This window comes from Cupressus sempervirens, chromosome 7 (genome assembly GCF_028749045.1).
Source record: "Cupressus sempervirens isolate cs-2001-9-10 chromosome 7, ASM2874904v1, whole genome shotgun sequence".
Lineage (NCBI taxonomy): Eukaryota > Viridiplantae > Streptophyta > Pinopsida > Cupressales > Cupressaceae > Cupressus > Cupressus sempervirens.
Window position 1 is genome coordinate 574,030,157 of NC_143124.1, and position 72,089 is coordinate 574,102,245.

At 33.9% G+C, this 72,089-nt stretch overlaps 1 pseudogene; it reads left to right on the forward strand.

The window, feature by feature from the left end:
• The first annotated feature begins 21,805 nt into the window (after positions 1-21,805).
• Positions 21,806-42,362, forward strand: LOC149548049 (putative E3 ubiquitin-protein ligase XBOS35; annotated as a pseudogene).
• Positions 42,363-72,089: the final 29,727 nt, after the last annotated feature.

Consider the following 72,089-nt stretch of genomic DNA (forward strand, 5'->3'; position numbering starts at 1 on the left):
CCTTTGTTTCCTTATGTTCTTTGACTTGTATGTGAGAGGAGGTAGAGGAGTAATCAAATGTAAGATTCCTAATGTACAGAAAGATAAGTAATTGCAAGGAATAGAGTTGGCCAAGGAAGTGAGTGGGAAGAAGTAGAGGAGGTTGGAGTTAATTACGCAAAAGGTGACATGAAGACTAAGATTGGAGATTTATTTTTAATTTTTGCCTCAATAAGTAGCCGTATGAGTAATAGCAAGGCTCTCTATAAATAGTGAGTAGGACCATACTTGCTACCCTCCCACATTCTCTAGTTCCACAATTTGAAGTCCAAATCACATCCATCACAAGGAAAGTCACAAGGAAATGAAAGCAAGTGCAATTTCTTAGTCCCACATTCATGTTGTATGGACAGTTTTAGTTTTTTAAATACCAAAATACATAATTACATAGTGTCTAAAGGACATCTACTTTTGAAATTTGTAGGCTTATGTGAGGGTGCCCCACCACACAAATGGACAACTGGTAATGAGCATATGATTTTTTTTAAACAAAAACATAGTTAACACAGGAAGATGATGTTAGCAATAGCCATGTGGCATCTAGTCGCGTGCTCATGGAGACAACCACATGATCAAGATGAAACCATGTGATGACACAAAAAAGGCTAATATAACCACGTTGTAGCATCACTGATAGTAAATGCTAAGTCAAAAAATTGTGGCGATGATAATGAAATGAAGGATTTCGCATGTTCATGAGGATAACTTTGCAGTCAAAGCTTAACCGTGCAATGGCGTGAAACCGTCAAGTTAATCACCAGGTGCACAATCACAACATTAATATGAAGATGAATTTTGAGGCCCTAACACTATGAAAGGCTTATTTTTACAATTTTACACAACTTAACCATGGTTAAGGCCTGAAGGTTTTGACGCTATGAAAATGAGCTAAATCACTTGGTCACAGGAGTTAAGACAAAATCAAGGGTTAAGCCCATGATGGAGCAAGGATGCAACATGTGTCAAGGTGTCCATAGAAATGATGAAGTGGCAATGATTCTACAAGGGATTAGATCAATCAGGATCTGACAAGTGATGGTCAACCAGGAGGGTTGACTCAGATTCAAAAAGGGCACTAAAACATGAAATTCAAAAAATTGATTTTTATTGATTTTTCTATCAATTTTTCATGTACAAAGCCTCTGATATGAAAAATTTGAAGATTTTAAAGATTTTCCATAGTTTTGACTATAGGATATTTTGAAATTTTCAATTAGATACCTGTTCATTGGACTGGGGACTAATTTTTCAAATGCATGTCAGAGGGTCATTTTTCATTCAAAATATGTAGTGCAGTTTACCATTGGAATCGACAGAAGATGAAATTTCCAAATATGTAGTCAGAATTTGTACATGTATTCACTAGTAAAATATATAAGCATCTTTGTGATTTCTAGGGCATTCTCAAAAAAATAGGAAAAATTCATCATTAAGCATCAAAATTAGTTGGAGATTAAGCCTGAAAGTTTGTTGATTCCAGATTTAGAGGAAAATGATTCTGAGTGTTTTCTTTTTCCTCTAGAAGTCATTTAATGGGTATTTTTGGCCCTAGTTTAATATTAGATCTAACTTCCAAATCAGTTATTTGTCTTATTTATTCTAAAGATATTTTCATGCATTCTTCAATAGAAAGAAAAGATATGATTTGTAGTTACAGAAAGAGAGTAGAGAGATGTCTTGCATCAAAAAATGGAGAAGCTTCAAAGTGACAAATGGTAGCATCTGATCTGATCCGGGATTGCTTCCTTTTTTCTTAATCTCTTCTCTTCTCTTTCTCTAGGGTTGTTGATGGTTGGCTATATCCAGACTATTGAGTAGAGCTCTAGTTGTGATCCCACCATTCATGCCTAACATTTCTCTAATATAATGAACATCAAGTAATAAATACAAATAGTTCTAGCTTATTCAGTAGTTTCAGAAGTTATTTTCATGCATCTTATTGTATTTGTTTCAAGAAGATAAATAAAATGTAGCAACAAGTTTAATCTTCATTCTTGTTTCTTGTTCATAATGTTTGTGATCTTTTAGGTTTTGTAAACAAAGAGCATAAAACTTAGTTGCATCTTGTTTTAAGTTGTATGTTGTGGTCTATTTTGCTTATGATTCAAGGAGTTATGTAAATGCTTGATTTACCATAATAGGGTTGCAGATTTCATCAAGGGATAGGTTGAGTATGAGAATCAGAAAGTTGCAGATGATTGATTCACAAGGTGAATGGATAGATCAAGAAGTCCTAATATTCGACATGTATCAATGACTTTCAAGGATGCATGTCAATGATTTGTGGGATTTCCCAATAGATAAGACACCGATTAGCTATAGGATCAAAGTGTTATGTTGTTCATATCATATTTTTTTGAAATCAATCTTTATAGTTAAAATCCTTTTCCCTTTTTCTTGAAGAGTTGAAAAATGTTTCCCTCACTTAGCTTGCCAAATTCATATTTCATGATTCTAGCTATTTCATGTCTATGTTGTTTGCATAAGTATTAGAAGATTAAGGATATTATCTACTTTTTTAGATTCAAGTGTATGCTTTAGCATTGGTACTATATAAGTGAATTTGAGGTACACCCACCTAAGTTTTGCAGAGCCTGAAGTAGAAGGGTCTAGCCTTGTAGTTGGCCCTAGCGTCTGAACGTGTATGTTGTATATAGGAAGTAGCTACCCCTAGATTTATTTTTTTCTCATTGGGGATTTTGAAAAATGACATTTTAAAACACTAACAAGTAGCACAAAGTTCCACAAAAGCCGAATACATTACAACAACAATGGTCTCTCGTGAATAAGTTTGGCTTAGAAAGTTACTTGTGGGATTATTTGGTCAAGCCATGAATCCTACAATTATTCATTGTGATAATAAGAGTTCAATAAAGCTTCCTATGAATCCAATTTTTCATGACAAGTCCAAGCATATCGAAATTCCTTACCACTATGTAAGAGATATGGTAGAAAAGAATACTATAAAATTAGAATACATTTGCACCTCAGATCAGACAAAAAACATTCTTACCAAACCTCTCTTTTGATCGAAGATAGATTACTTTAGGAAAAGACTTGGTATGGTTGAATTGTAATACATTTGTATTCATTAAATTATTAATAAAATATTTTTTATTGTCAGGCTATTGACTGTTATGGGCTCCACCATTTGAATTCATTATCTAAGAGGTGATGATTTATAAGATAATGAACACTTGTCTAAAAGACATTATGAGAGGTGACAATCTTTTAGATAATGTGCTAAACATTAGAGAACTACTATCATATCTAGATGAGTTCAAGATCACATTGTGATGTAGACATTGTTATGCCTATGAGTCATGATTTGGATAAAGGAAGAATTTTATTATTCTCCGAAGTTTATCCTATGTTCTAGCAGATCTTAACTCAGAATCATGTTGTGATATATGAATGCTAGTACCTATGAGTCACAACTTGGATAAATGAAAAATTTAATTATTCTCCAGATGTAATCCTATATATTGTATTCTTTTTAATACTGTTATCACTAGTATTAGTGATATGTCATATCAAAGGTACAGTAATATGACATAGTATCATGTGTTTGATGATACCACATGCTAAGAAAATTTAGATAGATATAAAGTATCATTCTATGCTTATTCACCATAATTGATGATGCTAGATATGTTATATCTTAGTATTATTATCAAGTTAAGACTGAGTGTTAAATCTGTTACTTTGATATTTTACTGATCTGATTGCACAAGATCATTCAAACCTATTCTAGCATGAAATGCTTATTAATACTTGCTCCTTATCTAAGGCATGATTGATGTCTCCCTTGGGTGATGATATTTATGTGTGAAAATAAACTAACCTTAGTTAGTTTGATAATAAATATTAATTATCTTCCTTTGGCACCAATTTTGTGAAGTCATATAAAGGCTGACCTAGTTAGGGTCATGTCCCTTCAAAGGACATGCCCTTTGCTTACCTTATATGTGGGGTTTCCTTTTAGTTAAAGGATAAAAAAACAAGTACATGTATACTCCTTTAATAAAGTTTGCACCTTACAAATTAATGCAAAGATAAAGAAATTTAGAATAATAAATATTTTATAGAAATTTCATCATACAAATCTAATTAAGGAAGAGCATCTTAGCAAGCATAGAGAAAGGTATTATCTTAGATTTGATCACTTTGAATTTGTAGAAACTTTGCAATCTTCACTTCATAGAATAATCATTTGTCTGATATCTCTTGTGTGCATAAATTTCATAATCAGTGGATGATAAAATGAGGGAAGAAGGCTTCCTTATATAGAGATCTAGGGCACAAACTTCTAGAGAAGGCTGATATGGGAGCTTTAAATCCCAATTAACCCTAACCCCTAGAAATGGACCTAGATTAAATGTAATTTAAGAGTGTACCATTATGAAACCTGAAACAACAAACCCAAAAGAAGGAAAATGAAACTTTTTGAAGCCCGATATCCTAAAACTCTCAAAAATTGAAAATTGGACCTAGGGTTAGGGATGAGGTTGACCCTGTCCTAAGTCAGGGTCAAGGTCATCCTTGAACAAGGTTAGGGTCAAGGTCAACCTTGACCTAAAAGGTCATCCTTGACCTAGAAATTCAAAGTCCTCAGTTTCACAGAGAAAGTTGTTAGAAATAGGCTGGAAATAGAGAGAGGAGTAGAATAGGGGGAAAAAAACCTCATCCATGCAAAGACCTATTCAAGGTGCTTGACATGACCCCATACCACTTACCCAAAGGGCTAAACACTCTTAACATGGAAGTGCTTCCATTTTAAGATGATACATTTAGCCCCCACTTTAGCAAGAGTATGGACTCGATGCAAACTCTTGGTAAAGTAGATCGTAAAGAAAAATAATCTTATTAAAATCAAAGGGACAAAAAGATCCTCAAGCCCCTAGAGACTCAATTCTTTATCAACTCCAAGATCAAAATAAGAGAGACATCTCTAGAAAAAGAGAAAAGAAAAAGAGTGTGATTATCTCACCCAATCAAAACTTATGTCACATTGTGAACCACACAAGGAAACTATACAACTAGAAAGATGGAATTGAACCACTTAGTGAATGTGGCTACTCACTAGTCAACCAATCAAGGATTTACTCTGAAGAATATTCTATTCTTTTAGAGTAAAAAATCTTAAGGACACCTTTGACCTTAAGGGATCAAAATATATTTGAAATTGGACAGATCAAGAGATCCTAAAATATAAATCCATGCATTAAGGATTAGTCACTAAATCAAAAAGGGAGAAAAGACGTCTATAAAAGAATTATATATATATATATTGAAAAGTGTGTGTGTGCAATAAATGAGAAGAGCATATGCCCCCATGTTAAAGTCATTATTAACACTTTAACAAGAGCAATGACTTTAACAAAAACATAAATAACTCCACTGATTACATTTCCACTACAAGATGCCCCCGAATGAAGAAAAATCAAGGGAAATACCACATAAATATACAAAAAACACAGAAGGGATCTACCTACTATGGGGTTAGTATGATCATAAGATTAAATATTTATATGATATTATTGCAAATGAATTGACATCATTCCCTAGAGAAATTAGAACTACAATCACAAAGGAGGAAAGATCACATAAGAGATACGAAGAAGAATCTTTTCAGACCATGACCTAGAGACCAAAAAGAATTAGTGCTACCAATTCACAAATCCTAGCAGATTACACAAGGAAACATATACAAAAAATAGCACAAGTACAACATAACATGAAACTGTCAAGGGTAAAAGGAAGGGTCTGAAACAAGAAACCCAAAAAACTGCTCAGCACAATGTCGAAGAGATTACTGAATCTGATAACTCATAAAATAAGGAGGAGAAAAATTTGGAGGAGGAGGAGAACATGAATGTGGGATATTTTAGTTCCAATTTGGATGGAAACTCAGATAGTAAGAGAGAGAGTGGTAAGGAAGATGAGGAATAGAGTAGTGAGAAATTTTCAAGGGCAAGTAATGTTGGTGAAGAGGATAATCATTCCAAGGGAGCAACAAATGAAAAAGAGGAAATGGAGAAGGCAAAGGAGGACCCTACTAAGGTAAATGTAAGGGGAGAGGAAAGGATAGAGAAGAATGAGTCTTCTAGTAGAGAAGATATGGGGAAAGAGAAGAATGAGTCTCTTCAAAGGGAAACTATGCTCTCTTTTCTGCATACTGCAAAACTTAAGGCTGACACCTCGCCACAAGCTGACTCATGGATGTATAATGAATTAATGGGCCTCAAAAGGAAAATGAAAAAGATGCAATAGAACTAGGATATGGATTGTGCTAGGATTAGTTAGATGGAAGTGTAGGTGGGTAATATACTAGACAAACTAAAGGAATGTGAACAAAATCTTCGTCTAATAATCAAGGAAAGTGGCAATAAGATGGAGTAGGTAACTTCTAGTATCTGTGCTGCTGCTACAAGTCTAGGGAAGCATACCAATGAAGAAATAATGTCTCCATGGGGACCAAGTAAAAGAACTAGGTAGAGCTCTAGGAAAAGTGTAGCGAAGGCTACTGGTGGTTCAGTTGTTGATACCATTCAAGGTGCTACTAATGTCGATAAAGAGGTGGTCAAAATGATAAAAGAGTTGTAATAACAGCTTCTAATGTCTCTGATTTTTTGTTATTGTTTTTAGTTCTAGTCCTGGTTACTGGTCGCAGTTTTTGGTTTTTTCATCTAGATTTTGTCTGTTGTTAAAACTAGGTTCCCTGTCCTTGTAAAACCTAGGTTCATATTATGGTTCCTTTTTATGGTTTTAAGTCTCTATAAAACTTGATTTTGCTACTATTTAAATTGCAAGTTTTAGGTGGTATCTATTGAGGATGGTGAGTGTTGGTAAGAGAGGGAAGACCAATTTTCAAAATTTGAATCCTAAGAAGGGCAAGATTCCTCTAGATTGTAGGGATCGAATCCCTAGAACAAAGCACAGGTCACAGAAGGAGGCCGATTAGGGATCTTCTGGTATCGATGATTAGTCAAAGGAAGATGATGGGGACCTAGATGCTCCCCTCAAGGTGGCAGTCAAGATTTCTCTAGGTCCCAAAGCAGGTCTACTTGGCCCTACTAAATGGTCGTCTCTTTTTGGGGTCAAGCCTATAGGTAATTCTTCTTTCTCACCTGTTAAGATTCTTCCTGACTCAAAGCAGGGTTCTTGTGCCATTGCCATTTTAGATGAGCTCATGGATCATAGTATTAAATCCATGGCTTCCACCCTAGTTGGTAAATTCTTAGGGCCAAGGCCTAATATTGATATTGTGAGATCATTTATCAAGAAGAAATGGACCCTCAAAGGTCAAGTTCCAGTCATGGCCATGGCCAAGGGATTTTTGTCCTTTGATTTCACATGTATGGAAGATCTTTCCAACATTTTAAGTTAAGGGTTGTGGGCTGTTGGTCGATCCATCCTGATTCTCCAGAAGTGGTCATCAAAGTTGAATCTGAACGACTCTCTCTATGTGCAAGCCCCTGTCTAGGTAAGGCTACTCGAACTACCACTAGAATTCTAGAATGAGGATGTCTTCATGGGGATAGCTAGCTCTTTTGGGGAGCTTCTTCCCATTGATCCGATCACTACTTCTAAGAGTTGCCTCATGTATGCCTATATTTGCATTGGGGTAAGGGAGGGCACTGATATGCTAGAAATTGTGGCATTTCATTCCAAATTGGGTGTGCATATTCAGAAACTAATTTATGAGATTGTACCATTTGCATGTTTCCTTTGTTTAAAATCAAGGCACAAGGAAAATCAATTTCCTAGGGTAGAAAAGAAAAAAAGTAAGCCAACTGGTACTACTATCAAGGGGAAGAAAATGATCTAGAAATAGAAAGCTTCGAAGCCTACTAAGAACTAGGGTGGCTCCGTGGATTCAAAAAATATCCCTCAACAAGAAAGAAATCTAGTCATTCAAGATGATAAAGGACCTATAGTCTCTGATAAGGAAAAGAGGACTGACTCTAGCTAGGAAGGAGACCAAAAAAAGTATAGAGATATAGAATCTAAGGTTGAGGGCTAAGCTGTTGAAGCCATAGTTGGGATACAAATTTCCTTGAATAAGGAAGAGTAGGTTGTTAGTAGGGCAGAGGCCCCTTAGATGGATATTTCGCCAAAAACTAATTTGGGAACCCTGATTGCTAGGGCCCCCTAAGGATGGAAGATCTCAGTCTAAGCAATGGATTCATCGATGAAGGGATTAATCATGTTGGTAAGGATCAAGATCCACTTTTTGATCCCATAGTGAATCCAACAATCTCCAAAGATGTGGCGATGAAGCTTTTAGAACTTATCACCAAGTGTTCCCTAGAACAGATTTCAAAATGGGAGGAATGGATTAATAGTTGCTCTCAAGATGATAAGGGTAAGTAGAGTGTGGTAAAAAAGAAGAAGAACCAAAATTGAGACCACCCCCCTCTATCTCCAATGATGACCAGAAGTAGAGTGAAGGCTGATGTTGGGGTAAAGACCAAAACTTCATGTAGGCCAAGCTTGAATCAGACTTTGCAGGATGAGATCAAAAAGAACTTGATAGATGGGAGCCAGAGAACCATCAAGGAATTCTCTAGAAAAAAGAAATGAAGATCATATCTTGGAACATAAGGGGTCTAAATGGAACCCACAAGTAGGAGATAGTTAGAATTTCGATCAGAGACCAAAGACCAATTTTTTTACTAATCTAAGAAACTAAAATGTGGAAAGAAGTGGCTGGTAAGTTGTCTTTTAGCAGAAACATGAGTAGTGAGGCAACCGATTCGGAGGGAGCTACTGGGGGGGTGCTAATTATATACAACAACAAGGCTTTTCAAATTTCTTTTGTTTATAATGAAGGTAATGCCCTCCTTTGTAAGGTCTCCCATGCTCATAGTGGTGATTCTTGGTTTATTTTAAATCTGTATGCTCCGAATAAGAAAAGAGACAGAAAGATCTTTTGGGTTAAAATCATTGATGTTAGTTGTAATTGCAACAGTAACAAAGGGGTTATTATGGGGGATTTCAACTCCCCTCTTACTGATGATGAAAAATTTGGAGGGTTGGCTCCTAATCAGGAAAGTAAAATAGTCCTGTCAAATTTTATTAGCAATCTAGCTTTCATGGATGTTGATCTTTTGGGGGGTAGTTTCACTTGGTCTAATAGGAGAGTGGGCATGGACTACATCCAAGTTTGACTCGACAAAGCCCTTATCTACCTTAATTAGATGCAAATTCACTCTTGTAGACTTTCCCTTCTCCCTAGAGTTGGCTCAGATCACTCCACCATTTCACTTTATTTAAGTCCCCTGATGGTCAAACAAAATTTTCCTTTTCATTTTGAGAAGATGTGGATTTCCCATTCAGATCTGGAAGCCAAGATTTCTTCTTGGTGGAATATCGAGGTGGAAGGTACTGCAATGTTCAAGATTGCCTAAAAATTGAAGAATGTGAAAAGGAACATTAAAGCTTGTAATAAGTCAAACTTTGGGCATATATTCCAAGTGAAGGATGAGAGGCTAGACTAGCTCCACATAGTCTAGGGAGACATTCAGCTGGAGGGATACAATGACCTGAATAGGTTAGAAGAAAGGTCTATCTTAATTGATCTACATAATATCATAAGTAGGGAGGAACACTTCTAGAAGCAAAGATCCAGTGTTAATTGGCTTAAAGAGGGGGACTAGAATACCAAGTTTTTCCACTTATCCACCCTAAAGCATCGGGCTCATAACAAGATTTCAAGCATCAAAAGGAGGTAGAATATGTTTACTAAAGACAACAAGATAGTGGATGAAGCTATGAACTTCTTCTCCTCTCTTCTCTTAAAGGATCAGTCTCTCTCCGTGACAAATCAAGAGGATATTTTAAACGCTATTCCTTCATTGTTGTAGGACCACCAAAATTCCATTCTAAAGGCTATTCCTTCTTAGCAAGAAATATATCAAGCCCTTTCTTCTCTTCCTGGTGATAAAGCACCTAGCATTGATGATTTTCTGACTTTATTTTTCCAGATTTATTGGGAGGTGGTCAAAAGGGGCGTGATGAAGGTAGTGTAAGAATTTTTTGGAGCTAAGAACCTCTTGAAAGAACTCAATGCTACTTTTTTGGTGCTTATTCCAAAAGTCTCAGGGGCTAACTTGATGGATAAGTTCAGACCCATCAGCCTTTGCAACTCTTTCTATATAACCATCTCAAAGGTTCTAACTAATAGGCTTCTCAGTGTTCTGCATATGATCATCTCCCCATAGCAAAATGGTTTTGTCCCAGGAAGATAGATTCTTGAATCTATTATTATAGTCCATGAGGTGATTCACTCTTTGGAAGCTGGAAAGAGAGAAGGTTTTCTACTCAAATTGGAGTTGTCTAAAGTTTATGACAGGGTGGATTGAAATTTCTTGTTGGAAGTCCTTTAGGTTTTTAGATTTGATGCCCAGGTTTGTAAACTTATCCTTTAGCTTGTCTCAACTCCCTCTTTGTCTATTTTGTTGAATGGTTCCCCTTCAAATTTCTTTTTTCCTTCAAGAGGTTTGAGATAGGGCGACCCTTTATCCCCAGTTCTCTTTATCATTTTGGAGGAATGTTTAGGGATCCTAATTCTAAGGAAAGGATAGGAAGGGAGTTTGATTGGCCTCAAGCCTTCTTTTGGGCATACCTCTTTCACCCATCAGCAATTTGTGGATGATACTATCCTAGGTGGAGATGCCTCAGTTCAAGAAGTTGGAGTGCTTAAAGGCTTGCTCAATTCTTACACGAGTGGTTCACACCAAGCTATCAATTGGGAGAAAAATTCAATCTACTTTATCAACACACCTTTGGAGAGACAAAGGAAAATTTCTTATATCCTGGGATGTGGTGTTGGGTCTCTTCCTTCAAACTATCTAGGTTTTCCACTGGGGTCCAAAACTTTAGATTCCTTCTAGAATAGTATCATTAATAGATTCAACAAGAAGATAGCTGGTTTGAAAGGAGCCACCCTCAATAAAGTAGGTAAATGTACTTTGGTGAAATCTACTCTTCAAATTCTTCCTACTTATGCCCTCAACCTCTTTGGGATTTTGGTCAAGCATGCTGACAGAATGGAGAAGATCCAGAGAGACTTCTTATGGACAGGTGTTGAAAATAATAAGAGATATCATCTTGTTTCTTGGGATAATGTTTGTCTCCCTAAATGCTATGGTGGTCTTGGCATTAGAAAAAAATAGACATCTCAATAATGCTCTTTTGGCCAAGTAGATATGGTGCATTTTTTAGAACTCAAGTGAATGGAGGGACATAATAGTGGAGAAATATCTAAGAAGGCAATCCCTCAATTTTTTTCTTAGTGAGGCTAACATTCCTCAAGGATCGTATATATGGAATGGGATTTTAAAGGAAATTTTTTTGGCTAAGACGGCAAAATGGAAAGTAGGCAATGGTGAAAACATTTTTTTCTAGCAGGACAATTGGCTTTTCCAAGGACCTCTTATTAACCACCCCAATTTTGGGAGATGGGCTGAAATATGCATAAGAAGATTTGGTTTGAAAGTTAGCAACTACAGAGCTGGTCATGGATGGAAAGACCTGTCCTCAGTCTCACAGGACCTTAAACCTTTGATGTTCACCCTGAATGCAATGATCCTTAATAACAAGAGGGACGAAGACATTTTGGGAGATAACTCAAATGGGTAATACTTTGTTGCTTTAGGTTACTTCTGAATGTGGGACAAATTGGAGAAACCCATATGGGCTAAGGCATGGATTCCTAGTCTTACTCCAAAAATTAGCATTTTATTTTCACTATTTATCCAAGACAAAGTGCTTACCTTGGACAACTTGGAAAAGAGAGGTCAGATTATCCCTAATAGGTGTAGCCTTTGTAAGAAAGATTCAGAAATGGTTAATCACCTCTTTATTCATTGTCCCTTTTCTTTCAAGGTTTGGAATTCTTTGACCAAAGACTATGGGGTCAGTTGGTGCAACCTAACTAATATCCAAGAGTTCTTTGGAAAATGGAATAGTGTGCACATTGGTATGAAGACTCAGATGTTAGGCTCCTAGTCTCTTTTGCATTTTTGTTGGGGAATATGGAAAGAGAGAAATATTTGTATCTTTAGAGATAGGGAATCCCCTTCTTTTATTATTGCTGAAAAAATAGAAGGATTAATGAAGGAGAATTTTGCAACTATAAAGGGTGGTAATATTGAAGGAGGAAATTGTATTGAAAAGAGAAAGGACAGGGATAGGAAAAGATGGGAGGCTAGGTGGCTTCTTTCCCCTGAAGACTGGCATAAGGCCAACTTCGATGGGGTAGCCAAAGAGAATCCAAGTCCCACAGGCTATGGTGGAATCATTAGAAATAGTCATGGTGGTGGTGTTGCAGATTTTTCCTATCTTCTTGAGACTCAGTTGAATCACTTTGCTAAGGCTAATGCAACTTTTCATATTGTTAAATTGGCCCTGGCTTCTAAGATTGACAACCTTTGGCTAGAGGGAGATTAGTTAAATATTATAAATTGTTTAACTAGTCAATCTTTTCCATCTTGGACTATTGTGAATGTGGTGGAGGAGATCAAAATTGATCTGGGAAAATTTAAAAATATCCACATAAGCCACACATTCAGGGAGGCTAAATCAGCTATGGATTGGTTTGCGAATGAAGTGGTAATAAAAAATACAGCAATGAAGTGGCATACCGGCGAAAGTTTTCCGAGGGCCGTGAAAGAATTAATTCAACTAGAACAAATCTAGGGAAGCACAAAGAAAATCCAATTAAAATTATGGTAAGATTTGCAAGATTGCAAATTAGACAAGGAGTAAATGAGAATCATGCAAGTTGTTATTATGTTTCCATCATTCCAAGTACGCGTGGCACACTTTTTGGATTGATTTGCCTTCTACCATTTTTTTGCCATAAGTAAAACTTTTTTTGGGTTTCAAAAATAGAAGGAAGCTAAACTTTGTGAGAGAATAGGAAGCAGGTGTAGGTTTTTCAAATTAGAGGAAATCATGGTTGGGGAGAGAAGTAGGAAGGAGCTAATGGGGGAGGTAGATAACTGGAAAAATAACTCGAAGGTATGCCATAAACTGGAGAAGGGATGCCATAAACTGGAGAAGGGTGGCATTACAAAATTCATGGAAAAGCTTCATGATTTTGAAAATGAGGTCACCAATACAATGGTGAATTCATGGAAGGATGGATGTGTTAAAATTGATGGGATAACACACCAAGTTGATGTGTATTTGATTGCCCAGTTTGCAGAGCTCTCCTTGGAGGGGATTAATTTCTTCAGAGACAACAAATTTTGGCCAATATAGTCAAGGACTTTGTGAAGGATGAGAATGAAAGGAAGAAACTTGTGAAGACTGAGATATACTATGAGACAGAGTCCATTTGATGGGGGTGTTGGAAATGAGAATAGAGTAACTGAGAGGGGGAGGGGGTGAATCAGTTACTACAAAAACTATCCACAATCCCTAAGATGTCTCAATATACCTTTGATCTGATTAATAAAATGTTGAAACTTGATAATGCAGCAAATGATAAATATTAAGAACTGATATGATATCATGCATAAAGTAATTTACCAATTAATAACACAGAAGACACCAGATTTTAACGTGGAAACCCAATATGGAAAAAACCACCAATGTAACTTTTTCACTCTTCTGAAGTGAGCCCTATTAGCAGCCAACCCTGTTAGAGGTTACAAAAACACACTATTAGGTGTGACCTTGTTAAAGGATTTAATCACCCTGTTAGGAGTGGCCTTGCTAGCGGTCTTTAGAACAATTCAACTGAACTGTCACCTTGTTAGAGGATTTATTGAATGGTTGTTAAACCAACTCTGTTAAGAGATTTTGAATACACTATTACAATGGTTAGAAAGCAACAATGAAATGACCTGATATAATGTGCAACTTATCTTTGCTGATTGCAGATCTCTGTTATGCTTGACTGAATCCTTACTGATCAAATACAACTTTGCAGCTCCTTTAACACATCTGATCCTCCATCAAACTTTTCTCAACATTCGCCTCTTCATACTATAATTCGCATTCATAACTTTTTCATAATCACACACTTTAATTCATAACTTAAATGACCATATATACCTTTCAGATTACCTTAGTCGGCTCAAATCACTGACTAAAACAAACAATTACAATAGTCAGCTAGAAGTAATTAATTAACAAATCCCTATACTGGCCGACCCTACACGGTGAACTTTGTTCAGAAAATAATTCCTGTGTTAACCGACTGAGCTCGGTTGATACAGCGAACTTCGTGACAAACCATCAATCGCCAGGAGAATTCAGTAATTAGTGAGTTTCTGAGATAACCGAGTGAGCTCAGTGGAAACTAACCTTTGGAGACCGAGTGAAGCTCGGTTAACACTGACTTTTCCATAATTCATTTGATGATCGAGTGAGCTCGGTGGAAACTACCCTTTGGAGATTGAGTGAAGCTTGGTTAACACTGACTTTTCCATAATTCATTTGATGACTAAGTGAGCTTGGTGGAAACTACCCTTTGGAGATCGAGTGAATCTCGGTTAACACTGGCTTTTCACATTTCCTTCGTTGACCGAGTTATCTTGGTTAACACTATCTTCCACATTTCCTTTGATGACCGAGTGAGCTCAGTTGGTACTATAAATTCCATTGCAGACTGTCCGAGCTCGGTGAACTTGAGACTAATGACTGATATGACACTTGTGTGACATCAAGGACAACATTATCCAACAGGGGCTACGCGCTGCTACCACTAACAAAGGTATGCTCTGATACCACTTGATGGGGGTATGCTCTGCTACCACTAACAAAGGTATGCTCTAATACCACTTGATGGGGTCAAGCCAAATAACAAAATGGACACAACAGGAAAGGGGAAAACTTTATTAACTATGTAAATATGCTAATACATTCAGTACAAAGAAAATAGACTTCAAAACATGCCCTAAGGGCTTACAATAGCATAACTCTAGAGATAATTTCTTCTCCCAGTACCTCCTCTCAAACTCCACTCCAAACTGCCTTTTACAATGCTAGAAATGTTCTTAAATAGACCCCAAAAGTTAAGGATTAGGAATACATTCTAGAAAGTGCTAGTTGGCATCCACTGACCAAATAGAAGGCTCCAGAAGCCGCGTTAGAAGTCGGTGCAAAATTAGAAGAATCAAAAAATGGTAACCGAACTTTCGAGAGGCATAACTTTTGAACCGTAGCTTTGATTGACAAACCATTTATATTTTAGGAAAGCTCTCGAAGTGCTCTATAGCCCTATGGACCAGCTTCACTCATCCCCCATTTTTTGGCCCTGTTCAAGGTCATTTAATGCCCCTAACCTAACTTTGAAGCATTCTTAGGAGGTCTCCAAAAACTAAAAAATTGCAATAACTTTCAAACTGTGGGGCCTTTTGACCTGGTTCTTTTTTTGGAATGCTCTAAATTACAATTACATTTATTCAACCAATTTACACTCTCTAATTTACCAAAATTATGGCTCAATTACATACTCCTATTTTTTTTGCATTTACATGTATCCCAAGGTGCTCAAATACTCTATCCTAGAACAGTAATAGTGGAACTGTGAGAATTGGAACCTTTATTTGACCCAAATGGGTATCCAAAAATGAAAACTCATGAAACAAAAACTAAGTCTAAGTACATTTTTTTGGGTGACACAGGATTGCCCTTATACCTCTGGATGCTCCTGCATCAGACATTCAGGGTAGATTGAAAAGTGGCCCTGTCACTTTATGAATGGTAGAGGAAATCCCAAATGGGAAACCTCAGCTGCTGATATCCAAGTTGAGTCCTCGATCAGCCGTCCTTTCCACTTGACCAGATACTCTTCATACTACCTATTTCTAGTACTCCTACCCACACGACTATCCAGAATCTCCTCTATCTCCTCCTTCTTAGAAGTAGGAATTGGACATGGCTCTAACATCAGCTCCTCATTTGCACCATCATCATGATACTTTGTTAAGTCTACAATGTTTAAAATAGGAGAAATGTGAATTCCATCTAGCAAGTCTACTTCATATGAATTTCCTAAGTCATGTTTCTTCAAAATTTTGCAGGGGCTAAATTTCTTCATTTTCAACTTGTTGTAAGTACCAGCTGGAAATCTCTCCTTTCTTAAGTGTACCATGCCTAGATCCCCTACTTGGAATTCCTTATGTCTTCTCCTTTGATCATCTCTAGCTTTATACTATTGGTTCATCTTAGTAATGTGTACCTAGACCTCCTCATGTAGACGCTTGATATGTTCAGTAAATTCTTCAACTTCAGCACAATTTGGGTGCAGTCCTTGGGCTACTTCCATATACAATTTGGAATGGTGATCTACCAATAATCTTGTTTATAGAGTTATTGTAAGCAAACTCTACTTGTGGTAGAATCAAATCCCACCCCTTGGGCTTATCCCCAACTAAACATCTCAGTAAATTGCCCAGACTTCTGTTGACCACTTACGTTTGGCCGTCAGTCTACGGGTGATGTGTGGAATTGAATTTCAAATCTATTCTCAACTTCTTCCACAATGTTCTCCAAAAATACCCCACAAATTTAGTATCTCTGTCAGAAATTATACTCCTTGGGAGACCATGTAGTCTTACCACCTCTCTGAAAAACAAGTCTGCAATATGGACAACATCATGAGTTTTGTGGCATGGAATGAAATGTGCCATTTTGGAGAACCTATCAACCACCACAAATATTGAGTCATTACCCCTTTGTGTCCTCGGCAATCCAAGAACAAAATCCATACTTATGTCCTCCCATGGCTTTGATGGAACATGCAATGGCTGATATAGTCTAGTATTGTGACTAAATCCCTTGGCCACTTAACAAACCTAGCAATTTTGTACAAAATTCTTCACATCCTATGACATTTGAGGCCAAAAATAATGTTCCTTGAGAATGGAAATGGTCTTAACTCGACCAAAATGTCCTGCCATCCCTCCACTGTGTTTCTCCTTAATCAAATTTTCCCTCATGGAACTCCTTGGAATGCACAATTAACTGCCTTTGAAAAACATACCATCCTAAATCAAATAATCTAGCCACTTGATTTTATCTACAACAATAGGCTCTTTACAAGCTTTCCACGCTTCAGCAAAATCAAGATCCTCAGGGTATAGATTCTTGAGTTCATCAAACCCAACTACTTCAACCTACATTACTGTAAGCAATAACTATCTCCTACTTAGTGCATCTGCAACCCTGTTAGATTTTCCACTTCTATGTTTCAACACAAATGTATAGCTTTGCAAGAACTCTACCCACTTCGTATGCCTCTAATTCAATTTACCTTTGCTATTTAGGTATTGTAATGCTTGATGATCAGTATACAAAAAAAATTCCTTTGGTAACAAATAATGCCTCCATTTCTTTAAGGCTTGAACTATTGCATAGAACTCTTGATCATAAACAAATACTTCTTTTTCGCATCATTCAATTTTTCATTAAAATATGCAATAGGCTTACCTTCTTGGCTTAAGAAAGCCCCAATAGCATAGCCGCTAGCATCACAATCCACCTAGAACACCTTTCTAAAATCTAAAAGTGCCAACACAGGTTGTTCTGTCACCTTCTTCTTTAGCATTTCAAAACTTCTTGCAGTGGCCGCAGTCCATTTGAACTCTTTTCTATCCCTTCTTACTGTGTCAGTCAGGGGTACACATATGCCACTAAAATTCTTAATGAACTTCCTGTAAAAACTAACCATACCATGAAATGATCTTACCTCAGTAGTAGACCTTGGAGTAGGCCATTCCAAGGTGGCTTTTGCCTTCTCTGGATCCATTTTGAGACCTTTAGGTGATATAACAAACCCCAAGTAGACTAATTCCTTTTTAGCAAAGGTACACTTCTTTAGTAGTTTCTCTTCCCTCAACCTCTCAAGAACACTATGAATATGCAATAAATGTTCTTTCAAAGTCTTGCTGAAAATTAAAATATCATCCAAATAAAAAATAACAAATTTTCCCAAGAACTTCTTAAGTACCTCATCCATAAGCCGCATGAAGGTGCTTGGGGTGTTCATCAATCCAAAGGGCATGACTAACCACTCATAAAGACCCTCCTTGGTCTTGAAGGCAGTTTTCCACTCATCTCCTTCTCGTATCCATAGCTGATGATAGCCACTCTTGATATCTATCTTTGTGAAGTACTGAGCTCCACTTAAGTAATCCATAAGATCATCCATTCTTTGGAAAAGGAAACTGATACTTGATGGTTATCCTATTTATAGCTCGAGAGTCTGTACACATCCTCCACTCACCATCCTTCTTTAGTGCAAGTGCTACAGGTACTACACATGGACTCAGGCTCTCCCAAATCAAGCTCTTCCTCAGTAGCTCCTAAACCTTTCTATTTAGCTCCTCATTTTCAGTAGGAGTCATCCTGTGAGTAGCCTTGTTAGGAAAACTAGCTCCTGGGATTAAATCTATCTAATGACTTATTTTCCTTACTGGTGGCAATCCTTCTGGAACATTATCAGAGATCATATCTCCAAACTCAACTCTAGTAAATCTGAAACTTCAAGTGGTATTTCACTACTACCTTCTTTATCTTTCCTAGGAATCAAAGTATAACACATACGCTGATGTTTCATGCCATCTAAAAACTTCCTTCCATCAACAAGACAAATCCTAGCATTGCTACATACCTTTTCACCTTCCTTTTTCATGGGCTTTAGTTTGTGGAAAACTCCATCCTTTGTTAGAGAGTATGTATTTGAATGACCATCATGTACTGCATGCCTATCAAACTGCCATGGTCTACCCAACAATAGATGGCAAACATCCATTGGAATAACATCACAAAGAGCTTCATCATGGTAACTCCCAATTTTGAACTTCACTAAAAATTGTTCACTTACCAAGACCTTATGATCATCCTTCACCCAAGAAATTCGATAGGGCTGGGGGTGTTTTTCCCTCTTGAGCTTCAACTTAGAGACCATCTCCTCTGATACCAAGTTATCAGTGCTACCACCATCAATGATCACATCACAACATTTATCCTCACACTTGCATCTGGTATGGAATAAACTCCTCCTTTGTCCTAGTTCAATCTCACCACTTAGTAGGACCCTTTCATTTACTAAAGTCTCTCCTCTTTCTACATCCTCTGAATATGATGATTGTGCATCCTCATCCACATGAGCAACCCTAGCTTGACGCTCAGCTCTCTTATCTGTCCTTCCTTGTCGTTGAAGGCATTCAAAGGAACGATGACCATCTTCATTGCAATGGAAATAGGTACCATGGAAGCCTCCTCTTATTTTTCCATGTCCTCTACCTCTTCCTCTCTGATTTCCAAAGTCTTGATCACGAGAGCGGTTGAAACCCTCGTTCCTCTGGTTCCTGCTAGTACCCACATCTTCATTTTTCTTTTGGGTTTCATTTCGGCCTCCAGACCTTCCTCCTTGACCATGCCCTCTTTGTCTCCCTTCAAACCTTTTATTTAGCTTCTCTTTAACTCGTAGGGCAAACTGGTATGCCTCCTCAACACTGGTCATTCTTACCAGACTTAATTCCTCTTGGATGCTAGGTCTCAACCCACTAATATAACAAGAAACCTTCTCCTTATTTTCTTTTGCATACCCTGCTCTAATCAAAATTTGATAAAACTCCTCTATATATTTCTAGACTGATTTTCCTGCTTGCTTTAATCCATGCATCTTCTTAAACAAATCAAGCTTGTAGTCAACAGGAATGAACTACTTCTTTAGTTTGTCCACTAGGTGATCCCACCTTGTGATCTTCTCCTTTCCTCTTCTATTTCTTTCCAATTGAACCTCTTGCCACCAGATTTTGGCATGTCCTTTCAGTTTGGCCTTTGCAAAATTAACCCTATCTGGATCCCTGATATCCTCATACTCAAAGTACTCTTCCAGTTCATTGATCCAGTCAATCAACTCATCTAGTTTTAGATTTCCTGAAAATACATCCACATCAATTGTAGGTCTTTTCCCAAACTTAGTAATGGCCCTAAAAAGCCTCTCCTTTTCCCGATTCAGAACTTCCCTGTTAACTTCCCCTTCTAGTCCAATTTCTTCTTCTTCATTGTCGTCCTCACTTTCGTCACCTGCAGTTTCATTTGTACCTCTACAGAGCTCTTCCTGCAATGCGTGTACCTACCTTTGGAGGGCTCTAACCTCCTCAATATTAATAGCTTTGGCCCTTGCACCACACTCTCTTCATGGAGGCATCTTCTTAATTCAAACCCACAACCACATAGTCCTAGTGAAAATTGTCTCATAGTCGACACTCTATCTACACACTCAAGAAAAACTGCTCTGATACCACTTGATGGGGGTACACTTTGCTACCGCTGACAAAGGTATGCTTTGATACCACTTGATGGGGGTATGCTCTACTACCACTGACAAAGGTATGCTCTGATACCACTTGATGGGGTCAAGCCAAATAATAGAATGGACACAAGAGGAAAGGGGAAAACTTTATTAACTATGTAAATATGCTAATACATTCAATACAAAGAAAATAGACTTCAAAACATGCCCTAAGGGCCTACAATAGCATAAATCTGGAGATAATTTCTTCTCCCAGTACCAACTCTCAAACTCCACTTCGAACTGCCTTTTACAATGCCAAAAATGTTCTTAAATAGACCCCAAAGGTTAAGGATTAGGAATACATTCTAGAAATTGCTAGTTGGCATCCACCAACCAAATAGAAGGCTCTAGAAGCTGCGTTAGAAGTTGGTGCAAAATTAGAAGAATCTAGAAATGGTAACCGAACTTCTGAGAGGCATAACTTTTGAACCGTAGCTCCGATTGACGAATCATTTTTATTTTTGGAAAGCTCTTGAAGCACTCTATAGCCAAATGGACTAGCTTTTCTCATCCCCCATTTTTTGGCCTTGTTCAAAGTCATTTAATGCCCCTAACTTGACTTTGAAGCATTCTTAGGAGGTCTCCAAAAACTAAAAAACTGCAATAACTTTCAAACCATGGGGCCTTTTGACCTAGTTCTTTTTCTGGAATGCTCTAAATTAAAATTACATTCATCCAGCCAATTTACACCCTCTAATTTACCAAAATTATGGCTCAATTACATACTCCTATTTTTCTAGCATTTACACGTATCCCAAGGTGCTCAAATACTCTATCCTAGAACACTGATAGTGGAACTATGAGAGTTGGAACCTTTATTTGACCCAAATGGGTATCCAAAAATGAAAACACATGAAATAGAAACTAAGTCTAAGTACATTTTTTTGGGTGACATAGGATTGCCCTTATACCTCTGGATGCTCCTACATCACCATTAAAAAGCTTTAGAGGTACGTCTTAAGAGTTATTATCGAATATATATCCCTAGATACTAGATTTGATAAGGTTGGGATTCATCATTTTGTGTTGTTAAATCACTTTAGGCATGGAATAAACATTTCTTTTCCTTTTTATCTTTTCACATCCATGAGCAAGAGCATTGAGGGTTTTAAAAAGAAACCCACAGCTAACCCTACCCTTCATGAGGGGTTACTCCTAGTTTATGAATATTGAAAGACTCAGACTAGGAGAAAATCCCTTAGTGAAGCTAGTAATGCTTCTAAGGAAACTAAGAGCTTGAATCCTAAGGAAGTTCAGAGCATAAATTTGGAAGATGAGAAAACTTCCCCCTCTAAAGGAAAGAAGTCTAAGGAAGGGGAGAAATTTTCCCCCTCTACCAGCAATGTTCCTAGTAGAGAAAGCCCTAGCGCTTTAACCCCTAATCCCCCCAAGATTGAGGAAAAAGAGGAGGAGGAGCATAGCGTTGAAGAAGAGGATATGGAATCAGAGGAAGAGGTGAAAGGGAAGGAGAGTGAGAAGGTTGAGGAGGAAATGACTGTTATACCAGGGAACCCTAAGAAAAGAAAGGCTAAGGAGGCTTCACTACTGGAAGTATTAAAGGACCAGACTCCTTTGATCTTGGGCCCAATCCCTACCATTTCTTCGTAGTAGGGGAAGATAATTTCTCTGGTGGAAGATAGTGGGGAGGTGGTTTTGAAAGACAAAAGGAGATTGTGGAGAAATTTTAACTCTAAATCAGCAAAGATAGGAATAGTTAGAGAGATGATGAACCCCCAAATGATGGAGGAAAAATATAGTAAAGTCCATTTCGATGAACTTCTTGATTCGACTCTTGTTGCTATCTCTAACAATGCAAGAGAATATGGGCTCAACCTGCTCAAAAATGCTAAAAATAGCATGATAGATAATTTTCGTTCTATCAAATGGTTATTTCATGAGATAGAAGATCTCAAGGAGAAAGCGAGCCAGAAGGATAGCCACATGAGAAGCAGTGATCAAGGACACCATGTTGATTAGGAAGATTGTATCTCAATGGTTGAAAAAAGAGTTCTGAGGATGGAGACTACCAATCAAAACCTGGCTAACTAGGTGATTGCAACTTTGAACACCTTGAATAAGAATATCAATAGTTTGGGTGATTCTCTAAAGGAAGCTGGCTTTGGTGGGGATAAATTTGATAAAGCTAGAATGGACTATGGGAAAACTTAGGAAAAAAAAAAGAGACCAGGGGACCAACAAATGATTAAAACTAGGATCAAGCGAGCATGGAGAACCAGAAGGCCAATGAAGCTACAGAGACTTTGTAGGTTCTAGATAGGGAGAACTAATAGTTTTAGTTTTCTTTTTTTGTTTCATCCTTATCTAGAGTTACTGGTTTTTACTTCTTGGCTATGGGCTTGTCTTTTGGCTTTGGCTTTTTATAAGCAGATGCATACTAGCTGGACTTTACTTATTATTTATATTTCTATTATTATGTAAAAACATTTGGGTTTCGGGATCCCTGTAAAACCTATTTTACTTAATCAAAAACTGCAAGTTTCAGGTCCTTGTAAAACCAAATTGTGCTTCATGGCTTATCTTTTTATTTACTATTAAAGGGTTTCAAGGCCCCTTCAAAACCTTTTTTTACCTTGATCTAAAACATGAAACAACATATGGAAGAATAAAGATACATATAGAGGAATAGTATAATGGGTTTGTTTCTCTTATCACCTTTCACTAACAAAGGAAAAAAAGATAGTATAAAATAATCTAACAACATTTAGCAAACACATCACCAGAGAAGCACAATACAACAAAAAAACACACAAAAGGCTACCATGAAGGACTAGCCAATAAAGCATGCCACCTAATCTCGCCATCTCATTGTATATAATTTAGGGAAGGTGGGTAACTCACAAGAGGGACTATATCCAACATAGTAGAAATGATAGCTAGTTCCAAACAAGGATCCTCTTGAGAATCACAATATTCAATACTAGGTGTAAGTGTCAATTGTGAGGAAAGCATATTAGGTAAATCAATGTCCATGTCAATAGTTTCATATTCATCATTAACATCATCAACATCACAAAGAGTATCTTCTTCTAGACTAATCAAAATAGGATCTAAGATACAAATAGAATCCTCAAAATCATGCATTCTAACATCATTATTAGTAATAACTTCTTCTAACACATCATGCATAGTTGTATCTAAAGCAGGTAAAGATTTATGAGCTTTAGCTTGAGCACAATGCTTCTTACAATGTTCATCAGCAAATCAATTACATTTTTTCTTATTTGAAATGTGTTGAGAACTAGGAGGAATAATTACTAGATCCTTCACAGGTTCTATAGAAGGATTAATAGGATTATCCATAGACTAACAAGCAACAAGAGGAGCTTGATTAACAGTTGTAAAGGCCATAGATAAAGGAGATATTGAAGGTGTAATCAAAAGACCATGATTAATATCCATAGGAGGTAAACTTAACTGAATAATCTTACCATGCTTATAAGATTGATATGAATGGAAAAGATGACTAGGATGAGAAGGACATGCATTAGGTAGTGAAGGCCAAAAGAAGTCAAGTGTAGCACAATCTCTGGGCCTAGAAGTATGATGCAAAATATGATTAACTATCTTTGCTTCATCATCATAAATAAATTTAAGACATTTATGAATAGGTGAAGCAACAACATGCATGGCATTTAACCATTGCAAACCAAGCTTAACTTGAAACTAATCAAAAGTAGGAACAACAACAAAGGTAGTGTTCACAATTTTTCCACAAATTTCAACTAGTAAATCAATAGAACCAAATGATGGATAAGGAAAACCATTACAAGTTTGAATCCACACATCCAATGTATCATAAAAATTGCATTGAAAACCTTTCATAAAAATATTTTCTTCTATAATCACATTGACTTAGGAGGTAGGATCAACAAGACAACAATGAGTGGGTATCTAAGAAATCTTAGCATAAATATAAAGGGGGCCATTAGGAGCTTTAATAGTCTTAGAATCATTAAAGGTAATCAAAAGTTCCTGAGGTCATTTTTTGTTAATTTTTTGTCAAGGATTAGGTTGAGGCTTTAGTCAATTTTTCTTAATTTGTTGTCGAGGTTTAGGTTGAGGCTTCAATTTAGGCTTAGGTTTTAGTTGAGGTTGAGTTGAAGCTTGAGATTGAAGAGGAGGTTGAGATGGAGATACAAATTGAACCACATGATCCACTTGATTAACAACATGATTAAGATCATCCATCTTTGAATCATACAAAATATCCATAGAAGATGGCTGAGAAATAGTATTAGTATCATGTGTAGGTAAAGGATTCGTATAGATTTGAAGATTTTGATTAGGAGGAGAAACAAATTTATTCCCACTGCCATCAAAATTATCAAAAGATAAAGCATTAGAATCAATTAAATCTTGAATCTTATGTTTTAAAGAATAACATTTCAAGACAACAATGAGTGGGTATCTAAGAAATATTAGCATAAATATGAAGGGGACCATTATGAGCTTTAATAGTCTTAGAATCATTAAAGGTAATCAAAAGTTCCTGAGGTCATTTTTTCTTAATTTGTTGTCGAGGTTTAGGTTGAGGCTTCAATTTAGGCTTAGTTTTCAATTGAGGTTGAGTTGAAGCTTGATATTGAAGAGGAGGTTGAGGTGGAGATAAAAATTGAACCACATGATCCACTTGATTAACAACATGATTAAGATCATCCATCTTTGAATCATACAAAATATCCATAGAAGATGGCTGAGAAATAGTATTAGTATCATGTGTAGGTAAAGGATTCATATAGATTTGAAGATTTTGATTAGAAGGGGAAATAAATTTATTCCCACTACCATCAAAATTATCAAAATATAAAGCATTAGAATCAATTAAGTCTTGAATCATGACCAGCATCATGACCATTCTAAAGATGATATTGACAAAAAGCTTTAGAATCAAAAAATTTAGATTCCATCATAGTAGGTAAAAGAGGTCAAATAGGAGGTAAAGTAATCATATTAGCAATTAACAACCTATTCATAATAGAATTAAAAAATTCAAAAAGAGGAGTAAACATATGATTTAATAAAAAAGAAGTGGATGTAGAAGTGGCATTGTGAGATGCAATAACAACTTGATCAACAATTATGTTTTCTTGTTTTTTTATCTTGACATAGTTGTTTAATTTTTGAACTTTATTTGGATTAGGAGCAACATCACTTTCATCAACATGAACATGAGCCATTATAGTGGTGCTCTCAAATTGACTCACATGTAACTAATAATGATGAAGCACTACACAAAGTTGTTGAAAAGAGGTAAATTTAGTAAGAAAAATCTTATCTCTAATATCCTTTTGCAAATTTGAAATAAACATAAGTTGAATATCAATATCAGGAACAAGATAGGGAATCTGAGCATGTAAATGCTTAAATCTACCAATAAATTCAATCAATTTTTCCTTACAATTTTATTTACAATGCATCAAATCAGTCAAAGACACTTGTGAGCCAATATCGTTTTGAAATTGTTAAATAAAAAAATTGGCAAATTGAGGAAATGAATTAATAGAATAATATGTCAAGGAACAAAACCATTGTAAAGGCTTGTCATGAAAAGTTTGAGCAAAAAACTTAGCTAAAATCCTATGACAATGAGCATACTCACTACAAAGGATTTGAAATTTTTTAACATGATGAATAGGGTCTCCCTTACCATTGTAGTTCTGAAGAAGAGGCATATCGGCTTGCTAAGGAATGGGAGTACAAATGATATTATGAGACAAGGGATTTCCCATGACACAAGTAGGAATACTAAATTTGTTTTCAGTTAAGAGAGCAATTTTTTGTTGTAAAGATGACACAGTTTGAGCCAAATTGATAATTGTTGAATCATAAGAAGAAATAGGAGAACTAGCAACATTAGAAGCACTAGAAAAAGTGTATGAAGCTACAAGAATGGAAGACACAACTAGAGGAACACTAGGAACTATAGTTGACAGAGGATGAGAATAAGTAAAAGGAACATTATGATAAAAAGGTTGTGATGTAGGAAGGGACACAAGAGGAATACTCATAAAGGAAATGGTCATAATCACCAAACAAGGAGTATAGGTAGGAACACTAGGGAAAGGAACAAAAAAAGGTTCTATACTAGTGACAAGAGGAAACAACCCAAATCTTGAGCTTCTTGAGCTAAAGGTTTAACATTTCAATCCACAAGGTGAGTAATACCACACAAGAGATTAACACCTTGATCACTATCACGAAGAACTTTCTTAAGAGCTTCTATATCTTGAAAAGAATCTTGATTATGGTTTTCTTGAAGAAGCCAATTACCTAGTTTATCAAGTTCAGTTGAAAGTATTTGGACTTGTTCAGGATGAAATCTTAAAGCATCATCCTCATCATGAGATGAGTGAGACGAGTTTTTCTCCATAAGAGGATTAGAATCAGGAAGAATCAAACTCTAATCTAGGATCCTAAGGAAAGGAGAAGAAGACTCCCGCTCAAAGATATCCATAAGTTGATAACTTCATCTAACCCAAAGATTAGAAGTAGGACTAGAAGTAATGAAGCTCATAAACCAATGCAATGTAAATGAACTAATCTAAAAAAACATAAAGTAGAAATATTTTTTATATTTTGAAAGAGATTTTGCAATTTTTTTGTATTTTTAAATTTTAAAATGCAAGAGCATAAACTAAATCTAATCTTAATGCAAGAAAAGACCTAACAAATATGAAATGAAATATAACATCGCAAAACTCAATAGGGAATCCAAGTCCACAAAAGAAAAGAGGGTAAGTGTGTCAGGTTCACCAAAATGAATAGGGGAGAAATAGGAACTATCCTCAACCAAAATTCTCAAAAGGAATGATCCAAATTGATTAACCACAAGTGATCAATGCACAAATGGATCATGCAATGGAGAATAGGGAAGAAGGAGGAGATCCTATAACCTTGGTTATGGAAAAGTAAGTGCTTGAAATCTGAAATGAATAGAAGAAAAATACTAACCTCAAAGTAGGGAAAAGCTAGAAAATGCTAATTTATGATGTCTATGTGTAGTTTGAGAGATTTTTGCAACTTGTTTTGGACTGGAAATGTTGAGATAGAGAAAACCTAGAAAGCTTCTGCCCTTTTGAATGCAGGTTGACCTTGAACCAGATAGAGGGGCACAATCTTACCTTAGGACACAATTGTGCCCCAAAAAGTTGATCTTGACTTGCATTGCTCTAACAAAATTTTTGTTCATGAATCTCACAAGTTTGACAAAAAGGGTATCTAAATTTGCACTTTAATTCATTGTTTTGTACTTGTATCTATAAGAAAAAGTGTTTTGTTGTTTGGATGGAGGGTTTTCCTTGGTCAAACCCCAATTTGGAATCAACCTTGAAATGTAATTGAAATTGCAATATGAATAAACAAAGTAAATTGAACTATTCACCTTGCTTATATTGAAATCCTTGTGGAGGATTTGAATCCTTAAATCCACAAGTTAAGATGCTCCAAATGAATGTAGAAATGTATGTAGGATGTCTCATATCAATGACATTAGATCTTCAACACAAATCTTGAATGAATCTTTGCATAGAAAAGGGCTTGGATGAATGTGGATGGAGAAATCTTCAACAAGAGGTCTCCATAGTGATTGAATCCTTCAATGGCTAAGAATAGACCTCCTTAATGAATTGGATGCTTGAACACTTGAATTCTTGAATGCTTGATAGATATTAGATCTTCAATTCATAGAATAATCATTTTTTTGATATCTCTTGTGTGCGTAAATTTCATAATTGGTGGATGATAAAATGAGGGAAGAAGGATTCCTTATATAGAGATCTCGGACACAAACTTCTAGAGAGGGCTGACATGGGAAAATTAAATCCCAATTAACCTTAACCCCAGAAATGGGCCTATATTAAATTTAATTTAAGAGTGTACCATTTTGAAACCCAAAATAGCTAATTTGGAAGTGAGAAAATGAAACTTTTTGAAGCTAGATATCTTGAAACTCCTAGAAATTGAAAATTGGACATGGGGTCAGGGATGAGGTCAACCCTGCCCTAGGTTAGGATCAAGGTCATCCTTGACCTAGGTTAGGGTTGAGGTTGACCTTGACCTAAAAGTTCATCCTTGACCCAGAAAGTCAAAGTCCTTAGTTTCATAGAGAAAGTTGTCAGAAATAGGCTGGAAATAGAGAGAGAAGTAGAACAGGGGGAAACCAACCAGATCCATGCAAAAACCTATTTAAGGTGCTTGACATGAGCTTAGATTACTTACTTAGAGGGATAAAAACTCTTAACATGGAAGTGCTTCAATTTTAAGATGATACAAAAATAAATTAATCATTATATGTGCAAGAACTTTGATGTTGCACAAAGGTATAACTTAAACATTTTGGAGAGAAATGGTGAATACTACGGTCTATACAATGAACTAGGTATAACTAAATAAATGTACACATGAAATGACCTATGAGTCATGATATGAAATATCATCCTGTGTGAGCTATTTCAAAGTATTTCGAAGTTGATATTATATTAAAAGAGACGACTAATTAGGAAATTTTGTTTCAAGAGGAGATTAAGGAATATTCCTAGGTTGTTCCACTATGAGAAAAGTCTACAATTGCCTTAAAAAAAGAAAAAATAAGATGATAGAAAGTATTGATGTGAAGATTAATGGGTATTTTAAATAGAATGACGAGTCTAGTAGAAAAGAACCATTATACTATGGAGGATTTGTCTACATGTAGCCTATTGAATAGAATGAAAAAGAACAACTAGTGCTACAATAGGAGAACATATAGGAACTATTGTGATAGGCCAACACTGGGAAAAATAATAAGAAAGCATTAATAGTTTATAATGAAGTACAATTTGGTCTATATGTTTCAATATGAGGGCATAAACTTGTAAAAAGTGTCATGGCTATTGTAGTGCCTACCCTAGTTTGCATTTTTGCTATCATTGCCGAACCCTTTTAGGTTAGTTTTATGTTTGATGATTAGTAGTATTGTTTTAAGATTATCAGATATTATTTTACATTCAGTTTATTATAAAATGAGATTACTTGGTACTCTATATTTCATGTATGTATGATGATTATTTAGTGTTTTAAGTTATTGATGATGATTAGTTAGATGGTTTATTGTCACATGTGTTTTCTTATGGATACTTACCCCATACTGCATGTGTATGGTATGCATGTTTTTTTTCTTTATGTATGGTATTTCTGATGTGGTTAATGAAGGGAGTCGTAGTCACCTGCTAGTTGAGATCTACATGATGCACCACTTCCTGCCATTGCCTGTTTAGCTTAGAATATTGTGTTTGTACATGTGTGGATTTTATGCAGGTTATAGGTACCAAGTATTGACTTCCCTGAATTGTCAAGATGAGTGTACCCAATCGCATTATCTCAATGGTAAGAGAGGGGAGATAGACTCTTGAGTCCAAATCCTAAACCTTGAAGCCATTTGTCCTAATTGAAAATTAGGATAAGTACATGAGTTATGTACCCTCCGAATGCATCAGATGACATTAATTTTTGATTATAACCCTTTAGTTTGATTTGGTATGTGATTTTCTATGATGGGTTTTTGTATGTTGTTTTATGAGTCTTTAGTGTATTTTCTATTAATTAAGTCTAATTAAAATATTAAATTAATGTTTTAATTAAATGGAAAATTAATATGACATTTTAATATTTAATTATGTTTAATTAATTAAATAAAAAAGAATTAAATTTGGAGATAAAATTATAAGTATAAATTTAGAATGTGATAATATTAATTTAATTTAATAATAATGTATTTAGAGTTCATTTTTTTTAAAAAAAAATGCTAAATATTATTGTTATTTAAGTTAATAAATATTTTATCAATTAAGTTTCTAAAAATAAATTAAAAGTGAAAAAAGATATTAAATTTATAAAAAGATTTTAGATCGCATGATGTGTGAATGAGTTAAAATAGAAGAAATTAATTAAAAGGATAAAATGTGTGGACTTAATAAAGATATTTTAATTTCATAACGTGTGCATGAGATTAAAGTTAATAAATTAATTAAAATAGAAGTCAAGTGGAAAATTAAATAAAGTTATTTGATTATTCATCTAATCTGCATGAAAAGATAAATAAAAGTTAATTTAAGAGTTAAGTCTGGTGAACAAGGAGTCCTCTAAGGGTGAACACACAATTAATGCCCTGATTTGAAGAGAAAACTCCTTATCACCAATTGAAGGTTCATTTTGATGGACACGAATTTTGGAGATGAATTTTGGACACAAAATTTGGAAGCGAATTTCAGAAGGAGAATCCAAGGAAAATTTTTAGAGAAAGGTTCTTGAGGAGGAGTGAATTCTCTCATATTTTTTAGGTGGTTGCGTATTAGCATCATGTTCAAGTAGGATCTTGTGTTTTCAATTACTAATTAATTACGCAATTTTCCTTCCCTGTTTTCTTCATGTCTATGGATTGTAAATCTGAATTCTCTGTGATGAAAGCTTAAACATTTCAATATTGTAAAATATTAATTACTTGTCAATAACTTCTGTATACATGGGGAATAGAAGAGTTATTAGAAACCCTCATTTTCTAGATTAAAGAAAATAGAATTTAATCAAGAAGGGGTTGAATTTAAAGATGAAATTCTAAATTAAAAATTTGGATGGTTGATAATATTTTCTCCATCAGAGTAAAGGTGAAAACAAGTTCAATATATATATATATATATATATATATATATATATATATATATATATATATATATATATATATATATATATATATATACATGTATATATATGTATATGTATATGTATATGTATATGTATATGTATATATATATATATGTATATATATATATATGTATATATATATATATGTATGTATGTATATATATATATGTATATATATATATGTATGTATATATATGTATATGTATATATATATATATATATATGTATATGTATATGTATATATATATATATATATGTATATATATATGTATATATATATGTGTGTATGTATATATGTGAAATTTTAAAAATATTTATTAATTTTATACAATAAATAAATTATATTTTAAAAGAAAATATTTATTAATATCATAGTTTTACTATAAATATATATATATATATATGGAATGGGGAGGGGTGGCTTAACCACCACCTACACCTCTTAACTATATACAGTAGGTGAATACTGTACGTAGTCATACCTGCTAACACAGGACGACTGCGACAACAAGCCCTACACTGCATTTAATCACAGCCAGCGATTATTAAATCGCTTGTAATATGTTTTGAAAACATTGTTATGTGTGTGTTTTTAATAGTTAAAATATGATTTGTTATAAGTTTCTAATATTATAAATTTGCATTTAGTTTTTAATAAATTTTAATTAAATTTGATTTATGTTATCATTTATTAATAGTTTTATTATTAAATTATATTAATATTTTATAATTTGATACAATAAAAATGAATGTAATTAAATAATTATCAATAAATTTAATTTAATATGTTTTAAATAAGATGTATTAATAATGTAATTTATTAATGAGGATTTAATTGTTGATGTTAAAAAAATTATTGATTTTAATAAAATCATAATTATTTTATTTAAAATCATTAATGGTTATTTTTATAACTTAATAAAATAAAAGATTATCCTCAAATTATTCTGTTAGGAAATTTGACTTTTAACATGAGGGTAACTTTATATTTATGGGTTGAATAAATGATTGGGTTAAATTATAAGGGCAATGTTAAGAATCCTATACACTTGAAAATGTACATTGAAATGTAAACTGAAACTTTACTTTTAAACCCTATTGTGTATTTTGAAATCAAACCCAAACTATGAAACTGTACTATTTTGTTGTACTATCTATGCTTGTGGGGTTTTGGGGTTGATTAAATGTTGACCAATTTATGTTGTTACCAGAAGCTCAGGGGTTATGTGATTGTGATATTATGATGATTTATTCTCGATCTTTCTAAACCCAACCATGGTGATGTGTTGATATGCTCTATGATGGATGTGTTTACTAGTTGTTATTGCTTTCTAGTTTTCTTGTGTAAAGCTGAGGTGTATGTTTATGAGATACCTGACTTAACCATTTTTGAGTCATCAATCAGTTATATTTGATTTGCTTTCTAGTCGCTTTGAGAGAACTAAGGTGTTTTGAGTGATTTGTTCTTGATGATGTCATGTTGTGACATGTTTTGACTTGACCATTTTGGAGTCTTCGATTAGTATTGTGATTTATTTTAGGATGTTTTCCAATTGCTCGTTGAGAACCATTGGATATTGTGATTTATCATTGATGCCTTCAGTTGCTGATAGAGAACTGTTGTGATTATTATGGTTATCATTTGATTCTTTTCAATTGCTCCTGGAGAACTGATGTGATTATTGTGGCTTATCTTTTGATGCTTCCCTATCACTTGTATAGGGCTGAGGTAATTTTTTGATTTGTGATTTCATGAGCATAGGGTAGGTCATCTACGTGTAGTATCAGGAAGTGGTTTGCAATGGGGGACAGGGGCCCTAAGAGGCTCTGGGGATAACTCATTGTAAGTTGTTTTAAATAAGTGATAAATTACACTAACTACTAACTTAAATGAACCTAATAAGATTAATTGTTTGTTCTCACCCATGTCTCAAGTGCTAGTATAGACTAGGATGAGAGTTTAGAGAATACTTGGTTACAACCTTGAATTCCGTAGTATGCCTCATCAGTACGAGAGGATACTAGTGGCTGCAGGATCACTGGTGACCCAGGATTCTTAAGGGATTTCTCAAGTAACTTCCAACTTGATTTGTGCGGTGACACTTTTCCGCTTACATAGTAAATTTCCTATGTTTCTTGTGTGTCTCTAGGTCTAGATGTCAATCTATGTGTTGGAACCTTTGAGTTACTATACTTTTAGGATTTCCTAGACTTAGAGAGTACTTTTGTTATGTGATTTGATATCCTGTTTGGGACTTGAGACTATCTCCTCAGCGTGGTGGGAGTGGGCCATTTAGGTTCCATGTAGTTAGGTGGTAGTGCTTTTTCAGTCTTACCATTGAGATCTATCTGTAGTCACCGTGGCTAGAGCTTCTTGGGTATGCTTGTTTATCATGTTTAGATGATGTTGTTTACTTATGCTTTACTGTAGCATGTTAGATTTCTTTATGCATATGTTGTAGCATGTTTTAGGAGTGACATCCCTATTACGATAGTACCAATGATTTCTTCAGTGGCTTGGGATGTTACTGTGGGGAATGGCTAGGGCCCACGATGGTCTTATGATGCTATTGATGGTTGGGAGGAACCGCACACTTAGTTAGATGTGTTTTATGATGTTATATCTTTATGATGGATAGATGTATCATGTATGCTATTAGTTTCATTTATTGTATTGCATTTGCATCATGGATCCATAGAGGATGATCTATTGCTATTCTTACATATGTATATTCTTGTAGCCTTTCATACCCTATGACATGTACAGTGGATGATTGTGCATTCCAAACTTAATTTGCCAAGAGGCATTCGGAACAAATGTATATTTTGGACATTGGACTTTTCATTATTCTTTCATGTGGATATGGTAGTTGTTAGACTTAGAATTAATTAAATTTAAATGTGACTCAACATCTTGGGATCCTTAAGGAATGTAACCTATTATGTGTGTTTATAGTTGATTGTATGTTATTGCTTCCACTGCTATGTGATTGATGTGAATGATTTATCTTTATTATTATTATTATTTTAAATGGCTTGGCAAACTTAGTAAAACTTTAGGTTAATTCTTTTGGATCCCTTGGTGGGGTATTACATCTAGTATCAGAGCCTAAGTTTCTATATTGGGAGCTCTCGGTATATTGGAATACTACTAGTGTTAAACTAGTTGAACTAAAAATAGAACTTAAAACTTTTAGTTGTATATTTTTCATACTTCAACACTTAGACTTCAAAACTGAAATTATATTTAAACCTAAATTATAAGCAAACTAAAAATTGAAACTATTCTTTTTGCAAAGCATATGTCTTTTATCTATGCTTTTTAGTAGTATGTTTCATGGTTATTATAGTATCTTGTATCTTGTTGTAGGATGGTATCTAGGATGAGGTCTTCCATTCAAAGTTGTGGTAGGGGTTGTGGATGAGGTATAGCTAGCAGTGTCCATGAGTCTATCCACAAAGACCTTAATTAGGAATGGAATAGGGAAGAGCATGTTAGTGAGCATCAGGAAGAGAACCATAGAGAGCAGCAAGCTGACTCTGAGGAGGTTGGTCTGAGACAAATGATGTGAACCATCATTGATCACCTACCTCTTATTCATGATCAAGATAGACCACATCAGGTAGGACATGAGCATAGACCCAGGTCTAGGACCCCTCCAAGGGATCAACATAGATCCATTGTATCTTCTCAGATGAAGGGCCTTCAAAGGTCCAAGATCAAGCCCTTTAATGGGCAAGGTTCTGGATATGTAGCTGAGTAGTGGCTTATTTCCCTTGATAGGATTTTTGCTATGTAGGACTTTGATAGCAATGTCAAAGTGAGGTTTGGTATTACCAACCTGGAGTTATTTTGGGCCACTTGGTGGACAATTGAGGAAAAGAAGTTGAGCTTAACCATGAATAGTGTCACAGGGGAGTTATTCTTAGAGAGCTTCCATTAGTGATTCCTACCAGAGGAATGCAAGCAACATAGAGCAAATGAGTTCCATAACATGAGACAGTACACTATGACTGTTATAGATTATGAGCGTAAGTTCTTTGAGCTCATGCCCTTTTTAGGATTCAGTGACAACCCAACATAGTTGGCACAACATTTCATAAGAGGTTTGAACAACCATTTAATTGGGGGTGTTAAGGTGTTTGGACCTAAAACCCTCAAAGATGCGGTACATTGAGCCATCCTTGTAGAGCAGAGTGTGAACCTAGGACATGGGGGTTTTGTAGGAGCACCTTCAGCATTAGGATCGAAGGGTAATCAAGGAGCAGGTGGAAATAGGAAACCTTGTTCTGGGGGTAATTAGTGGTAGGAAGGAACTTATCCTCTAGCATAAAGTGGTAGCAGTGGTTCCAATGCTGGGAACTATCACAATGCTCAGTGCAACAAGCCCAACTAGTATGATTGGTCATCTCAGAGTGTTCAGTCTTATCCTAGTGGGGGTAGTTTCCAACATTCTAGTGCACCTAGAGATAAGAGGAGCTTCGATGGAGAGTGTTTCACATGTGGACAACATGGACACAAGTCGTCTCATTGCCCTCAAAGGAAACCACCATTTTCAAGCCAGAGACCCATAGCTTTAGAACCTACATTTGGTGACATGGCTAGAGCCCAGAGAGTGTACTCAATGGATTCATATCCTCCCATAGGGGGAAAGGGTCCAAGGGGACCCACACAATGAGTCCTTAGCTTTACTTTTCATGTAGGCTTCCAGGAGTAAGCCTAAGTCTAGGGGGGTGGATGTAGTGCTTGCCCTAGTTTGCATTTTTGCTATCATTGCCAAACTCTTTTAGGCTAGTTTTCTGTTTGATGATTAGTAGTATTGTTTTAAAATTATTAGATATTGTTTTACATTCAATTTATTATAAGATGAGATTACTCGGTACTCTATATTTCATGTATGTATGAAGATTATTCAATGTTTTCAGTTATTGATGATGATTAGTTAGATGGTTTATTATCACATGTGTTTTCATATGGATACTTACCCCATACTGCATGTGTATGGTGTGCGTGTTTATTTTCTTTATGTATGGCATTTCTAATGTGGTTAAGGAAGGGAGTCGTCATCACTTGCTAGTCGAGATCTACACAATGTAGCACTTCTTGGCATTGCCTGTTTAGCTTAGAATAGTGTTTATACATGCATGGATTTTATGCAAGTTGCAGGTACTAGGTATCGACTTCCCTAAATTGCTAGGATGAGAGTACCCTATCATATTATCTCAATGGTAAGAGAGGGGAGATAGACTCTTGAGTCCAAATCCTAAACCTTTAAGCCATTTGTCCTAATTGAAAATTAGGATAAGTACCCAAGTTCTGTACCCTTTGAATGCGTTAGATGACATTAATTTGTGATTATAACCCTTTAGTTTGATTTGGTATATGATTTTCTATGATGGGTTTTCGTATGTTGTTTTATGAGTCTTTGGTGTATTTTTTATTAATTAAGTCTAATTAAAAGATTAAATTAATGATTAAATTAAATAAAAAATTAATATGACATTTTAATATTTAATTATATTTAATTAATTGAGAAATTAATTAAATAAGAAAGAATTAAATTTGGAAATAAAAGTTATAAGTATAAATTTAGAACGTGATAATATTTATTTAATTTAAAAATAATATATTTAGAGTTCATTTTCTTTAAATAAATGTTAAATATTATTTTTATTTAAATTAATAAATATTTTATCAACTAAGGTTCTAAAAATAAATTAAAAGCAAAAAAAGATATTAAATTTATAAAAAGATTTTAGATCACATGATGTGTGCATGAGTTAAAATAGAAGAAATTAATTAAAAGGATAAAACATGTGGACTTAATAAAGATATTTTAATTTCATAAAGTGTGCATGCGATCAAAGTTAATAAATTAATTAAAATAGAAGTCAAGTGGAAAATTAAATAAAGTTATTTGATTATTCATTTAATGTGCATGAAAAGATAAATAAAAGTTAATTTAAGAGTTAAGTCTGGTGAACAAGGAGTCGTCTTGGGGTAAACACACAATTAGTGCCCCAATTTGGAATGAAAACTCCTTATCACCAATTGCAGGTTCATTTTGATGGACACAAACTTTGGAGATGAATTTTGGATGCAAAATTTGGAAGCGAATTTCAGAAGGAGAATTCTAGGAAATTTTTTAGAGAAGGGTTCTTGAGGAGGAGTGAATTCTCTCACAATTTGCGGGTGGTTGCGTCTTAACATCAGGTTCAGGTAGGATCTTGTGTTTTCGATTACCAATTAATTACGCAATTTTCCTTCCCTATCTTCTTCATGTCTATGGATTGTAAATCTGAATTCTCTGTGATGAAAGCTTAAACATTTTAATATTGTAAAATATTAATTGCTTGTCAATAACTTCTATATACGTGGGGAATAGAAGAGTTATTAGAAACCCTCATTTTCTAGATTAAAGAAAATAGAATTTAATCAGGAAGGGGTTGAATTTAAAGATGAAATTCTAAATTAAAAATTTGGATGGTTGATAATATTTTCTGCATAAGAGTAAAGATGAAAATAAGTTCAATTTTTTTTTTAATTTAAATTATATATATATATATATATATATATATAAAAGAAATTGTTTAAATATTCATTAATTTTATAAAACAAATAAATAATATTTTAAAAGAAAATGTTTATTAATAACAAAGTTTTATTTTATATATGTCTATGGAATGGGGAGGGGCAACTTAACCTTTATACAGTAGGCAATTGCTATACACAGTTGTACTTGCTAACATAGGATGATTGCGACAACAGCCCTTGCGCTGCATTTCATCGCAACCAACGATTATTAAATCACTTGTAATATGTTTTGAAAACATTGTTATGTGTTTTCTTTTTAATAGATAAAATATGATTTTTTATAAGTTTTTAATATTATAAATTTGCATTTAGTTTTTAATAAATTTTAATAAATTTTGATTTATGTTATCATTTATTAATAGTTCTATTATTAAATTATATTAATATTTTATAATTTGATACAATAAAAATGAATGTAATTAAAGAATTATTAATTAATTTAATTGAATATTTTTGAAATATGATGTATTAATAATGTAAGTTATTAATGAGGATTTAATGAGGATTTAATGGTTATTTTTATAACTTAATAAAATAAAAGATTATCCTCAGATTATTCTGTTAGGAAATTTGACTTTTAACATGAGGGTAACTTTATATTTATGGGTTGAATAAATGATCGGGTTAAATTATAAGGGTAATACTAAGAATCCTATACACTTGAAAATGTACATTGAAATGTAAACTAAAACTTTACTTTTAAACCCTATTGTGTATTTTGAAATCAAACCCAAACTATGAAACTGTATTGTTTTGTTGTATAGTTTATGCTTGTCGGGTTTTGGGGTTGATTAAATGTTGACCAATCTAGGTTGTTACCAGAGGCTCAAGGGTTATGTGATTGTGATATTATGATGATTTGTTCTCGATCTTTCTAAACCCAACCATGGTGATGTGTTGATATGCTTTATGATGGATGTATTTACTGGTTGTTATTGCTTTCCAATTTCCTTGTGTAAAGTTGAGGTGTATGTTTATGAGATACCTGACTTAACCATTTTTGAGTCATCAATCAATTATATTTGATTTTCTTTCCAGTCACTTTGAGAGGACTGAGGTGTTTTGAGTGATTTGTTCCTGATGATGTCATGTTGTGACATGTTTTGACTTGACCATTTTGGAGTCTTCGATCAACATTGTGATTTATTTTGGGATATTTTCTAGTTGCTCATTGAGAACCATTGGATATTGTGATTTATCATTGATGCCTTCAATTGCTAAAAGAGAACTGTTGTGATTATTATTATTATTATCATTTGATGCTTTTCAATTTCTCGTGGAGAATTGATGTGATTATTGTGGCTTATCTTTTGATGCTTCCCAGTCACTTGTATAGGGCTAAGGTGATTTTGTGATTTGTGATTTCATGAGCCTAGGGTGGGTCATCTATGTGTAGTGTCAAGAAGTGGCTTGCAATGGTGGATGGGGGCCATAAGAGGCTTTGGGAATAACTCATTGTAAGTTGTTTTTAATAAGTGATAACATTACACTAAATACTAACTTAAATGAACTTAATAAGATTAATTGTTTGTTCTCACCCATGCCTCGAGTGCTAGTACAGACTAGGATGGGAGTTGAGAGAATGCTTGGTTATGACCTTGCATTCCATAGTATGCCTCATCAGTACGAGAGGATACTATTGGCTATAGGATCACTGGGGACCTAGGATTCCTAAGGGATTGCTTGGGTAACTCCCAATGTGATTTGTGCGATGACACTTTCCTAGTTACATAGTAGATTTCCTACATGTCTTGTTTGCCTTTGGGTCTAGATGTCGATCTATGTGTTGGAACCTTTGAGTTAGTATACTTTTAGGATTTCCTAGACTTAGAGAGTACTTTTGTTATGTGATTTGATATCCTATTTGGGACTTGAGACTATCTCCTCAGCATGGTGGGAGTGGGCCATTTAGGTTCCATTTGGTTAGGTGGTAGTGCTTTTTGACTCTTACCATTAAGATCCATCCATAGTCACCATGGTTGGAGCTTCTTAGGTATGCTTGTTTATCATGTTTAGATGATGTTGTTTACTTATGCTTTATCGTAGCATGTTAAATTTCTTTATGCATATGTTGTAGCATATTTTAGAAGTGATGTCCCTATTATGATAGTACCGATTATTTTTTCAGTGGCTTTGGATGTGATGCATGGGGGATTACTAGGGCCCATGATGGTCTTATGATGCTATTGACAGTTGGGAGAAACTGCACACTTAGTTAGATGTGTTTTATGATGTTATATCTTTATGATGGATAGATGTATCATGTATGCTATTAGTTTCATTTATTGTATTGCATTTGCATCATGGATTCATAGAGGATGATGTATTTCTATTCTTACATATATATATTATTTTAGCCTTTCATACCCTGTGACATGTACAGTGGATGATTGTGCATTCCAAATTTAATTTGCCAAGAGGCATTTGGAACAAATGTATATTTTGGACATTGGAATTTTCATTATTCTTTCATGTGGATATGGCATTTGTTAGACTTAGAATTAATTAAATTTAAATGTGACTCAACATCTTGGGATCCTTAAGGAATGTAACCTATTATGTATGTTTATAGTTGATTGTATGTTATTGCTTCCACTGCTATGTGATTGATGTGAATGATTTATCTTTTTTATTTTTTTTTTGTTTTTTAAAATGGCTTGGCAAACTTAGTAAAACCTTAGGTTAATTGTTACAACTATATTCCAATTGAGGGATCAAAGTCATAAGATGAATGCCAGGGGTGAATCCAACTACAAAAGGAAACCCATTGCAAACCAAAATAGAATTGGTGAAAATAAATTTGACTTCTATAGGTGCACTTTAAAACTATAGTACACCATTTTTAAACTTTAAAATTTGCCTCCCATGAAAAGAAATTCCCTTAATGTGTTCCCTAATTTCATTAACATGTTCTCATGAAGTTGAATTTGTTCAAAGACCCAGAATGCAACATTCCAAATTCTTTAAGTTTGAGGAGGTCAGAATTCAAAGATTAGTCTCATAGTTCAAATTCTGAGAATTAGTGCGATTTCCAAGATTAAGTGGGTTTGATATCAGTTTTCAATCAAAGGCTTCTATATTTTATGATCAAAGGGTAATGACTATGGATATGTATTCAAATTTCACTTATAACATAAAAAGCAGAAAATGAACTCCAAAGGTAAAATCCTACCAGTGGAGAAGTCAAAGTCTCATTTTTTGTTTGAAATGGGGAAATGAAAAATCTTTATTTTAAATGGAAAGGCATGAGTTTATAATGTCAAGACTGCATGTTCAATGCAATTCATGAACCAATTGACACAAAATATTGGTCACTATAAAGAAGCAAAAAATCTAATGTCGCAATCCATTTCCAATTTTTCGCCACTGGAGAAGGTAAAAATATTTTTTTTGTTAATGGGCAGTCCTTGTTGAAAATCTTGACAGAGGCATTGGAGGAACAAAGAATGGAGTTTATTGAAGTCTTAATTATTATAGACTATCCTACACAATGAATTATAATCAATGATGGAGAATCACTTTGAATATTTTCTGTAATGGCCAATCTCATTATATAGGAAAGCCAAATTCATCATGCAAACCCGAGTTCAAGAGAAAGATGAATATTCTAAATACCATTTTTGAAGTTGAAATCGAGGCTAAGTAGCATCTAGCATGTGAAAAATGTGATTATGTTTAATAGAAATGACATAGAAGACCCACATCCACATGAAATATGGAGATCACCAAGTGCATTATCAACTAAGAAATAAACCCAAACTGTTCAACAAAATGTCTCAGGTGCAATAGAAAGAAGTTTGGGTGATCCAATTTATGTTATCTTTATGGAAGATGAAGAGGTAGAGATGGAAACCACTGCAAGTGGCTCGGCTTTGGTATAGACAGTGGCTAGAAGGTCTATTAGCCCATGGCTCATAAGCTATTCTACCATGTTTACCTTCATCAAGATATTTGGCCCTACCTCTCATGAGGATAGTGAAAATTGTAAGGGAATGTGGGTGGAGAAATTTAGAGTCAATTCCTGTAGGAGTTTAGCCATGTGCTATTTGTCTTGAGTGGAGATGCACAGTTGTTGCTGAAGGTTATGGTCATGAACTTTGTACAAGGTGTGCCTTGTACCTTTGTTCCACAAATAATATTTCCACAACAATATCAGGTCCTCCTAGTTCGATACCTTGCCCAATGTGTCGACATGGTATAGTTTCATTTGTTAAGCTTTCTCATACCTTTTCAATCAAGGAATTGGGAAGATCAAATTTGCCACTATCTTTATGTATAACCTATTCAACAAAGGTTGCAGAACCCATTTCATTATCGACTACTCTTTGCAATGTAGATTATCGAAGATGCAGGATGTCTCTTGTATCAAATAGTCAAGTTCGCGTGCTCAACTGTCAGAGATTTCCTTTCAATTCAAGTTTTTGTATTAGATGTCCTACACTGCTCCTTCAGCAACACATTGCATTTTTTTAGGTATCTCAAAACCCTAAAGAGGCTTGGAAAATTACCAAGTTAACCCCAATGGGTACATCTGAACAATCTACAACTACAGAATTTGACCCATCTGCTTCTAAGGCACCTTCTATGCATACCCAAGACTTTGTATCTCAGGTTGAAAGCAGGTGGTGTTGTCCAAGTTTGTTTTCATGGAGTCATTATATTGTAGCTTCTCAAAGTCAAACTTATCATGAAAATATATAAGTATTATTTTGTTGCATGGATGCAATGTTTGTCCATCTAATGGCATAGTTAAATATGGTAAAATTAAAGCAATAGGGGAATGAGGAGAAATTTAATCATGGGTCTGTGGTTTTCGTGTTTGATGACCACTGGGAAGGGGGTGGAAATAATTCTCTTTCTCTTTTGGCATAGATGGAAAAGGATTCTAAGGCCAATTCTAATAGCTCTTGTAGGGAAGACAATCACAAGACCCACAAGCATAAATCTAAGTTGACCACGTGATCTGCATTGCAATAGTTAGGGTTTTCAAAGGTTTGAGCCCTTTGGTTTTCAAGAAAACCTCTTAAAGAAATTTTCATAAAGCTTGCAATGATGAGGAGTTCATGACATAAGCACAAGCAACACCATAGGCACAAGGATTCTATGGATTATTATTATTCTATGGATTTTGAGAATGATGGTAGCCAAAGCCAAAGGCACAGTCATAGCCACTGGGCTACGAAGGGTGGAAGGGAAGGAAACACAAGTTTTCTTCCTTCCCAACTTTTCATCATAATCTTTTAACAATTTTTATTTTCTTCCTTCATGAGGATGCTCCAAAATGGTGCCTTGCACCCTTTGAACTAGAAGGACTTTTGAGTTCTATATCAGCCATTTTGAGTGCAGTTATTGGTATCCATTATGGACATGTGCTAATTCAATTCCATGAACATGCTACAAGGTTGAAGCATTGGCTTTCAATGGGATTTGCATTGTTAATTATTGGGATTATCCTTCATTTTACATATGCCATTCCATTTAATAAACAATTATATAGTTTTGGTTATGTTTGCCTCACAGTAGGGTAGAAGGCATATTCTCGACCTTTATACATGGATGGTATTAAGAAAGCACTAATAATGCTCTTGTATACTAAATCAAGAAGCACATATTTTTCAATGTATGGTAGAGCATTCTAAACCATTTCTATTTTGAAAATAAAGATTCAAAGAATCCCAATACTACCAATACTCATAAGATTGTCGCAAACTTTGGGGAATCCTTTGCATTAAACCCATAAAGAAAGATACCATCAAAATGGTCAAGGTATTGAAGTTAAAAGAATGGGATTCAAAAAGGTTGAAAAAGATTATCATTAAGAAATGATAAAAGACTTGGATTAGAAAGGATCAGTTATTTTGGTGATTGAAGGGTCATAATTAGAAAAGGAAATATTAAATAGGAATTTGATGAAAGTAAAGGGCTTCTTTTTCTGCAAGAGTAGGTATTACTAGAGTAGGGGGGGAAGAGTTGTTTATTTTCATGCATTTCATTTCATGTATAGAGGGGATTTTGTATTTTGATTTTTGTAATTGATTTGGCAAAGGGATTGTGAGAAAATAAATTCAGAGTATTCTTATTTGTTGTGTTTAATGCGAAAAGAGGTTTTATACTGAATCAGAGCATTTGGTTATTACTTTTCTGATTATGATCAATCAAAGCATTGTTGTATTTAGTTTTGAGCACTTTCTTGCATCTTGAGTCAAATGGTGAATGGGTTGTAGATCAGAGTATTTTCAAATATTTCTATTGCAAAGATTAGAATGTTTAATCTTCTTTTATTTCAGTTTCATTGCACTTACATAATTTACATTCATATTGCATTACCAGTATCAAGAAGTCATAGGAATTGTGGGTTCTTAGCATTGGCTAGATTTAGAAGTTAAAATATGCTTGAGTTAGTTCTATATAGGGCTAGCTTGGTTTTTCCTCTTTCGTTCTCGAGTTAAGAATGTACCCAATTAGTTTAGGAACAAACAAGATTCATTGAATATCATTCGATAAGGGAGCTATACCTTTCAATTCAGAGGAAATCTATCAGCTTGTTGATAGATTATCCAACTGTTGGTATCGGGTCATTCTTTTAGATTTGGGCATTTAAGAGTTAAATTGAAAAGGAAAAATCTATTTACCAACAACTTCCTGGCAATAGGATCTTCTCTAATTTATTCAAGCACTAAGAACTATACAAAATGTGCAACAAACTCTGAAAGACCAACTTTAACACAAACCATAAATTCAAATCTAAAACATGAAATCTAATTTAAGTTAAATAAAAGCAACATAAATCTTTAAACAATAAATTATAAAATGAAAAATTTAATACAACCAACATATTCTCAATTATTAGGCATGAAAAAAAAAGAATACATTATGAATACAAATAATACATGAAATACTAATATGAAATGAGATAGAAGATAAAAAATCAAGACACACTAAAATATCAATCTAAAACTATATAGAACATAAATAATTAAAATAAATAACTTACATAAATATATAAAATATATTTACATATATTCAACAGTAGAGAGTGGGCACCCTTCCTCCCAGCAATCCAATTGAAGAATATACTTAGAATGCTTAAATCAATTACATAAAAATATTATATTTATGATATTATGATTCATACATTCTTCTCTTCTCTTTCTTAAATATGTGATGGCTTATATAGCCTTTACATATAAAACAAACAAGTTTATTTTAATAATGGAAGTTCAGTCTTTATGGCTAAAACTTATTGTTTTATTTTTGAGAAAGAGTGTGAAACATGTGACCACTCTTTCTTGAACATAATAAACCAAAATTTCACAATATAATAATCATGTACAATCTAATTTCTAAATAATATAACAAATAAACAATCTAGAGATTTGGTCATAATAGTAAATTTTTAAAAAATGACCTTTAGAAAACCACTCATAATTAGTTTCTTGTTCTCTTTCTAAATATTTTATTACATGAAAATATAATTGGGCTTGTTCTAGACAAAACCCACATCTCAGATTTTCTAGATTCCTCTTAATCTACTCATAAAGTGCCATGCAAAATTGATTATAGGAAATTTTTTAATTTACATTTCTTTCAAAATTATAATAAATATAATATCACCATTGTATATTCCTCAACAAATTATTTAGTAAATTTTGTTGGAAGATATAATACTTCAAATGAATGCCTAGAACGTGATAGAATGCATGTTGCAAATATACATTTTGAGGCAAAAGAATAATATTCATAATTAACTGAATACATAGAATAGAATGGTTAAATGATATAAAAAAGAATAGAATTTGAATACAAAAATATGATGAAATGTGATGAAAAAAAGGGTATTATTTTCTCTTATCATAGTTCAAGTGGTTGAGGAAGAAGCTTCAAGAGAAGAACCAATGTTACCAAGATATATCAATCTTGGTCATTATCCATATTAGATAGTATGCGATAAAAATTTTGGTGTGTTAACTAGAAGAGAAGGTAGGGAAAATACATGTATGTTATTAGTTTGAACCAAAAATATTAAAAGATGCTTTAAAGGAACAAGATTAGGTAACTTCAATGAAGGATGAATTGGAACTAATAATAAAAAACCAAATATCGACTCTAGTGCCTAGACGAGTGAACATGAGTGTGATAGGAACAAAATGGGTTTTCAAGAGAAGGATGGATGAAATATTTGAGGGGGTTTTAAACAAAGGAAGGCTAGTTTGAAAAGGCTATGCACAAGAGGAAGGACTAGAATATTTTCATAAGCCAAGATTAATGTATTTCTTCTTTATCAAACATATGTTGTATTTGTTTAATTATTTACGTTAATATCTTCAATAAATTATCATAATAGCACTGCTGTTGAATTGTATCAATCAATAACATACATATTATAATTAATAGTATTAATGATGAATTAATGATCACCGAGCAAAGGTGTTGAACATTCATCTCTTATAATTATGTTACAAATACATTACTAATTTGAAATACACTAATCAAATAAATACTATCATAAACTATACATTAACCTTTACCATTACTATAAATACTTTCAATTCAATAAAATAAAATAAAACCTAAACCTAATAAATTATGTAACATTCAAAAACTATGGTAAAACCTATATCAAGACACGACTTTTCAATCATGTCTACCCTAAGCCATATTTATTAGGGTTAGGGCTAATTCGAGAAGGGAGCAAAAAAATCATGAAAGAATATAATAAGTGTGAGAAAAAATAGGAAACAGCGTGGTATGTTACTCCCGTGTGCAAGGAAGATGTTGTGCAGTATACATATCCTCCAAGCGCCAAAGAAGTAACAACTTTGCACCACAGTTCTGACAGTTGTATGAGTAGATAGTACTTCCGTTCCCTCCACGCAAGGACTAACGTCGGGTACAACAGGTGAATATAAGTAACCTTCATTCTATCACATATTTAAGCATATATAAATAATTTGATAAATAACGATTGATATTAACTTGTAATTGAATTCCATTCATGAAATTATACGTATGAAATGTGTTAATTCATAAACTCGTCCAATTTTATGGCATTCAAAGAATATAGATAGGAACGATTAATGAATTAAATTAAGTAATTCATATGAGTAAAGGAGTAAACATTAAAGTGATATTGATTAAAGATCAATACATGCTACAAGTAATTGAATATATATATATATATATATATATATATATATATATATATATATATATATATATATATATATATATATATATATATATGATGATATACATACCAGAATAGATATAAATATATGACATATAAATAAGTATTGTATTAAAAAATTTTGGTATAATATATTAAAATATATTCTTAAAGATTTAAATAGCATTTGGAATGTATTTCAATTATAGTACATAAGAGTCTATTCTCATCCACATCCTAATATGATAAGGGAGGGAGTTTGTGGAGGGAGAGGAGGAGTAATTTTGAACACATGACGGATTCCTCCAGGGAACCACTTGTAGTTTGTTTCACACACCCTTTGGCACTATAAGTCTTCCACCTTATGATGATCATAATATGGAGAGAAGAAGGTTCCTATGTCTATATGAAGAAATCATCCAAACATTATGTTCATTACATTAAATACTCATCTCCTCAAACATTTTAATAACAATAATGGTCATAGGTTTGCCAAATTTTGGATGATTCCCTAACTTATGCCTAAATTTTGTGTTTTAGGTCAAGGGGTTAAAAAGGGGTCATCACAATTATGGAGATGCCTTTGCATTTGTAGCTAGACTTGTGTTTACTACTTACAAAGGATTCAAAGTCTACTAGATGGATGTAAAGTTGGCATTCTTGAATAGTTTATTGGAAGAAGATGTATATATAGAATGACCTAAAGGGATTGCAAATTTAGAGGGAAAGAATATGGTGTGCATATTACAAAAGGATTATATGAATTGAAACTAGATCTTAGGGCATGGTATGAGAGGTTGTCATGTCCCCTTTTCAAATAATTAAAAAATAATAATCTTTGCCAAGACAGGCAGGCCCAAGAAAGTGAAGTTTCGGAAAAAGGGAGTTAATCTTTGGAAACCGTTGGACTAATAAATGATAATTATTATTAAAATATGTTTCATTAACCTCTCTTGGACGTGAGTTACAGTTATGCCCTTTTTAAAGAGGTTTGGAGGCATTTTGGGGGGATTCCAGACTCGATTTTCGCTCATTCTTTGTTATTCTTCAGAGGCTGCCAAACCTGTGGAGAAGGAGACCCAAGAACAGGAGTTTGCAGGTTTCCAGGGAGACCCAAGAACGGGAGTTTGTAGGTTTCCAGGAAGGCTAAGGACGGGAGTTTGAAGCCATTCCATGTGCATGCTCATACAGAGTTTGCCTTTGTGCTGAACAGTGCAGATTTGTGAGTTTCCGGGTGTATTTTTGTAAGAGTTTGGTGTTTCCGGTTGAGTATTTCATATCAGTTTTGGTTGCTGTTGTATTTTATACTTTAAGCTGTTAAGATAGATCTGAATATATATATTGGGACGTGATTAAACTTCTGAGATAGATTATTAGTGTTCTTGTGGTGTTTCCGGGCATATTTTGTGCTATTTCGGGAGCCCGATGAGCATAGTTTTGGTCCTACATTTTCGAGCTGTTGTGTAAAGGCTATACGGATCTAGAAATGTCAATTTGTAGGCTGTTATGCTGCTGAAAGCTCTGTAAAAATTTCCATTTTCAGATTCATTAATAATTTGTGAAGTTGTGAAGCTTTTAGCACTATTTTCAACATACCCGATTTGGGGTTTCTTGAGGAATTTGGTGGATCTTTGGGATATTAGCTGTTTGATTTTAAAGATCTGATTAGAGGTGTGAAATACCATATCAAATCAGAAAAGGGACATTTCAGAGGTTATATTCATATTTCATCAAGATTGTATTTATAAGGACAATTGATAATAATAATGTACTCCTAAAAGTAGAAAGTGAAGACAAGTTGTCAGTTGTAGAATTACTTGTTGATGATATTAGCTTTGGAGGAAATGATGTGATGAGGATTGCATTCTTAAAATAAGTGAAGAGTGAATTTCAAATTTTTATGATCAGTGAGATTGAATTCATCATAGGTGTTCAGATTTACCAACTCAAGGATGGTATAGACGTCAATAAGGAAAATTAAATTAAGAAAATATTGAAAATATTTGGTCTAGAATATTCAAAACTATTGGCACTCCTATAATTATGGGATGCAAGCTATCCAAGGAAGATGATACAAAGATAATAGATGGGATAGTGTATAGATCTATGATTAGCAAGCTACAATATGTCATGCACAATAGACTAGATATAGCACAAGTACTTAAATTAATAGTTAGATTTTCCTCTAATCCAAAGGAATCACATATAATTTCAATCAAGAGAATCTTTAGATATTTCAGAGGAGTTGAGGATTATAGATTTTGGTATGGGTGTAATGGAGATTTTACATTGAGTTCATATACTGATGTTGATTCGAAAGGAAACGTGGATGATAGGAAGAGAACAAGTGGTGGTGAATTATTTTTTTGGAGAAATACTTGTTTCATGGAAAAGTAAGAAGCAAAACTATGTATCTCAATCTATAGTTTAAGTAGAATATATTGTTGTAATAAATTGTGCATAGATAATCTAGACAAAGATAATTCTTGAAGGAATATAGGAAACTGATGATGGACTAATGCTTATCTACTGTAACAACATTAGTGCAATAGAGATTTTAATGAATCCAATGAATGCATTCTATAACTAGGGTGAACCCACAATAATGGGTTCCACTTTAGTGGGACGAAGAAACTTGAAAAAAAAAAATTGCATCTCAATTTCTCATACGTTTGCGCGAACACCCTGGGCATGTTCGCATGAACATGTACGTTGCGTGTGTTCGCGCAAACATGACAATGCATGTTCGCACGAAATGCGCTACGTACATGTTCGTGCGAACATGCATTGACCAAATTTTTGGTGCCTTAAAACGTCTTTTTCACTTTCCAAAATTCATTTTTACGGCGAGCACTTTTAATTGAGCGTTCGGACGAACGTGTGGCTTGAGCAACTTTCGTCCATGTCATCCTCTCATTTTTGTTCTCATTTTCATTATTGGGTATGTCAAAATAATATTAATTTAATGTTTTTAACATTTTTGAAGTATTTTTTTATATTATCAAAATAGATAACAATGTTTTCAATGCATTTTTTTTGTGTTTTTAAAACATATTTGAATATTATTTACGTTTTTAATAGTTTTGTAAACATATTTGAATGTTATTTACGTTTTTAATAGTTTATAAAACATATCTAAATGTTAATTTAATATTTTTATTGTTTATTTATATTAATTTAGAAAACAGAAAAATATTATATAGAAAACATTAGAAAACATTAGATAGTAAAAAATATATAATATAAAATTTAGGAAAAATATTAGAAGACAAATTTAGAAAAAATATTATGAAAACATTAGAGAATTTATAATTTAATATAAAATTTATAAAAAAAATATTACAAAAACATTAGAAAATTTATAATTTAATATCAAATTTAGAAAACAAATAGTTAAAAATTAGAAAATTTTTAAAAAATATTTTTAAAAAATTGAAAATTTAGAAAAAACATTAAAAAAAATTTAGAAAATTTAGAAAAAAATATTGCAAAAACATTACAAAATTTAGAAAAAAAAATTACAAAAATATTAGAGAATTTATAATTTAATATAATTTTTTTTTTTAATATAGATCCTGAATTGTACATGTAAAAATGTAGATTAAAATGTATAATTTTTTATTTTGAACATAGATGTACATGTATATTTGTTCATGGTTAAAAGTAGATGTATGTACATATTTTTAATAAATTCACATTTTTATATGTATAATTTGTGTATATGTTAACTATTGTTCTTAATTTATCTCAGAACTAAGTGTAATTAACTATATTTAATAACACATGTCTTAAGGGGAGATCCTAAATTATACATAAGAATGTAGATTAAAATGTATATTTTATTTCATAAATGTACATGTAAATATGTTCATGTAGTAGATATAGATGTACATACATATGTTTTCAATATTCATGTTTAAATGTACATATGTTATTATTTTTAATGTCTTAATAATTAGAAATATATAATTAACTATATAATTCAATGACATGTCTTAAGGGGAGATCCTAAATTATACATATATAAGAATGTAGATTAATTTGCATTTCTACTTGTATGAATATAACATACATGTACATCCAAACCCTAACCCTAACCATTATCCAAACCCTAACCCTAACCTTGACCTTAAAATTTAGTTTCTAAACCCAATATTATAAATGATAATAAATACCCTAAATCATAATCTTGAACCAAATCATAAACTTCATATGCTAAGTTCCCTTATCCTAAATTCTTAACCATGGACTTCAATATTAACTCCTAAATTTAATGCTAGAAATTATGTAAGTTCGTGTAAACCCTGACAGTGTCATAAGGTCTTAAATCTTACCCTAAAATTGAGCCTAATTACACTAAAACCCTATTTGAAAACCTAATTGAAGCCTAACTTACATAAAATTAAAACAAGTTGACCCTAATCCTAAATTGTTAAAAATTACATTTGAGATACATGCACATACATTCAAACACAAGTACATACATGAAGTAGGACCCTTGTTTTAAATGATAAATATGTAACCCAACTTGAAACCTAAACCTCAAAACATTATCTTTAAAAAAAAATAAAAAGGGGTAAAAATTTATTCAAATAAAACCAGATTACAGAAGGCCTTAGGCCCAACCAACCAAAACACCAACCCAAAACCAATTACATTCTGTCCTTTTCCACTAATTGCTCGAAAGTCCCAACAAGATCAGTAGGAAGATCATCCCTAACAGAAATATCCCAACCAACACCTTTCTCTGATGCCCATTTTGCCAAGACATCAGCCACTCCATTCCATTCCCTAGGAATATGACAGAAAGAGATCCCATCCACAAAGCTACTCAAGTGGAGAATCTCTCTAACAATACAGGCAATTTGCCAGCTAGATTCATCCACTCTCCGGTTATTTATCATATCCACAACAATTTGAGAGTCAAACTCACACACCATTCTCCTCCAACCAAGAGAACAAGCCCGCTCCATAGCCACCTTAATGGCCAAAGCCTCCATCACGTTATTGGATTGAACTCCTTTGTGAATAGAGAATATGAAAATAACATTGCCATCTGCATCTCTCCCAATCCCCCCACTCCAGCCAGTCCAAGATTCCCATAGGAGGAGTCATCAGTGTTAATCTTTAGGATTGCATCAGGAGGAAAACTCCATCTCCCCACTCTACAAACCTTCCTCTTTCGTGGCTGAGATCTCTTACTACTAATAGTTCCAAATCCTTTATCCACTAATCCTAAATTCTTGACAATACAAGAATCATCAAGAACCATCGGCTCTGACATATCACATTTAGCAGAGATAGTCTCTTGAAGCCTGGTTAGGATCAACTGCCATAGTTTAGTGGCTCCCAAGCTAGAATTACAGAAGATCCGATGGTTACACTCCAACCAAAGATTCCACATAATGAAAGAAGGTCCAATAGCCCAGGCCACCTGAAGGAATTAAGTTTTCGTAGGGGGTCTGCCAAGGCTGTCCCAAAATTCAATAAGAGATTTGGCATGAATACAGCTATGGCACCACACCTCCACCACTTATGCCAGATCTCTCTAGAGAGAGGACATAAGAAGAAAACATGAGAAACATCTTCCCCATCCAACATACATAGGGGACAGAAAGAGGGTCCCTGAAACCCTCTTCGCTGGAGATTATCCCAAGTAAGACACTTATTTTGCGCAACCAACCATAGAAAAAAATTACATTTCAGCCAAGATAATTTATTCCAAACGTTCCTCCACTAGGGAACCACCTAAACTACATTACATTGGCTATCCAGTCGAGCATATCCCTGGGCCACACTGAACTTACCTTTTGGGCAAGGACCCCAAGCCAGGATGTCTTTGTCTTTAGAAGAGCTGCAAAGCCTAGTAGAGAGAAGATGCACCAGTTCAGCCTGAATCTCTAAGGAAACCCCTGTGGGCCAAATCTGTGGATCCTTCCAACTAGCCACCTCCATCAATCCACACCTCCGAACAATCTTGAAGTGAGCTACTGTGGTCTAACCTGCAGAAGAAAAAACCTGAAACAGAGGCAAAAGGTGGGGAAAAGTGGAGAGAATAGGAAGGTGGCCATCCCAAGAGTCCTGCTAGAATAACACACTTGACCCCTTATTACAGACCCAAAAAAGGCCATCCTTGATAAGAGGAGCACCCCTTTTAAGGGTGTCCCAAATAAAGGACCCCTTACCATCAAGCTCAAGTCTAGGAATATCCTGGACCTCCACTCCATCAAAATCTTTCAAAACTCCCATAGGAGGTGTTTGCACTAAACACCTGTAAATAGGAAGAGCCCGAATCACAGTCTTGAGCAGGGTAACCCTCCCAGCAGATGAGAGCCACCTATGAGTCCAGTGACTCACTCTGCTAATAATATCAACCAAGAATTTCAAACCTCAAAATATTATCATTTAAGAGTAATATAAATAATTAATTAGGTACCCTTTAATTGAATTCTCTAATAATACCCCCCAAAATATAATAAAATCTTAGAATAACAAATTAACTCTAACCACAACCAAACTCTCAACTTTAAAGTTATCTTATACTTATATGCAAATTAATTTAGGTTTGGATGTGTTATAGATTATCTAGGTCCATGATGTGTGATGTATGTTTAATTACATGTGTATAATTTTTAATGTTAAAAATAAAAAAGTATGTACAACAGACAATTTATCTCTTCATACATTTTTATAGATATGGCTTCACACGATATGCTTGATGCGGCTTCTGGTGTGACACCTGATGTAGTTCTTACTACGGCTCCTACAACAGCATAGGTTGATGTGGTTCTTGTTGCAGCACCTAATGTAGTTCCTGATATGGCTCCTCATGCAACTCGTGGTGGGGCTCGTGCTACAGCTTTTGGTGGGGCTCCTCATGTACGTCAATGTAGGGCTCGTCGTGCAGCTCATGTTCCAGCTCCTGCTGGAGGTCCTGCTGCACCACCTCTACACATCGATATTGATGCATTATTTGCATTTTCAGAGCATGAGATTGCTAGACTGTAGCACTCTATATTGACCTCTACTGATGGTCTTTATAGAGACATATGTACTATGATATGTAGGAGTTTACAAGATTTGACAACTAGGTTTAGAGGTCACCATTCATTTACTCTTGCCATATTAGCTTCCATATCTAGGGAGCTTAGGGCTGAGGTTTCAGGAGATGCATCATTCGATGACGTCAAGAGGGTAGCCCCCAAAGATGTCATCCGGAGAGAGCTATTTCCAACTTATGAGGGGACATAGGGTAGGGTGAGAGGCTACAGAGTCACATGATGCAGAGACCCTATTATTGCTAGCATGATCTATCCATGATTTTTAGCTGCATATGGTTGTTATCCTAATAACGATCAAATACCCCTTTATTTTGCATAGCAGTTGTACACTGAGTTCCGTATAGGGCTCAATGCCAACTACTTGGATATTCTTGATTATTATGGACAGGGGCATGGTCGGATCGCAGATCGTGACCAGTACCGCAGTGTAGATTGTTTTCCACCTGCAGATCTTAGATAATTTGTTGGATCGAGGATGCCTCCTGTGATTCCTACACATGCGCCTATTATAGATAGAGTCATCATTGCTTCCCAGAGGGAAGCAATTGACACTATTGGGCACATTGCATCTGCGGTAGCTAGTATCACATCATATTCTATTGGTCGTTATCTTCATAGTTGACGTCCTCGTCCACTTGGTCGACCGTCTTCACAGGAATCTATTAGCACTTCAGGTGCCTCCTCTGATGATGCATATAGAGCTACTAGGCTACCACTACCAGGCAATATTCGTGGTCTTTCAGGACATCAAACACATATGGATATGGCACTGTATTTTTTGGAGGATATGTTACACTTTATTAGCTATATTTTTGATACACAGAGGATTCCAGTACACGCGGTGATGGATGTTGTTAGACAACATCAGAGCCCCGACATAGTTCCACAGACACAGGCCACCACACCAGTGATAGATGATACACTTGTGTGTAGCTCATAGCATTTGGCACCAGACTCACGACACTCTACAGATGACTCGAGCATACGAGTTGGAGATGTCCATATCACAGCTAAGGGCCTTGATGATTTTGGTGAGTAGTTGCGAGGCCTATCTGAGATTGATACTAGTTCGACCCTAGGTCTTTCATCATACATGGACCTGTTATTTAGACCTGGTAGCATTGATTCTACAACAGATGTACCCAGCCAGTTACATAGTCCACTTCACTCAGATTTACTAGTAGTTGGACATGGAGTTTCAGGCTTAGGTGCATCAATAGATGATATGATGGAGTCTGTTGATCATCCTCCACCTCCAGAGACCCAGGTACATATATAATTTATTTTTAATTTTTAATATATATGAAATTAAAAAATATGTTCAATTATTGAAAAATTTAGTTTAGATATATATGTAGATATTTAATTTAATCTTTAACTCGTAATAAATCATGTAGGCACAGGTCGCTGAGCACATGGTTACACATACTGTTGGTTCAGGACATCATATACATGAGAGAGATGATTCTATTGAGGCACCTGATAGTGCTCAGGTACTTGAGTTTTAAATAGTTTGTTTAAAGTTATTTAAATATTTTAAAAACTAGATATATATCTATATATATGCAAATTTGTATTTAATTTGAATGTATAGGAACATGATGCACGTATGTATATATATGTTTTAAAGATAGAACTCTAACACATGTATGTATATATGTATATATATTTGCAGGACTTGGTTGATGCACCTCAGCGAGAGGATGTACAGGAGACTCAATCGGAGGGTTGTTCTGTTCGTATGCGTCTTGAGGGGTCCTTCTAGTAGTAGATCAGATTTATATATTTTTTGATGCATATATATTGGAGGTCCAGTTTACATGTACACATGTGTATTTCAGTTCCTTGATGACATCCATGTACTTTCACTATTTATTTGATTATTGAGTATTTCAGTGTTAGATACCATCACATGTACATAGATATGACTTTTTATATTTTGCTACATACGTATATTTATTCGAGATTTATAGTTTGCATTTCAGATACATAGAGATATATTAGATCTGTAGATGTTTATTCTTGAGATGTGTATATGTGTACAAGTTGATAAATGAATTTAAATTATTAAATTCATCCATGGTACAATTAATTTAAATTATTAAATTATATAATTTTTTAATAAACTAAATTTGATAATTAAGAACTTATGATCGTACAATTAAAAATAGATTTAATTCAAGATGAAATTCAATAGTTTGAAAAAAAGTTGATATTTAATAATTGTAACATAGATAATGAAATTGTGTAAGTTCAAAATTGTAACATAGATAATGAAAGTGTTGAAGTATAAAAAATACATAGAGGGTATGCAAGACAAGCAAGATATGTTTGAAGTATGTGATGCAATCCCTAATTTGTGTCCCAAGGAACTAATTGGTTTTGGAGTTCCTAGGAAACCTATTGGCCAACGTTCAAAGGAAATCAATGTGTTCATGCAAGGGCCACCTTTCTTCTACAATGAGAATGATGCTTTTGCATCAAAGGATATTTGCAAGACAATATTCGAACAATTTATTAGTGTTGAACCAGAGTTGGTGGACTCAATATTCTTTTCAGCTTCCAGAAGAGTAAGAGGGTATGTGCATAACCTTCCAAGAGAAGAGTGATTTCAAGCAGAACCTCTCCCCCCATGACTATTCAGGAAGCACTTCTGCAAATAAAAAAGTATTGGCCTTCATAGGATCAGACGACAAAAAAAAATTCCATAGACTCAAGATGATGTGGCACTGTCCTTATTGATCAACTGAGAGTTATGATTTAGAATGCACGAGGGCAACTGCAAGATAGTGCATAGAAATATATACTTCAAAAGTGTGAAGAGTGGAATTTGGTATGGGTGGGGCCAAGTGACCTCGTCCCTCTAGAGCTGCATGAGATAGAGCTTATATTAAAATTTGATAGAGATCACACTCGTAGAACTTCTTGTCTGACTGACCACTTGTGTTGTTTGGGTAATTCATTCCAAAGAGATATAGTTGCATATCATTTATCAGTCTTGAAAGCATTATATCCTGATGGTGTCAGAGTACTTTCTCTATTTTCTGGTATTCGTGGAACAAAAATTGCTCTTCATTGATTTGGAATACATTTAAGTTGTGTTGTATCTATTTTAAATTATGAGTTTCCTTGCATTATGATGGAAGTGAGAGAAATAATGCACTCAAAAGCCTCAGCTAGTAATTTTTCCTGATCAATGTGTAGGCTCATTTTTTTTGTAAATAACTCAACATTAATAGTCTACTTGAAAAATAGAAAATGATTTTAACCAGAACAAAATGTTCTCCACTGATTTTAAATTGTCAAATCAAAGGATTATATACCCTAACTAAGAATAGTAATTTTTTTCATTTTCAAATTAATTTTATAAAGGTCTACAATCATAAAATACTTTTTTTTTAACGAGAGTTCAATTTTTAGTCATCCAACGAATTTTTTTGAACCGACTTTAAAGTGGTTTGTCGTGAAAGCTTATTGTAATAATAATGTTTCTAATCTTCTTTAATAGATGGTTTTTAATTATAACTTTTGGAGGACCTCTGTGGGCTTAGAAAGTCTGCATTTTGTTTTACAATGATACAAAATCACCATATTTATTGTTTGCAACTACTTGAATTTCCTTGGAACTTTTTAAGGTGGAGTATTATTAAATTCATCCATGGTACAATTAATTTAAATTATTAAATTATATAATTTTTTAATAAATTAATGAAAATTAAGAACTTATGATCGTACAATTAATCTAAATAGATTTAATTCAAGATGAAATTCAATAGTTTGAAAAGAAGTTGATATTTAAGAATTGTAACATAGATAATGAAATTATGTAAGTTCGAACTAACTTCTAGCCTATTTATATCGAGTTGTTAAATTATTAAATTCATCCATAGTACAATTAATATTATAGTTTTAAAATAAACTAATGATAACTAAAACTCAGATATTCAGATTAAAAACACAATTTCACCAAAGTTGATATTCACAATTTCACCATAGTACAATTGAAAACACATTTCACCAAAGTTGATATTCAGATTATTATAAAATAAATCTCAAAGGTCTAATCAACCATGATGTACACTTATAACATTCAATATTTTTTCATGATCTTCACTGTCTAGTCTCCGCTTGCAACGTACACACTTAAGTTTGACTGGATGCAGACAAAGCCCTATAGCAACGACTAGGTGGCTATATTGTAAAACTTTGTTGTCAGGTTGATAATCAACAAAGTGTATTCCATGTTGGACTATTTTCTCTTGCTTCAAATATGTTCCCTCTATCACAACAGAATCTGTACCACAAATTTAAGTGTTTTAAAATTTGACAGATATGAAGTTACCTAAATATATACATTTATTTAAATATATATGTGCATGTACATGTATATTTATAATTTACCTATGGGGAAAAACATTCCATCACTTTCTTCAGGGCCATATAACTTTGTCCTCTCTGCAGTACATCGCAATAAATAATAACTGACACATTCATGATTTCCAGGCTCAACAATCACTGCAAAGACATCTCCTACATAACAAGTATACATGAATGCATGTGTACAATATATATAAGACAATTGAAATTGATAATTAAATAAAAAGTTGAGATTAATTTTTATGATACTCACCCACTTTTACCAATCCAGAGATATGATTATAATCATCAGAAATCAATGGAATATCATCAAAATTTTCATCTTCTTTATCAAATGTATTTGTAACATCAAGTGGTACTGAAATCCATGCACCTGTATATCCATGTGTCTGATTGATGCATTCTTCATAGTTTTCATCAATGAAACTATCACAAAACATGAGTATTCTCTTGTCTTCAATGTCCAATTGCAATTATCTGTACTCATGACTGAATGCAAGGAACGTGTCTTTTCTATCCTCTTGCAACCATGCATGTTTTTTCTATTGACACCTGAAAGTTCGTTAAATTGAAAATATAGAAAAATTAAATTTAAACTTCAATGAATTCAAAAATAAAACTTAACAATAAAATTTTATAATTTAATTGTGCACAAAAGTTAAATAGACGTACACATCCATACCTGTTATCTCCCAGAAGACTCTGTATGGTGTTTGTCGACTCATTGTTGATGATGTCCCAACCTCATCTAATGCAAAATGAGTCTTACACCATTCAACAACATCATGTGCATCATTTACATGAACTCCCTGATAATTCATTTGATACTTTCACAAAGCACGTTTGATGCAAGCTCCAACACCATCATGTTCACCTTTTCCATGGCCACTCTTAAAGAAATTCCATATGTGTTTTATATTCTCATTGCGATGATATCTACACAATGCATAAAATGGTCTAGATGATTTAAACTACGCGGCACATCCATCAGACCAAACATAATGTTTATCAACATTTATGTTTCTTTCTTTCAAATAAGAAAAGAATGTATTAAAGTAATGTTCTACATAGTGAATGTCATGTTCTTTATCATCACTTATATAAAAATGACATTCCTTTATAATTACTCATGCTTGAACTGTACTCTGAACAACATCCAAATCTAACTGTGCATGTCTATAAAAAATATGTACCATAATAGTGACCTGCTTATTAAAGTAATAATCTGATTGAATTGCTTTCTGATGAACAAATGAATAGTTTTATGCAAAATCAACAACTGATACAATTGTTCCAAGTGGAAAATTATCTCTCAGAGTTTGAAACTGTTGTGCTTGCCACTTTGCAAAAAATGCATGACAAATATAAGGTTGAATCAATTTCTTAAATCTATCCATAAATGTTAGAACAGGCAACTCCTCTTCAACATATTCCAACCTTTTTGTTTCTTTCCCCAACTTTGTTTCATTCTTGACATACTTGTAACTTTTGCAATTCAATATTTTTGTTACATCAATATTTTTAGTTTTCAAAGGAAATAGAGCCAATTCACCACATGTTTCACATAATCCTTTGATGCAATTTATTTGACCAGCTAGATCATCTATGTTGTCACACAAAATGGATGATATAAACTCACTTCTCCTACTAGGAGGAGTAGCATGAAAACCATATGTGTCTTCTACAAACTTTCAAAATACCTGATAGTGGAGATCAAACTCAATATGATGATGACAACAACACGTTTCAAACACTTTGTTTGACCTCACAAAGTATGGCTTCAATTTTTCAAACAATGTTTGCCCAATTTTTACATTAGGATGTTGACTACAAAATGACACATATAACTCATGCTGTGTTGTGTCCAACCAATTTTTTGTATGATGTTCATATTGACTAGGTGCAATCCTATGCCTGATAACATCTCTACTGTTTGATGAAGGATGAGTGTTATCAATCCAAAATGATGTGATTAATTTTTTTAATAACTCTTCAATCCTATCAGAACGAGGTGCTCTACACATGATTGCCCAATTGCCCTCCACAGTACTGTCATCCATAATTAATCTTCTCTTAACATATTCTCTCATGGTTTTCCTACTAAAACCCATTTCAGATGAAATTGAAGATATTTGTCTATTTTGGGTCATATTCTTACTTACAACAAACATCAACATCACTTTTCTTGCCGCGGACTTATCTTTAGTTCGAGAGTGTTTTCCTATGTTTCTCAAACCTTGTTTAACATTTTCAATCAAATCAGTTTGCATGTTAGAAAATCTTCTCTTCTTTGATGTTGTGTTTACACCTAACAATTTCAATGCCTCTTGCAACTTTTTTTGTGTAAGCAAAAGTGAAAGCAACTGAGCTTGTTCAAGTGTTTTAGTATTATCAAATTGAGTCATAATTTCTCTTATCTTCTTCTTCATTGACCTTCTCTTAGACAAACTTAATGGTTGAACACTAGCTGCAAGTTTTCTCAATTTATCTACATCGATTTTAAGTAAATGATCTAAATTCTTATGAGAAATACCATACTTTACAGATTGGACAATATTTAAGAGTTCATCCATACTAGTTCCTGCACCTGATCTCAACCCTTCTTTGATTTCTGTTACTGGAATTTCTACAGGGACCGATCTTGAGCCTTCTCCAACATCCATTATTTGAGATTCAACAAGGAAAGATTCTGACCCTTCTTTGACTTCTATTATTTGAACCTTTGTAGGGACTGATCTTGAACCTTCTTCAACATTCATTGTTTGAGATTCCATAGGGAGTGTTCTTGACCTCTCTCCCATAGGCACTACTTCTACTTCTATTGAGCCTTCTTCAACATTTTCTTCACATTGTTTAATTTGATGATAACGTGTCGTAGTCTTCTAAATATTTCTTTGTTCTGCTTCATCAGATCTTTTCCTTGCATATTTGTTTTTCCTTCCTCTCTTGTTTCCCATTATAAAATCAAAAAAATAATAATTTATCCCTTGCCTCAAGATAAATTTTGCACAATAACCAGATAAAAAAATCACTGTATAGATTTGTCTATCGCTGTCAGTACTTTTAAATTATTTGAAAGAAATCAATAGAATGCAGTCGTCTACAACAAGGCATAAATATTCTTCATTATATGACTAAAATCTATGAGTTGCATTCTTTACAAGTAGCAAAGCACCAAATCCTTCTTAAGCCATCATTGAATCACAAACAAATGACATGGTATGAATACTAGAATGTTTGTCCTAAAAAATATTTTTTTCTTTCTTATAAAATATATAATTGTTTTGTCTCTTTAATTTTTTCGTTTTTATTGTAGGACTAGAAAAATGGGTTAAATGCATAACATACTATGAGAAATCACAAAACTCAATCAACATACATTAGCACCCACTAGTCTACCATGAAAGCCAAACTAATCAAAAGAAGAAAACACAAGGTTAGAAACCCCCTCTTTCATTTGTAGCTCCCATGTCCTTCTTTCTTCTGTAAATGATGTAGCTCCAAAGTTTCCTAAAATGCAAATTTTTAGTGTTTTGAGTAATTTAGAGTGTTTCCTAAGGTCTTGGGATGTAATGCAAGGTGTGAAAGTGTAGATTAGGGTTTTGGAACCTAGAATGAAACACCTAATTACCAAGTGCACCCTAAAACTACCAAGTGCACCCTGAAACTACCAACTGCGCCCATGAAGTGTGCAGTTGGTAAAATAGGGTTGCAGTTGATAAAAGAGGTCAAAACTTGATAATTAAGATGTGGGTATGCAAGATATGAGTGTTTTTGATATTTTTAAGTGTTTAGGGATGTTATGCAATGTGAGGAAATGTTAAATGACCTAGGTTTTTGATATGCAAAGTAAAAATGTCCTAGGGATGTTATGCAAGTGCAAATGCAAGGTGTCGTTTTGAAGGTATGCAAGATGAAGATTATGATGTGCAAAATGAAGGTTAGGGTTATGTTTTGGACTTGGTAAGGATGTTAAAGGTAGGTGTACGCAAAGTGGACTATGCAAGGGATGGTTTCCTAGGGTTGATAATGAAATTTAGGCTATGCAAAAGGAGGATAGGTGATCAAGAAGACAAGTTGGTTGATGGACAATTTGATAGGGTTTGATAGTGAAAATGATGTTAGGGTTTGAAAAATGCAATATGAGGGGGATATACCACTAGGGTAAGTCAAAAATGACATTTAGGAATATGATTATGCTAATGATAGGTTGGTATACATAAGGTTTTTTGAACTTAGGTGAAATATTTACAAGGTATTAACCTAAGAGTTTAACATTATGACAATAGACTTTGGATCTTGACCAAAAAAATGACAAAAAAAGATAAGATCAAAATGACAAAGCCAAATCTACCTTGACATAGGTAGCAGTTGGGAAGTTGGGCTGAAACTAAAGCAATTCTAAGAGCTATGTTTTCTAGATTTTTTGTTGAAAAATGGGTCAAACTTTACTAGTGCCTCTATAGAGAGATCCATAAAGGCCCAAATGCTGAAACCTTAGCCTTAAGCTTTTGAGTCACCTATGGAGGTACACCAAAAAATTAACATAATTCAACTTACGATTTAGGAGATCTAGGTACCTGAAGTTAGCCTAAGTGACTACTAGGTCTCTTTCCCAAATTGGTGTCATTGTTGGTGAATGCATTGATAGGCTCCACGAAAGGATAGAGATTGTTTTGGCCTAGTCATTTACATTGTTTTTTATTTCAATAAAAATAGCTTTTCACATTTCTAACAAAATAAAATTTTATTGTTTAAATGCATTATTCATCTTCTTCTATAATAAAATATATTATTTAATATATATTTAACCAAAAAAAGGTATCTATGTAAATATGTATATGTATCATTATTACTATTTAATATAATTATACCTAATCTATTTAATCTATTATTAATTTTTACTTCAAAATAATAAATAAAATATATTACTCTTAAAATACATCTAAAATAAAACATGTCTTATAATATATTTTTTCTTATTCAAACATAAATACTTTCTTATTATGTTGATATTCACTCAAAAGGAGATTTAAATTTGAAATATTAGTAATATAACAATGTCGTAAAAGCTTCAAAAATAATTGAAATTCTTAAATATAAATTTATTCAATTAAATAGGTTGCATTAATTCTTATGTTTATAATAATTTAATGAAAAAATAATTTACAATTAAAATGTATACTTATTAATTATATTATAATGAATGTAAATATTTACAATAGTTATATATAGATCACTACTCCAAATGATAATTAAAAGATAATATAGATAAAAAAAATGTCATCTAACAAACTTAAACTCGTAATATTAAATGATTCATAATAACATATTTTTAAATTTAAATATATAATTATTTGATATGTTATAATTGACATAAAGAAAAAATAATAATTAGAGAGAGAGAGAGAGAGAGAGAGAGAGAGAGAGAGAGAGAGATATGGTTTGGTAGGGTGGGGGGTGGAAAGGTGATATAAAGAGAGAATATGCAAAGGGAAGAGAAAGAGAGAGTAAGGGATTGAGAAGAAGAGGGATATGGAGATGAAGGGAAGAGATAAAAAAAGATAGTGAGAATGAAATATATAACTAAGAGAAGGTAGAGAGGGAGATATAGGGATAGAGATGGATAAAGGGAGAGATGGAGAAGAAATATGGATATAGAGGAGACGTGTATGTGGAGAAGAAAAGGGATAGGTGATGAGAGAAGTGAAAGGGGTAGAAAGAGATGGAGGGATGAATATAAAAATGAGACACAAGTAAATAGTGTTTGTGTGTGTGTGGGAGAGGGAGAGAGCAGTGAGGGAGAGACACATTCAAGGAGATAATTCAAAATGAATGCTCAAAATGATGTGTAGGACATCTGAAATGATGGTTAAAGTAGTCAAGATGAGGGTTGGGTATGCAAAGATGCAAGATGGAAGATGCAAAGTGATAATTTTTGAGGTGAAATTCAAAGGATGCAAGCTTAAATGCTAATGATTGCAATGTGAATATGAGGGATACTAAAAAGGTGCTATATGAAGTCTATATGATGCAAGTATGAGGCTTAAACTATGAAGAATGCAAGTGGATGCTATGCAAGAGTGAAATCTATGTTTTGCCAAGCACGTTTAGGAGCACAAGTTGCCATGTTTTCCAAGGTTTGAATGTATTGAACCAAAGTTTGTGATGTTTTGACAATGTTTGATATTTTGACAAGGTTTTGCAAGTTTCCAAGGTGTAAATTTGAATGTTGGCTTTTATCTTGATTATGTTTTACACACACGCAAGACACATTAAGACAAGAATAGATATTGTTAAAAGTGAACAGTCACACCACAACCTAGGCTATAGGATTGTATCTACTGAATTCCTACTTGAACCAAAGTTCAGCCGCACTTATCCAGAGCGAACAACTTAGGACCTTGGCACCATAGGCTCCCCCTTACAGTGCACTCACTTCTCGGGGCTACCAAGATCCGCTTCCCAAGGGGCATGACTTCCCAAGGGATTGTTGTCTCTACTGAGGACCATGAGAATGTAGGATGTCTTCACGAGCATCGGTGACCCCTTGAGCCAATGGATAGAAAAGATTTTGTCCACTAAAACATGGTTTTTAGTAAGGACATTCTGTTCAGCAAGTGAGTGATAAACTTCCTCAAAAGGTCTCCCAACCCCAAGAATCGAGGTTTGACGCACCACAAGGGTACTGGAGGAGAGCTATCACTCAGCAATACTACCGACATGACTTTCACCGTAATCGAGTTTTATATTACCGTTGGAACGTTGAACTGGCTTTTGGCCTGTTACCGCTCTGAGGTTGTCCCCTGGCATACCCAATATCGAGTATCTTGGTCCAAGGCAGGCCTCTTATAGAAGTTACATGGATTTCTCTTACGCCCAAGATCCACGAATGGCGAGGGGAGAGGATATGTCCAATGCAACTCCTAGGGATTTAAACATTGTAAACACGCTAGGCAGAAAATAAAAAGTTCATTTTAAGCACCAAACGAAGTGTTATTTAATCTAATAAATCCACACACATGGTTTTGACAAACACACAATGGTCTTCGACAACGTCCTGCAAAGCAAACGTTAGTAGTTTACAGTTATGATTATGTCTCCATCCCACAATTGCCACATGCTACAAGGAGACCATTAGTAACACAAAATCATCTAATCTATGTTCTAGAAGGAAATGAAAACCTTAGATTATTTCTTTATAGAAATTGAGAATTCATAAAGAGTTATGGCACATTTATTTTTATTGTATGAATTTGATTTGAAAATAAAATTAAATATTTTTCATTAATTCAAGTTATAAATTAAAAAATTCAATTAAATGTAACTGTTGAGATAATTAAAGTGAGATAAGTAAAACTAACATGTAACCACACTTTAAAAGTATCTAGTTTGAATCTATTTAACTTCAATGTATCATTTAAACAACTTCACTAATGAAAGAAAGAAAGAAATAATTTAGATGTTCAATTTTTTTTTAACAAATTCAATATTTAAAAAAATGAAAAAATCAATAAGAATATACATTTCTTAACACCATGAATGTGTTACTAATTTTTAATTTAACTTCAATGCATCCGTTAAACAACTTCATTAATGAAGGAAATAAATAAATAATTTAGATATACAATTTTTTTTTATCAAATTGTGAACAAAGATAGGAAATATTGATGAAAGCGTGAACGAAGATATGAAGAACATTAAATTGCAAATATTGAGAAATCTCTCACCTACCTTCGATTTATCTGTGGACAAAATTCGTGGCAAAGACAGGCCTGCAATGCACTATCAGGTTGATGCCAAATACGGAGATTGATGGCACAAAATGACGTCTATGATGGAAATTTGCAATCAATGATTGAAATGTGAGAGATGGTGGTTTTTGTTTTGTGGATAGAATGATGTTTCATGCATGTAGACGCAGGTCCCATTTCTGATATTTTTTTTGGTTTTTTCAACTGTTCGCACGAACACAAAAAATTTAGGCATGTTCATGCGAACATGGTCACTTAATTTTTTGGCTGCCGTGAAATTGCAATGGGCATGTTTTCCTGAACATGTGTTCGTGCAAACATGCTCAATATGTTCACGTGAACACCATGTTTAGGCAAACACCCAAAATTAAGAAAATTTCAACCCATTTTTCATAATTTTTTAAATTTTTTGCTCTTTTGACTCCCATAATTGTAGGAGAATGATCTCCTACTATAAAATAAAAAATGTCAAAATGTGTTTCTCGGAGAAAGCTTTCCAATGACTATAATTTTAATACATATTTTAGTCATTAAGACTTTCAAATATTAGTTTAACTCATTATAGGTTCATTACCAGTTCATTACCGATTGAACATCAAACGACTTCGACACCTCAGGAAAATTAGTAAATTAGGTCAATTTTTTTTTGAAAAATATGTAGGCACTAGCTTATTGAGATACCTTACTATTCAAATTTTTTTTTAGGTTTATGATAAATTGACTTCAAATTATCTGTGTCAAACGGAACGTATGTCTGAATTATGATTCGTGTCACTTCAAAACTTCATAAACTATACAATATTCAACAAAAATAAATCAAACAAAATGCAAAAATTGGATATTTATGTTACAAATCCAACACCAAAAGAATTACTTCATTATCATTTCTAGAAAAAAAGTTATGTGTGTCAAACGAACTATCACTCTTTAAAATATTGAATTTTATTATGTACCACTTTTCGGAGGAGATAAAAAAAATTGACATAAATATTTTATTTTTTTAGATTAAAAAATATAGTTACAAAGTAGGAAAAAAGTATTCAAAATCACGAGTTTATGTCATCTTGAAATTATTTATAGTTTTGGAGATATAGTCACTTGAATGTGACATTTGTTGCAAAAATATTGATTTCAGTGTCAAAATTGGTCAAAAAGTGGAACCCATTATTGTGGGATCACCCACTAAGCATATAGCTATCAAGTATCACTATCTCAGAGAATAGGTTCAAGAAAAGGAAGTGAGTTTGTTCCAACTAAGGAACAGGTAGGAAAAATATTCACAAAGTCACTATCAAAGGATATGTTTGAGTAATCAAGAAATAGGCTAGGAATAATTCCCTCACCTAAGTTGAACTAAGAGAAGAGATAAGTTATATCAATTCAAGTGCATTCATTCAATATCTTAAATATTTGAATTGATGCATGAATGTTGCTCCTTAGGAGGATAAATTTTGTAATGAATAGGTGTGTACTAAAGGGATAAATTGAGTTGATCAATAGGTTAAAGTACAGATAAGAATAAAAGTAGAAAAACTATCTAAGAAAGAATAGGTAGAGAAAGAAGCATAAAAAAGAACAAGAAAATAATGAATAACTAGAACATTAAAGTGGTGTACAATTACACCTTCAAAATTTTATTCAAAGGGGAGAGAGTGAGAATAAAACATTGGAGAGAGTGAGAATAGAACATTGGAAGAGAGTGAGAAAAACATATCGTAGAGATTTATTAAAGATTACTCATGGGATGGAAAGTGAAGAAAGCATGTGGATGTGCATATACAATGTTGAGATGAAAGGAAAGGAGAGAACCTATAAAAATGGTGTTGTGTAGGGAAATAGTGAAAGAGGAAGAATCATAGGATCATAAATGAAGATAATTAGACAAGTCAATGTGAAGACAAGCCAAAATCACACACATGTTCTTTGTGTTTCCTTAAATTCCAAAAAGGAAGATACAATTAGCATGACTGATTAATGTTAGAGTAATTATTTGTTTGTACTTATTAATTAAATCACTTTGATTTAATTAATTAAGTTGCCTATTACTCTAGTTTGCTTAAGCTATCTTGTGGGTGCATATAATTAATATTTTATTAATGATATTGTACAACCCTAGCTTTTTTAAGATTTAGTTTCCTTTTTCGGGTTTTGTGATTCCTTTATAAGGATTCACATCTTTGTATTTTATTGATTCACTTATTGGATTATATGTGATATTGCTCTTTGCATGTCCATAAGATGGATCTAGCTTTTTGGCCTCCATGATTTTTCCTTGCCTCTGTTCTTTGCTTCATCCATGTGACAGGTTTATGCATGCAGGTGTTCTTGGGAGATTAGTTTTTCACCTAATCTAACAAGGTATCAGAGCTAGCTTGCTGCTCGTTGTTCGTGGTTTGTTGAAGCGTTTCAGAAGCTACATTTTTTAGAGCAGTGGGAGGCCGTACGAACAACTTTTTTGCAAAAAAAAAAAAATTTGGGGCACTTTGGGCTCAAACGGATGCTTCCATCGGATCCGGAAGGCCGTTTGCAGTCAGAATCCATATAAAATTTGTCCATTTTGGACACCATTGGTCTGGGAGGCAAAATTTTTTTGTCCGACAGGGCCGTACGGCCCCCTGCACGCAGTACAAGTAATTTTTTTTTTAAAAATGCAAAAAAAAAATGATTTTGCAGCTGTTTTAAGCCGCTGTGGTTAATAAACTGCAGCCCCGCCCGTGGTGGCCTCCGCTCTGCCCTCCCACCACCTGGCCTCCGCTCCGCCGGCGGTGCGGTGGTGGTGGAGGTTCTTTGTTTTTTTTTAATTGTTTTTTAATTAAAATAATAATAATTTTTTGCATTTTCAGAGGCCCTAGAGGTTTTTTCTCTGTAACTTGAGCATACAGACGTATTTTTTCAATCTGAAAAATGTGCCAGAAAGCTGGTTCCGAGACAGAGATGTTCGTATAGGTGTTTTTGGATTTTGATATAGTTTGGTTGCCTATTTTGGCAGTCAAAGCTGGATGTTCTATTTTGCACTCCGGGAGGCGTATCTTGAGCTTCCGATCTCTGATTTTGGACTTCTTTATATTGCTGGAAAGCTCTTTCTGTGCTCTTTCTAGTGATGCTAGTTTTTGTTCCAGATTTTGTTCCAAGCACATCCTATTCAATCTTTTGCATTTTAGCATTCTAGTAGATATTCTGTTTGTTTCAGGTCTGAAGATCGATTTTGTTGCTTCAGTTGCTTCGTTTTGGGCTTTACCTTCTGTTGTTTCAGCTTTATGTTTTTTTTGATCATTGTTGATATTCATTGTAAGCATCTTTATGCAACACACTGAGATAAAGTGCCACTCTTGTGTTTCGGGATCTTTTTCATCATTGTGATTTGTTGTACTCGCACTATTTTATAAAGTGTCATGGGTGGGATAGTTGTTTGTTGCTTATAGGCCCTCTTTCTCTAATTCCTCATGCAGTGTCGATGACACGTGCTTTTATTGGTGTTTTGTACCTCACTCTAGATGTGTTTGGCTCCTGTGTTGTAGGAGATTCTTGGCCCATCTTTTTAGCTGCCTGTCACCTCACCTACCTTAAGGGGAGGTTATATTGCTATTCAATGCTTCTTTGGTTGATGGTTTGTGCCTTCTATTACCATGGAGATTCCTTTGGTTGATGGTTCATGCCTTCTATTTCCATGGAGGTTCTACAGATCAACATTTTAACAGAGTTTTGCGGTTCTTCATGCTTTAATGATTCTCTTCTGATCTCTTTGTTCCTTCTTCTGGAACATTCTTTGCTATCTCTTTTTGGAGTAGGGTTTTTCCCATGTGGTTTTCTCTATTTCTCCTCTTTATAGATATTTTGTTGTGATTGGGTACCTGATCAGGCCTTGTTGCTGGGACCCAATTCTTCTTTCATAGCTGTGCTAGGTTAGCTTCCTCCCAAGCTTCGCTTAAGGGGGGGTGTTAGAGTAATTATTTTTTTGCACTTATTAATTAAATCACTTTGATTTAATTAATTAAGTTTCTTATTACTCTAGTTTTCTTAAGCTATCTTGTAGGTGCATATAATTAATATTTTATTAATGATATTGTGCAACCCTAGCTTTTTTAAGATTTAGTTTCCCTTTTTGGGTTTTGTGATTCCTTTATAAGGATTCGCCTCTTTGTATTTTATTGATTCACTTATTGGATTATATGTGATATTGCTCTTTGCATGTCCATAAGATGGATCTAGCTTTTTGGCCTCCATGATTTTTCCTTGCCTCTGTTCTTTGCTTCATCCATGTGATAGGTTTATGCATGCAGGTGTTCTTGGGAGATTAGTTTTTCACCTAATCTAACAATTAAGTTTATAGAACATGTGATGGTGTGTTGATGTAAATAGCAAGTGATGATTTGATTACAAGATGATCAGTTATTGGGTTCTCATTGATGTCAACTATTGACATAGTGTTATTAGTATGTTTCCAAGTATAATTGAGTGGATGTAACTGGTGTAGAAAATAATGATAGGTGAAGTACAAGTGCAACTAGTATAAGCATTTAGTTATAATCGATAGGTGATTTAAATGGTTTATCAAATCCATGATGAACTTAGTGGATTGATCATAGGAGGATATTCATTAGTCAATGAAGTTTATTTAGTTACAATAGAAACTCATTATCATTATAGATAAAGTGTAGCTAGGATGGTAAAATAATAGGTGAGATACTTTTAGGTTAAGAATGGTGATTAATGAAGTTGTGATAGACAGGTTAACAAAGAATGAGTTCTTAAGTAACAATTGGTTAAATTTGAATTAGTATATTGTCATGATTGTAATAAGTTAGTTGTAATTATATGATGTGGATATATATGTGAAAGTAATGCCAGATATCACGTCAATCAAGATCAAGTATTGTGGAGAAGATTGTGGAGAAGATTCTAGAGAGATCTCATGAAAAGTCAAAATATGTTTGACTTCTGGTATAAAATATTATGAATTAGTAGTGCAATCATGAAAGGTGACTTATACAATAAGTTAACATCTTATGATGGTTGGATGTACTTGGGGTATTCAAATTCTTAATGGAAATATTGTTAGGGGTTTTTTCTTAAGTTGGTAGAAGTAGAAAAAACTAGTAGACCAAGTGAAACAAGGGCAAGTTTTATTGTTGTTGATCGTGTTCAATTCATGAGTGAAGAAATAGAAATTTTGGTCCATCTAGAGAAGATAAAATGGTATTGAGAAGAGAAAAAGAGCTGAAATAGATCTAAATAGGCAAAGGAAGTATTATTTCATAACTTTTTGTTGTTGTTCCCTAATAGTTACAATAGATGAAATCCTAATAGGTCCTCATTGTAAACTCTCTAACAAGGTGACACTTAGTGTTTAAAGTCCTCTAACAAGAATACCCCTAATAGGGTAAAGCTCTTAATAGGGATAAAGTTGAATCCCCTAACAAGGTAGCACTTAACTATGTCTTTCTAAACTTCTAATAGGGTTAAGCTCCTAACAAGGCATACTTTAGAAGAGTGAAAGTCATTTTTGGGTATTAATCACCACTATGACTTTGATCCAAGTTGGATTTCCTCATAACCAATATATTTATGTCAATTTTTTGGATGATTTCATGTATTTCATGTTTCATTTGATGCTTTAAGTTTGATAAATAGTTATTTGTTTGAAAGGTGAAAAAGTTTTGGAAATACAAATTATAGATTCACCCCCACCCCCCATCAGTAATCTCACTACTTAGGACCAACATAATGTTTAGGAATGCTTTCTATGATTGAGAAGGAAAAACATCAAACAATCATTATTTATTCTAAGAAAATACTATGACATGATATACTTTGGAACATGAGTAAAAAAAATGTTATTACTTCATTCAAAGAAAGTTTTACCTATTCTAAAATGTGTCAATGTGGAAATGTATGAATGTTGTGTGTATGCAAAGAAAAAGATAGTTAATTTTTTGAAGACTTGGAAGGAAAAGAAAAATAAGAAGATCTTGTGCATAAAGATGTATGGAGACTAGCTCACATATCTCTCCTTGGTGGCTCTATGTATTATGTTAAATTTATTGATAATGCAACTAGAAAAGTATAAATT